The 61,968-nt window shown below is 39.6% G+C and overlaps 1 protein-coding gene, 1 long non-coding RNA gene and 1 other non-coding gene across 3 annotated transcripts; 1 reads left to right on the top strand and 2 right to left on the bottom strand.

The window, feature by feature from the left end:
- Positions 1-4,899: 4,899 nt before the first annotated feature.
- Positions 4,900-5,006, bottom strand: LOC122454112. Its single transcript, XR_006273322.1, has one exon. It is a non-coding gene; the product is annotated as a U6 spliceosomal RNA (small nuclear RNA).
- Positions 5,007-5,096: 90 nt separating this feature from the next.
- Positions 5,097-5,548, bottom strand: LOC122453780 (cytochrome c oxidase subunit 7A2, mitochondrial-like). The gene has a single exon (XM_043487946.1). The coding sequence runs from the start codon at positions 5,496-5,498 to the stop codon at positions 5,247-5,249; it is 252 nt and encodes an 83-aa protein (XP_043343881.1). The 5' UTR covers positions 5,499-5,548; the 3' UTR covers positions 5,097-5,246.
- Positions 5,549-7,364: 1,816 nt separating this feature from the next.
- LOC122453939 lies at positions 7,365-28,858 on the top strand. The gene is made up of 3 exons (XR_006273234.1): positions 7,365-7,579; positions 27,064-27,069; positions 28,848-28,858. It is a non-coding gene; the product is annotated as an uncharacterized LOC122453939 (long non-coding RNA).
- Positions 28,859-61,968: the final 33,110 nt, after the last annotated feature.

Here is a 61,968-nt window from a genome sequence, read left to right as displayed (position 1 = left end):
TCCTCCATGAATACCACACAGTTGTACTCATCTCACATACTACTAAAGTAATGCTTAAAATTCTCCAAGGCAGGCTTCAGCAATACATGAACCATGAACTTCCAGATGTTCAAGCTGCTTTTAGAAAAGGCAGACGAACCAGAGATCAAATTTCCAACATCCGCTGGATCATCGAAAAAGCAAGAAAATTCCAGAAAAACATCTATTTCTGCTTTATTGACTATGCCAAAGCCTTTGACTGTGTGGATCACAACAAACTGTGGAAAATTCTGAAAGAGATGGAAATACCACACCACCTGACCTGCCTCTTGAGAAACCTGTAGGCAGGTCAGCAAGCAACAGTTAGAACTGGACATGGAACAACAGACTGGTTCCCAAAAGGAAGAGGAGTACATCAAGGCTGTATATTGTCACCCTGCTTATTTAACTTATATGCAGAGTACATCATGAGAAATGCTGGGCTGGAGGAAGCACAAGCTGGAATCAAGATTGCCAGGAGAAATATCAATAACCTCAGATATGCAGATGACACCACCCTTATGGCAGAAAGTGAAGAGGAACTAAAAAGCCTTTGATGGAAGTGAAAGAGGAGAGTGAAAGAGTTGGCCTAAAGCTCAACATTCAGAAAACTAAGATCATGGCATCTGGTCCCATCATTTCATGGGAAATAGATGGGGAAACAGTGGAAACAGCGTCAGACTTTATTTTTCTGGGCTCCAAAATCACTGCAGATGGTGATTACAGCCATGAAATTAAAAGACGCTTACTCCGTGGAAGGAAAGTTATGACCAACCTAGACAGCATATTAAAAAGCAGAGACATCACTTTGCCAACAAAGGTTATCTAGTCAAAGCAATGTTTTTTTCAGTGGTCATGTATGGATGTGAGAGTTGGGCTATAAAGAAAGCTGAGTGCAGAAGAATTGATGCTTTTGAACTGTGGTGTTGAAGACTCTTGAGAGTCCCTTGGACTGCAAGGAGATCCAACCTGTCCATCCTAAAGGAGATCAGTCCTGGGTGTTCATTGGAAGGACTGATGTTGAAGCTGAAACTCCAATATTTTGGCCACCTGATGCTCAGAGTTGACTCATTGGAAAAGACCTTGATGCTGGGAGGGATTTGGGGCAGGAGGAGAAGGGGACAACAGAGGATGAGACGGTTGAATGGCATCACTGACTCAATGGACATGGGTTTGGGTGAACTCCAAGAGTTGGTGATGGACAGGGAGGCCTGGCGTGCTGCAGTTCATGGGGTCACAAAGAGTCCAACACGACTAAGCGACTGAACTGAACTGAACTGATGAATACCAAGCTAGATAAAGTCCAATAAAATCACATCTAAGCACCTGTTAGTAAAACTGCTGAAAAACAAACAGAAGATCTCAGAACAGCAGAGGAAGAGAGATATTATAAATCATCCTCAAAAGATCAATAGTATTTACAACTGCCTTTGAATAGAATTGATGAAAGCTAAAAGACAATAGAAATGACATCAAAGTATTTAATAAAACCTGCCAATATTCCTATTTTTTTCATAACCCTACATAGGCAAATATTTTTTAAACAGAACACAAAGAGGATATCCATAAATAAAACTAAGTAATAATATTAAATGAAAAGAAAGACCTTCTTTTCATGAAATGATACTAAGAATGAATATGTGAAACATATCATAGGAAAAGATAATTGCAATAAAGATATCTTAAACAAGACTCACATATAAAATAAAAGTAACTTCTGCAAGAAAAAGATAACCCAATTTTTAAAATGCTAAAAATTTTAATGGGCAATTTACAAAAGAGGATATCTAAGTGGGCATTTTACAAAAGAGGATTAATAAATATATGCAAATATGCTCATCATTACTAGTCACTATGAAATGCAAATTAAGATCAAAATAAGATACCACTAGACACCCATCAGACTTGGGAGAACACCAAATGTTGGTTAGGATAATGTACAACTGGAACTCTCATATGCTACAAATGGGAAGAAAATTGGGACAATCATTTTGAAAGATGTTTGGTGCTATTACCTAGAGCTAAATATTTTCCTATCATAAGATATGAAAATCACATTCATAATAAAAATTTATGTGCATGTGCACCAAGAGACAAGGATATTTAGAGCATCATTATTTATGATAGCTCCAAAATTAGAAATGCTCATCACTATTAGAACCACATCTGGTAATTAGTGTGCACTCAATGAATATAAGTTTTATTATCTTTTTAGCCTATGAAAATCTTTCCATTCTATTGTACATTATAAAAAATCCACCTAGCTGAGAACCAAAAACATCTGCTCAGAAATATCTAATTAAATATAGTAATTGGAAGTACTTAAATAAAATAATTACTACTTCAAGAATTGTTAAAATTTATAATAAATTTAATCCTTGAGTTCTTTTCTTTCAAGTACCAGAATTCCAACATTAGGCATAAATTAGATTCAATTTTATTTTTAAGAAGCATGCTCTTATGATTCCGGAACAAAGATTCGTCTCCCTGTTGAAATTCAGAACTAAGTTTTTAAAGTAAATATCTTGCAAAGAGAAAAAAAAAATTGTTACTTCACTATAAATCATCAGTTAACACCTTGGCTACTAACTGTGGCCAAGTGAATCAGATAACCTCAGGGTTTTTATGCAGGAAAAAATAACCTGAAGTTATCAGGTTCACTAAAACTATTACCAGTCTCCTTCAGTAGTTGTGAGCCCAACTGAATGGTTCCTCCATAGATATTAGTCTTGTTTTTTCAAGATCTCTCATGCTACCTTTTCTAAATGATGGCTGAAAAAGATTTACAAGATGTAATCCTAATCCTAAGAATCATTGGTTTAAAAAATATATACACACACATACTGGAACTTGGTATAATATGATTTGTTAAAATTCCTATATATTCTTTCTGAAAATGGGAAACCAAGGATCCACAGTCAGTGGCCAAGGAACTAGTCATAATCTACATGACTGATTTAGGAGCACTTTTCCCTATCCTCCCATTACATTTTATATATGTGCCCCTAATAAGATATACTTAGTTGTAATGAACGGTTTGCATTTATGTATTCTCACTCAAATGAGAGAAATAATGATTTAGTTAGCAAGTGTGAGATGGACATGTACACACTGCTGTATATAAAAGAGATAACCAACAAGGACGTGCTGTATAGCACAGGTAACGCTGCTCAATATAAAAACCTAATTGGGAAAATAATTTGAAAAATAGAAACATTTATATGTATAACTGACTAAATTTGCTGTACATCTGAAATTAACACCATCTTGTTAATTTACTGTACTCCAATAGAAAAGTTAAAAAAAAAAAGAAGATGTCTTTTCATTAGCATGCCCAATTCCTAGCTGAGTACCTAGTACCTAATGGGAACTTAAGATGTGTCAAATAGAGGAAAACCAAAGGAAGTTATAAATACACTAGAGAAAACTGTGAATTCCAAGTCAAGATCTCAGATTTGTAAATCACAGGGCAAGACAAAACTTTGTAGAACTTGATATCCCCTGGGTGACCTAACAGAAACCAAATCCTAAAGTCAAAAAACACAGCAGTTGGATGATGTCTCTCTCAACATGATACAGTAACCTGTTTCAACATTGGGACAGTCTTGCTCACATTTATTGTAATGCACTCTTCTGCTTACCTTCTAATGGTATTTGCTTGTATAAGAACTTTTATTCATTTATTTCTAGTGAAATAAAAAAAATTTACTCTCAAATATCTAGATAAATAAGTAACTACTTAAAATGATAAATCTATCATCAGTGTATTCCAGATAAGAAATTTTCATTAAAATGTTTCCTGAGAAATTGCTCCCATGTGCCCAACATCTTAAGCAAGAAAAATCCATAGGCTTCCTCAGATATGTCTATCAGAGTTTAAGTTTGGATTGTGTTTATTACCAATAAACCTTAAACAAGACTCTTAAATAATTATTTCCCTGGTATTTTGTTAAGTGAGCATGGGGACATGATCATTCCAATTTTACTGATGGAGGAATCAAAAGGCATAAAGCCCTCCTGCCTTACCTCTGCAGTCCTAAATGGGAGACAGATTACTGTCCAACATGTTTCTCTCAGGTGTTGCCTCTGTGGCTCTATTAGCAATTCTATTTTCTTTTCCAAGACTTCTTTATGATTCATAAAGTTTAAATTATAATTGTCTCTACTGTATATATTCCACATTTATGGCTTCTTTTCCTTCAAAAGACTTTCACTCCATTTTTTCCCAACTACTTCATTGACTTGAGTGGTCGAGAAGAATATTCTGCTTAAACAGAAAGCTATCTATGGGACCAACATTAGTTCAGTTCAGTCGCTCAGTCGTGTCTGACTCTTTGCAACCCCATGGACTGCAGCATGCTAGGCCTCCCTGTCCATCGCCAACTCCCAGAGTTTACTCAAACTCGTGTCCGTTGAGTTGGTGATGCCATCCAACCATCTCATCCTCTGTCATCCCTACTTCTCCCGCCTTCAATCTTTCCCAGCATCAGGGTCTTTTCAAAGGAGTCAGTTCTTTGCAGCAGGTGGTCAAAGTACTGGAGTTTCAGCTTCAGCATCAGTCCTTCCAATGAATATTCAGAACTGATTTCCTTTAGGATGGACTGGTTGGATCTCCTTGCAGTCCAAGGGACTCTCAAGAGTTTTCTCCAACACCACAGTTCAAAAGCATCAATTCTTTGGTGCTCAGCTTTCTTTATAGTCCAACTCTCACATCCATACATGACCACTGGAAAAATCATAGCTTTGACTAGACGGACCTTTGTTGGTAAAGTAATGTCTCTGCTTTTTATTTATTTATTTATTTATTTTGTTTTACTTATAACTTTATAAACTATGAAAAATTTAAAATACACTAAAGTCTGGACTGAATCAAGTGTACTTAAAAATATGGAATGCTTCATGAATTTGCGTGTCATCCTTGCGCAGGGGCCATGCTAATCTTCTCTGTATCGTTCCAATTTTAGTATATGTGCTGCCAAAGCGAGCACAGTAATGTCTCTGCTTTTTAATATGCTGTCTAGGTTGGTCAAAGCTTTCCTTCCAAGGAGTAAGCATCTTTTATTTTTTTTATTTTTTTATTTTTTCATGGTAAAGACTGCTTTATTGGTGGCAGCTAGTACAAGTCAATAAATATTGATCCCCAAAGAACTCAGTTATCTATCAGATTACTGGTCCACAGAGAGATGAATGGAATTGAACCAACTGATGGCTGGGAGGATAAACTGAAGTCAATCCTGCTTCTTGGGAAATGAAGCCACAGCCAGTTCATACATGGCATATTCTGTCCCACCAACTGTGAGAATCATGGTGGCTCTGTACAGGAGGGCATCAGCTACGCCACCCTTTAGATGCACTGGCATTCCATTATCCTCCTGAAACAGCTTTTGTTTCTCTGGAACCTTATTTTCAAACTGCCTGAGTGAAGCAGTACTTATGGTCCTCTTAGCAATCTGACGGAGAGCCAGAAGATTCTGCAGCATCTTGGCTCGGTTACTGCCCACCAACCGCGGCAACTGACCACCAGCAACGACGCGTCTTTTAATTTCATGGCTGCAGTCACCATCTGCAGCGATTTTGGAGCCCAGAAAAATAAAGTCAGCCACTGTTTACACTGTTTCCCTATCTATTTGCCATGAAGTGATGGGACCAGATGCCATGACCTTAGTTTTCTGAATGTTGAGCTTTATGCCAACTTTTTCCATCTCTTCTTTCACTTTCATCAAGAGGCGGTTTAATTCTTCTTCACTTTCTGCAATAAGGGTGGTGTCATCTGCATATCTGAGGTTATTGATATTTCTCCTGGCAATCTTGATTCCAGCTTGTGCTTCCTCCAGCCCAGCATTTCTCATGGTGTACTCAGCATATAAGTTAAATAAGCAGGGTGATAATATACAGCCTTGACGTACTCCTTTTCCTGTTGGGAACCAGTCTGTTGTTCCATGTCCAGTTCTAACTGTTGCTTGCTGACCTGCATACAGGTTTCTCAAGAGGTAGGTCAGGTGATCCCATCTCTTTCAGAATTTTCCACAGTTGATTGAGATACACACAGTCAAAGGCTTTGGCATAGTCAATAAAGCAGAAATAGATGTTTTTCTGGAATTCTCTTGCTTTTTTGATGATCCAGCGGATATTGGCAATTTGATCTCTGGTTCCTCTGCCTTTTCTAAAAGCAGCTTGAACATCTGGAAGTTCACGGTTCATGTATTGCTGAAGCCTGATTTGGAGAATTTAGAGCATTACTTTACTAGTGTGTGAGATGAGTGCATTGTGCCGTAGTTTGAGCATTCTTTGGAATTGCCTTTCTTTGGAACTGGAATGAAAACTCACCCTTTCCATTCCTGTGGCCACTGGTGAGTTTTCCAAATTTGCTGACATATTGAGTGCAGCACTTTCACAGCATCATCTTTCAGGATTTGAAATAACTCAACTGGAGTTCCATAACTTCCACTAGCTTTGTTCATAGTGGCTTCTTAAGGCCACTTGACTTCACATTCCAGGATGTCTGGCTCTAGGTGAGTGATCACACCATCATGATTATCTGGGTCATAAAGATCTTTTTTGTACAGTTCTTCTGTGTATCCTTTCCACCTCTTCTTAATATCTTCTGCTTCTGTTAGGTCCCACCATTTCTGTCCTCTGTTGAGCCCATTTTTGCATGAAATGTTCCCTTGGTATCTCTAATTTTCTTGAGGAGATCTCTAGTCTTTCCCATTCTGTTGTTTTCCTCTATTTCTTTGCATTGATCACTGAGGAAGGCTTTCTTATCTCTCCTTGCTATTCTGTGGAACTCTGCATTCAAATGGGAATATCTTTCCTCTTCTCCTTTGCTTTTTGCTTCCCTTCTTTTCACAGCTATTTGTAAGGCCTCCTCAGACAGCCATTTTGCTTTTTTGCATTTCTTATTCTTAGGGATGGTCTTGATTCCTGTCTCCTGTACAGTGTCATGAACCTCCGTCCATAGTTCATCAGGCTCTCTGTCTATCAGATCTAGTCCCTTAAATCTATTTCTCACTTCCACTGTATAGTCATAAGGGATTTGATTTAGGTCATACCTGAATGGTCTAGTGGTTTTCTCCATTTTCTTCAATTTCAGTCTTAATCTGGCAAAAAGGAGTTCGTGATCTGAGCCACAGTCAGCTCCTGGTCTTGTTTTTGCTGGCTGTATAGAGTGTCTCCATCTTTGGCTGCAAAGAATATAATCAATCTGATTTCGGTGTTGACCATCTGGTGATGTCCATGTGTAGAGTCTTCTCTTATGTTGTTGGAAGAGGGTGTTTGCTATGACCAGTGCGTTCTCTTGGCAGAACTCTGTTAGCCTTTGCCCTGCTTCATTCCGTACTCCAAGACCAAATCTTCTTGTTACTCCAGGTGTTCCTTGACTTCCTGCTTTTGCATTCCAGTCCCCTATAATGAAAAGTACATCTTTTTTGGGTGTTAGTTCTAGACGGTCTTGTAAGCCTTCATAGAACTGTACAGCTTCTTCAGCATTACTGGTCGGGGCATAGACTTGAATTACCGTGATATTGAATGGTTTGCCTTGGAAACGAATAGAGATCATTCTGTCATTTTTGAGATTGCATCCAAGTACTGCATTTTGGACTTTTGTTGACTATGATGGCTCCTCCATTTCTTCTAAGGGATTCCTGCCCATAGTAGTAGATATAATGGTCATCTGAGTTAAATTCACCCATTCTCGTCCATGTTAGTTTGCTCATTCCTAGAAGGTCAATGTTCACTCTTGTCATCTCCTGTTTGACCACTTCCAATTTGCCTTGATTCATGGACCTAACATTCCAGGTTCCTATGCAGTATTGCTCTTTACAGCATCGGACCTTGCTTCTATCACCAGTCCCATCCACAACTGGGCGGATGCAATTCAGTAAAGAGAAGAATAAAAGGATGAAGAAATACTAACAAGAAGAAAGCATGGCAGTGATTTTGGTATCAGTGAATGCAGAACTGAAATCAAAAAGCAATTTTAAAAGACTTTTTTTTAATGCTAAGGGTAAGAATTCAAAAGGAATATAAGAAATGAATATCTAGGTACCAAATAAGTGACTTAGCAATAACTAACTTTCATGAAGTAAAAACCCATAGACTATACACGGAGAAACAGAAATACACTACAAACAGGATACTTTAATTTACCTACCAATCCAAAAATATCAGTCAAAAAATAAGACACAAAAAATGGAAATAATCACAAAAACAAAAGGGATTATAGAACTATTTTGTACAACTGTATGAAAAATAAATAAAGAAATAGATAAATTCCCAGGAAAAAGTATTCAACCAAAACTTACCCCAGCAGGTTTAGGAATTGTACTGAACTTGATTTCTATTGGAACTTACAAATTAGGCTGTAGTAGCTAAAGTACAGTTAAGAGTATCACGGTAAAACACTGTTGGATACTAAAGTTGTGTATTGGAATGGAGGGAAATCTGAAAGAAGTGGTTGCAAACTAGCTTAATTGCTGGTTATATGTATTGCATATATCTACTCCACCCCTCCAAAAGTACTATTTCCTAGTTTCACAGAGAAATCTTTAGAGAATAGGTAAGTCTAACATTATTTAAACTGTCTCAGATCTCAGAAAAATGTCTCAGTTGTCAGAATAATGAAAACTTCAAAATTATCTCATAAATCATTGATACTAAAACTGATAGAATGCAAAAAGATGAATTATATTTATGAATATCACTTCAAAAAGACAGTAAAATATTAATAAATAGCACAGAAAGAGAACTATCTGTCATAATCAACTCAGGTTCCTCCCCCCCTCCTGTACAAGAACGTCTGAATTGTTCAATAGTACAACATTTAGTCCTGTATTTTAGCATATTAATAAATCCATGGAAAATTACATTTATATATAATCATAGGAGGGAAGATCCCCTGGAGGAGAGCATGGCAACCCACTCCAGTATTCTTGCCTGGAGAATTCCATGGACAGAGGAGCCTTGCAGGCACCAGTCCATGGGTTGGCAAAGACTCGGACATGACTGAAGCGACTTAGCGTGCATGCACATAGGCACAGAAAATAAATTTGCTAAAAATAAATCTACCCTTGATTTCCAAAAAAAGCACTCAGAATAAGAGTTGATGAAAACCTCACTTATATGATTGGACATATTTTATCTCAGCCCTAAGGCAAATGTATTTCCTAATGGAGAAAGGCCAAAGATATTTCTCCTAAAGTCAGAAACTAGACAAACTCATTATCAAACTATCAAACTTCTACAACAATCACTACTACTTCACACTGTCTAATTAATTGCCTAATACCTCCAAAACCATAGGAAGTTAAAGGTACAGAAATTGGAAAAAAATTAAATTATCTCCATTTTGCAGATGGTATGATCATACACCTGAAAAAGTCCAAGAGACAGCAAATGAAACTGACAACTAGAGAGAAATCAAAGTAGTCTGATATAAAATAATTATTATACAGAAATTAATCTATTAAAATAACAATGACAGAAATAATGTAAATAGACTCCCTTTCAATAACAACAAAAGATGAAATATTCAGGTCTTAAGAAATACCCAGAACCCAGAGGAGAATCTTTCTAATACAAAGGATATGAAACTTAACTTGGGAGGATGTGGAGGAAAAAAGAACCCTTGTGCATTGTTGGTGTGAATGTAAACTGGTGCAGCTGCTATGGAAAACAGTATGGAGGTTCATAAAAAACTTAAAAATAGACCTACCATATGGTTCAGTGATTCCACTCCTAGGCCTATACCTGGAGAAAACCATAATTTGAAAAGAGGCATAAACCCCACAGTTCCTTGCAGCACTATTTACAATAGCCAAGACATGAAAACAATCTAAATGTTCAATGACAGAAGAATGGATAAGAAGATGTGGTACACATACACAATGGAATATTACTCAGCCATAAAAAAGAATGAAATAATGCATTTGAAGCAACATGGATGGACCTAGAGATTATAATACTAAGTGAAATATGTCAGAGAGAAAGGCAAATATCATATGATATGATATCACTTATTTGTGGATGCTAAAAAATGATACAAATGAACTTATTTACAAAACAGAAACAGACTCACAGATCTTAGAAAAAAATTTATAGGTATCAAAGGGGAAAGGTGGGGTGGGGCAGGATAAATTAGGAGATTGGGATTAGCATGTACAAACTATTGTATATTAAATAATCTACAAGGACCTACTGGATAGCACAGAGAACTCTATTCAATATTCTGTAACAACCTAAATGGTAAAAATATCTGAAAAAGAATAGAAAGAATAGATACATGAATATGTATAATGGAATCGCTTTGCTGAACACCTGAAACGCAACACTGTAAATCAACTATCCTCCAACATAAAAATAAACATAAAAATAAAACTTAAAACTAGAACCACCATAGGATCTAGCAATTCCACCTCTGGGTATTTTTTGAAGGAAACAAAAACATTAACTTGAAAAGATATGCTCATGTTTACTGCAGCATTATTCACAAGAGCCAAGATATGGAAGCAATTGAAATGTCTACTACTGATGGATGAATGGACAAGACAGATGTTGAGTAAATATTTATGATAATTTAGCCATAAAAAGAAGGAAATCCTGTCTTTTGGACCTTGAGAGTGCTATATTGAGTGAAATAATGAGAGAAAGACTAAATAAAACAATGAGAGAAAGACAAATATTGTATGATCTTACTTATATGTTCAGGGAGGCCTGGCGTGCTGCAATTCATGGGGTCGCAAAGAGTCAGACACGACTGAGCGACTGAACTGACTGACTGACTGACTTATATGTCCAGTTCAGTTTTTTTTGCTTAACTTATGTGGAACCCAAACACCAAAGCAATTAACATAACCAAGCTGGTACAAACGATTATCAAGGCTTGGCTATTTTGAGTATGTTGGCTATCTCCTACATGGTATAATGTTGATTGTTCTCAATTAATGTCTCAATTTGATCGCTATCAACTTCAATTGGTCTACCTGACTGTGGAGCATCATCCAGTGAAAACCTTCCAGCATGAAACTTCACAAACCACTTTTCACACGTTTGGTCACTCAGAGAACCTTCTCCATACATTGCAAAAATCTTTTTTTTGTGTTTTATTTGTGTTTCTACCTTTCTTGAAATAACAAAGCATAATATGCTAAAAATTTTGCTTTTCTTCCATTTTCAATAATAAAACATCTACAAAAAATTTGCCAATTTTTAAAAAAATGCATGCCAATATGACAGCTGTCATAACACAATCTAAAAAAATGTTTTGAATGAAGTTGAAGACTAAGTGCTACTAAAGCCATCTTATGGGAAAATCCTGAACCAACTTTTTGGCCAAGCAACTATATCAAATTATTATGTTGTACACCTGAAACTATTAACTAAATTTTATTTGTCAATTATATTGCAGTGAAAACAATTTAACTCAGATTAATGTAAAGATGTATTGTGTTCTTTAGTGGGAAGACAATATCATAAAGCAATGTGTGATATTTTTAAATTATCAAAGAACAAACAGTAAAAATATGGATTATTCTCTGGAACTAGATAAACCAATTTTAAAGTGCCCAGGAAAAAATAAGTGATCAAAGAAGAATAACCTGGAAAATTCTGCAGTGTAAAATTGCTATAATGCATCAATCATTAAATTATAGGATTGGCTCATGAAAAGACAGACTAATCAAACAGGATAGAAAGTCCAGAGAGAGACTTGAATACCTATGGGAATTTAGTGTACAATGAACACTGCACATCAAATCAAACAGTAAAGATAGACTTTTTAATGAATAGTCTTGGGAAAACTGGGTAGCAAGTTGGAAAAAATAAGGCAGATTCCATACTGATGCTATGTATCAAGTTAAACAAATAGATCAAAGATTTAAATGTAAGAAAATGAAATTTAGAAGTACTAGAAAGCAGCAAAGGTGGTTCTTATTATAACCTTGGGAAAGTATTTTATCGTAACTATTTAACTGTGACTCAAATTTTGGAAAGGCTAACAGGAGTAAATACAAATGAAACCAGCACTTCTGCATGTCAGAAACATGTCATTAGCAGAGTTAAAACAAACATAACAAAATAGGCAAGATATCTCCAACTCATAGCACAGACCAAACGCTTACGTTCTCAACATACATGAAAACCTTTTAGGAATAGAGAAGAAAAAGACTAACTTTATAGAAAAGCAACCAAAAGATATGAATGGACAAGTCACAGAAAAAAACCAATAGCATAGCCACTAAATCAATAGCTATAAAATGGTGCTAACTTCACTAGTAAAAATGCAAATTAATACTACTCTGAGATATAACTGCTTAACCATGAGACTGGCAAAATCCTAAAATGTTATAACATGCTGTTGGAGAGAAGGCTATGGAGAAATGGACACTTTCAAACATTGTTGGTAGGTGCAGAAAATGAAATAACCATTAGGAAAGAATTTCTGGAATTATCAACCAAAATCTCAGATGCATTTACTCTTGATGTAACTGTCTAAATTTTAAGAATCTCATGCATATGTGTAGGAGATTTATTTTGCTGCTGCGTGTGTTCTGTCATGTCTGACTCTCTGCAACCCCATGGACTATTGCTTGCCAGGCTCCTCTGTTCACAGGATTCTCCAGGGAAGGATACTGAAGTGGGTAGCCATTTCCTTCTCTAGGGCATCTTCCCAACCTAGGTATCAAACCCACATCCCCTGAGTCTCCAGCATTGGCAGGCAGATTCTTTACCGCTGTACCACCTGGGAAGCTTGTGTGTGTGTGTGTATATGTGTGTACATCACATAGGAAGACACAGATATTGTGTGTAACGTGCATACACATACAAATATATACACATGAGTGCCTAACTATATATCTGTGCTAATTTGAAATGACAGTTTGAAATGATGGTTTATTTTTTGCAGAATTGTTTGTAAAAGCAAAAGACTAGAATGCAGCATTCAGCAGTATGGATTTATATCCAGCAGTATTTATATACTTGAATAAATCATGGTATATAAAAAATTCTGCATCCACAAGAACGACTAAGGAATATCTGTATCAACTACTGACTTGGAAATATCTCTAGGATAAATTTTCATGTTAAAAAAAGCCAAGAATAAAAGTGTGTATATATTTTAGGCTATGTAGTGCATGAAATACAGGAGAGGCAGGTTCAATCCCTGGGTCAGGAAGATCCCCTGGAGGAGGAAATGGCAACTCACTCTAAGATTCTTGCCTGGAAAATTCCATGGACAGAGAAGCCTGGTGGGCTACAGTCCATGGGGGTCACAAAGAATCAGACACAAATGAGTGAAAGAGCACAAGACTATCTTTTATATAAAAATACATTCATATTCACTTGTTTTTGCATAAAGAAATACTGAAAGGACAACAAATAAACTAATAAAAAAGGTAATCTAGTGTAGCTAGAGAAAAACATGAGATGGCCCAGGTAGGAATGAGACTTCAATAAACTGGTATTTTAAATTTAGACTTAGACTGGAGAAAGTAGGGAAAAACCACTAGACCATTCAGGTATGATCTAAATCAAATCCCTTTTGATTATACAGTGGAAGTGACAAATAAATTCAAGGGATTAGATCTGATAGACACACTGCCTGAAGAACTATGGACAGAGGTTTGTAACATTGTACAGTGATCAAAATCATCCCCAAGAAGAAGAAACGCAAAAAGGCAAAATGGTTGTCTGAGGAGGCCTTACAAGTAGCTGAGAAAATAAGAGAAGCAAACGGCAAAGGAGGAAAGGAAAGATATATCCATCTGAATGCAGAGTTCCAAAGAATAGCAAGGAGAGATAAGAAAGCCTTCCTCAGTGATCAATAAAAAGAAATATAGGAAAATAATAGAATGGGAAAGACTAGAGATGTCTTTGAGAAAATTAGAGATAGCAAGGGAATTTTTCATGCAACGAGGGGCACAATAAAAGACAGAAATGGTAGGGACCTAACAGAAGCAGAAGACATTAAGAAGAGGTGGCAAGAATACACAAGAGAACTATACAAAAAGGATCTTAATGACCCAGATAACCACAGTGGTGTGATCACTCACCTAGAGCCAGACATTCTGGAGTCCAAAGTCAAGTAGGCCTTAGGAAGCATCACTACGAACAAAGCTAGTAGAGGTGATGGAATTCCAGCTGAGCTACTTCAAATCCTAAAAGATGATGCTGTGAAAGTTCTGCACTCAACACGCCAATAAATTTGGAAAACTCAGCAGTGGCCACAGGACTGGAAAAGGTCGGTTTTCATTCCAGTCCCAAAGAAGGGTAATGCCAAAGAATGTTCAAACACATGATTGTACTCATCTCACACACTAGCAAAGTAATGCTCAAGATTCTCCAAGCTAGGCTTCAATAGTACATGAACTGAGAACTTCCAGACGTTCAAGCTGGATTTAGAAAAGTCAGAGGAACCAGAGATCAAGTTGTCATCTATTGGATCATCAAAAAAGCAAGAGAATTCCAGAAAAACCTCTACTTCTGCTTCACTGACTACACTAAAGCCTTTGACTGTGTGGGTCACAACAAACTGTGGAAAATTCTTAAAGAGATGGGAATACCAGACCACCTTACCTGCCTCCTGAGAAATCTGTATGGAGGTCAAGAAGCAACAGCTAGAACCGGACATGGGACAACGGACTGGTTCCAAATTGGGAAAGGAGTATGTTAAGGCTGTATACTGACACCCTGCTTATTTAACTTATATGCAGAGTACATCATATGAAATGCCAGGATGGATGAAGGACAAGGTGGAATCAAGATTGCCAGGAGAAATATCAATAACCTCAGATATGCAGATGACACCACCATATGGCAGAAAGCAAAGAGGAACTAAAGAGCCTCTTGATGAAGATGAAAGAGGAGAGTGAAAAAGCTGGCTTAAAGCTCAACATTCAAAAAACTAAGATCATGGTATCTTGTCCCATCACTTCATGGCAAATAGATAGGGAAATAGTGGAAACAGTGACCGACTTTATTTTCTGGGGCTCAAAAATTGCTGCAGATGGTGACTACAGCCATGAAATTAAAAGACACTTGCTCCTTAGAAGAAAAGCTATGACAGATCTAGAAAGCATATTAAAAAGCAGAGATATTACTTTGCTGACAAAGTTCCATCTAGTTAAAGCTATGGTTTTTCCTGTAGTCATGTATGGATGTGAAAGGTGAGAAAACTTTCACATAAAGAAAACTGAGCACTGAAGAACTGATGCTTTTGAACTGTGGTGTTGAAAAAGACTCTTGAGAGTCTCTTGGACAGCAAGGAGATCCAACCAGTCCATCCTCAAGGAAATCAGTCCTGAATATCCACTGAAAGACTGATGCTGAAGCTGAAGCTCCAATTCCTTGGCCATCCGATGTAAAGAGTTGACTCATTGGAAAAGACCCTCATGCTGGGAAAGATTGAGGGCAGCAGGAGAAGAGGGAGACAGTATGAGATGGTTGCACGGTATCATCAACTCAAAGGACATGAATCTGAGCAGATTCTGGGAGAGAGTGATGAAGGATAGAAGGCTGGTGTGCTGCAGTCCATTGGGCAGCAGGGAGTCGGACATGACTGAGAGACTGAACAACAACAAATTAAATAAATTGTAAATAAAATTGACTGCATTTACATAACTTCTTTTCAATAGAAAAGTGATATCTTCTGGAGAAGGAAATGGCAACCCCCTCCAGTGTTCTTGCCTGGGAAATCCCGTGGACAGAGAAGCCTGGTGTGCTGCAGTCCATGGGGTTGCAAAGAGTTGGATATGACTGAGCAACTGAACTGACTGAATCAAATTAAAATACATAAAAATATAAAGTTTTCTTAAAACCTCATGCCAATTTTTAGAGCCAAGATATCTGGATAAACTTTAGCAAAGTAACGCAGTTTTAGAGAATTATATGAGGAAATTACCAATGTTTACTTTCAATGTGCCAATCTTTTATTAGGGTATTTTCCTTTTTAGTGGAAGCTGAAAACTCAAAAAACTTGACAAAATCAAATTTTAATGAAATCATTTATGTCAGGTACTGAGGATGCAATAAGAATACAAGTTCTTGCTCTCAAGGAGTTCAGGCTTATAGGGAAGACCACAAAAAAAGCATTGATTATGCAGTGGAAGAGCACCAAGAACTATATGCAGTCTGTAACATGATTAACTACCTTCTTTTTCAAGGCAGTCTTCCTAGAAGAGACAAAAGCCAAAAGTGAAATGAAAGTGTTAGTAGCTCAATCATGTTCCGACTCTGCGGGCTACAGCCCACACCAGGCTCCTCTGTCCTGGTATTTCCCAGGCAAGAATACCGGGCTGGGGAGCCATTCCCTTCTCCAGAGGATCTGCCCACCCCAGGAATCGAGTCTGGTTCTCCTCCTTTGCAGGCAGACTCTTTACCATCTGAGCCACAAGCCAGACTCTAAAGCATGACTAGGAGCTGGAAGAAGACCCTGGAAGAGGGGCGTTGCACGCACAGGCAGCAAGTGCCAGCATCAGTGCTGCCTTATTATGCTTGGAGGATGAATCTCAAGTTCCTTAGCCTCAAGGCAACCCTTCACAAGCTGGCTCCGGCCTATCTTTCTTTCCTTATCTCCTACCATCCTGGAGGCCTGGACATGGGTGAGTGTGGCAGGAATTAGAAAGTCAGAAATTGTGGTCAGGAGTTTACTGGCATATAAGACGTCTCCTGGAGGGCGGCCCCTGGAATTGAGGATGTCAGGAGCTCTGAAATAGGAGAAGAAGCTGAGCTTATCAATAGAAGGCAGCAGGAGTCTGGGTTAGAGAGAAAAACTGTGACCCAGGGAGGCCACACTCAAAAAAACATTACAGAGCAAAGCCCACGTGAATGTAACTGCAATTACTGAAGAAGTACTGTTCTAAATGCTGCTCTCAGAGACGTTTTTTACCTGCATAAGTCGTGTTACACCCTTATGTAAAACCATTGCTTCTCATTACATTTAAAATGAAATTAAAACTCCTTCATCTGGCCCACACTCTGCGTGCCCTGCTCCATCTCTAGCCTTGCTCTGTGACACACACCTCCTCTCACAGAGCCTGTAAGGTCCCCTCTGTCTACGAAACTCTCTCTTTCCTGTGACCCACTGCCTATATCCTATCTGTCTTGCTCCCCTCACTTTAAATACACCTCCTCAGGCCTGGCCTCCTGGCCACCTCTCCATCACCTAAGTTACATCTCCAAATAAACCTTTGTTACCACACCCTGTATTTTCTCCCATATTAGGTTTTGTAATTATCTGTGTATATTCAACCTTCTTGCCTCATGAAACTACAAGCTTCATGAGGGAAGGATTTGTTTTGTTGAGTACTTAGAAGAAAATGCCCAGCACATGGTAAGTAGCAAAGATTTATGAAAAGGATGAATACATTTAATCTCCGTAGCCTTACAAAAACAACTCCCGTTTCTCAGATGTGGAAATCGAGACTCAGAAATGTAGTGTGACCTATTCAACATCTCAAAATATGGGTTCAAATCCAAATCCCATGATCCTAAATGCTATATGCATTGTCTCCCAAATGAAGAAGGGCTTCTCATTAAAGTAAGAGAAGCCTGGAAGTGGCCTAGGTGGCTGAAGTGCATGACAACCTGCCCCTGGGCTCTGGTTTATGAGGTTAAGGTTATGCACAAAGAGCAGGCTCTGTTTGAGGGGGCTGAAACATGAATAAGGTCTGAGATAAAGATGCAATGGAATACACTCTGAACAGGTTGAGCGAAGTGCATTTGCAAAGGAATAGGGCTTTCAGAGGACCCCGTGGAACTGGGAATTTAGAGACTGGACAGCAGTAAGAAAATGGACAAGGAAAGAGGGTGAGGCTTCCAAGCATCCACAGGGATCAAAGAACAGATGGATGTTTGACTGAGTGCCGTGAATACTTAGGGAAGCACGTGGGGACTCTGGGAATAAGCAGCGTGGACGTGGTTAGAGGGGCTCAACGACCAGGAGTATCAGGAAGAATCCAGCCACTGTGAGGCTACAGCATTCACTACCATCCTTCTCCCTGGACAGACTTCTCCACAAGATGGCCTGTCTGTCCCTCATCAAGTTCTGGCATAACCCTTGGTTCCTCTGAAAATGCCTGCTTCACTCTATTAGCTGAGCTGTATCCTGCTGCAAAGGCCAGAAGCAAGAAAATAAATCCCAGTCAGTAGCAGGAGTAGAAATGTAGAAATACAATGTGGACATAAAAGGTGGCCAGGGATGGATTTTTCAGGAGCAGTTGAAAGTTCCTGGGGTATGTTTAACACCATATCTTATGCTCTTGGAAACCTGGGTTATCATCTTAGACCACTCAAGAATGTGTCAAGCCTAAAAGGAACAGATAGGAACATTTTTAAAAAATCACTAAAGCTCCTGACTTCAGACATAGTATAGTGTAGTTTAGAAGATTTATATATTTACATTATATTCAGATATGGATTAAAAGTAATAATTGTACATTTATTGTATCAGTCACTAAAAAGCAAAATATTTAATATTAAGAGTGGCTAAGAAAAATTCTACCTTATAACTGGAATTCAAATCATCCAAAACAGATATCCCAGGAGGTGTGTAGAAACAGGCAGATGGCTCCTGAAAGGCGGCGGCAGCACCCGACTCCCAGCCACCTTTTGCCTAGAGACAGTTGCTAGGCAGTATTAGATTTGCTCATAAATGCACTTTTTACCCAAGGATCAGTATTATGATAACACACATACCCCCTCCCAATCAATTTCTCTGCTCCTGTTTCATTAAAGGCAAGAGACTGATAAACATTATTGGTGATGGTTAATAGTCTCAGGGATACTGAATTGTGCTGGGCTGTTTCCTGGACAAAAACATTATTTTTGCCTCCTAGGAGGATGTAGAAAAGCCTGAAAGCTACCTGCTTCATTTATTTTTAAATTTCTTTGAGTCTGAGTACAAATGCTGTCCAGGGAGCAGAATGATGGAATAATGGATCTGAGACTCATTTTTCTTTCAAGTTCTTTTGTTGATTCATAAACAAACTAATAATTAATTAATTATTAATACAAATTAATAATTAATCTAAATGCAGCTCATTTAGATTAGTGGGAAAGACAGACAAGAATTTGAAATACGTAAAGAAAACAAAGATGCTATCATTCTAGAATTTTAAGGTTTTATCTTTGTATTGATGCTATGAAGTGCTCAGTAATACAATAAAAGGAGAAAGCATTATTGGCTTTGTTTCTGTCATGTTGATTTATGCCTCTTTATCAGTTCTTGTCTCACTGCAACAATAATTTGGAGTGACAGACTAAAACGTGCAGACCAACAGACAAGTTAAAGCTCAGTTCAGCTCAAGCAGACAAATCTTTTATTAATCACACACTCCCAAAGGAGTCTTCCTATCAATCATCCTTCGATAGGTCATCCTTCCTATCGATCCCTCTTGGCTTCCCCCTTTTATACTTCCAGTCTCCTCCTTTTGGTTCTGCTTGGTGCAAAGTAGGGCTTGTATGCACAATCAGTCAGTGAAAGGGAGTGGAAATGGGCATATGCTTAAGGCCGATTGACAACTGTAAGTTATATAACAGCGGGCTATGTTGTTTGTCTTCCCATAATTCAGTCTGTTATAATTCCTGCCTGCCAATGCAGGAGATATAAGACACACTGGTTTGATCCCTGGGTCTGAAAGACTCCCTGGAGGAAGGAACTGCAATCGACTGTGGTAGTCTTGCCTGGAGAATCCCATGGACAGAGGAGCCTAGAGGGCTCTGGTTCATAGGGTTGCACAGAGTTGGACACGACTGATCCCCTAAAGGAAGGGAAGATAACCTGGAAGAAGGGAATGGCTACCCACTCCAGTATTCTTGCCTGGAAATCATCTATTTAAAACCATAAAGTAAAAATAAAGGAGCATGCCAATTCTTTTCATGTCATTTGTGTATGTCTATTATTTTAATAAAAACTACTCACTCCACCCCCTTTTTCTTACCACTTTTACTCTCCCCAAATCTATGATTCTGTGGATCAAAATTTGTTTATTTTGTCTTTCTCTACCTAAAGTCCTAATTCTGTAACTTATTTGAATATGCATGTAAACAATTTCACATCCAGGAGCTTTTCCTATGGATCTAAAGTAACATTAACCATCAAGTGAAGATTTTTGTTGTTGTTATGGAAGGAAATAAAATAGAACAATAATCCTTATATTTATTTTAGATATATTTAGAATGCAACATAAAATAACTCCTTGTAGATTTCTCTTATATGTGAACTAGGGCACTATTCATAGATAAGCATTTTTTTAAAGGATACTATTAAAGTGCTTTCAGATCACTGTAGTTTATACATATTTAACACTGTGTTTTTTTGTTAGTAAAAATTTATATAATTCTACTTACCAGTATATAATGTATCTTCATTTTAAATACATTACATCTGGAATAATTAATAAACCTCAATAATTAAAGACATTGTTTTCAAAACAGTTTTGAGGGTAAAAATATCTCATGTCATGTATTTTATATAGCTTTATATAAGTAAGAAAGCCTTCCTCAGTGATCAGTGCAAAAATTGAGGACAACAATAGAATGGGAAAGACTGGAGATCTCTTCAAGAAGATCAGAGATGCCAAGGGAACATTTCATGCAAAGATGGGCTCAATAAAGGACAGAAATGGTATGGACCTAACAGAAGCAGAAGATATTAGGAAGAGGTGGCATGAATACACAAAAGAACTGTACAAAAAGATTTTCACGACCCAGATAATCATGATGGTGTGATCACTCACCTAGAGCCAGACATCCTGGAATGTGAAGTCAAGTGGCCTTAAGAAGCATCACTATGAACAAAGCTAGTGGAGGTGATGGAATTCCAGTTGAACTATTTCAAATCCTAAAAGATGATGCTGTGAAAGTGCTGCACTCAATATGCCAGCAAATTTGGAAAACTCACCAGTGGCCACAGGACTGGAAAAGATCAGTTTTCATTCCAATCCCAAAGCAAGGCAATGTCAAACTACAGCACAATTGCACTCGTCTCACATACTAGTAAAGTAATGCTCTAAATTCTCCAAGCCAGGCTTCAGCAATACGTGAACCATGAACTTCCAGATGTTCAAGCTGGATTTAGAAAAGGCAGAGGAACCAGAGATCAAATCGCCAACATTTGCTGAATCATTAAAAAAGAAAGAGAGTTCTAGAAAAGCATGTATCTGCTTTATTGACTATGCCAAAGCCTTTGACTGTGTGGATCACTATAAACAGTGGAAAATTCTGAAAGAGATGGGCATACCAGACCACCTGACCTGCCGCTTGAGAAACCTGTATGCAGGTCAGGAAGCAACAGTTAGAACTAGACATGGAACAACAGACTGGTTCCAAATAGGAAAAGGAGTACATCAAGGCTGTATATTGTCACTCTGCTTATTTAACTTATATGCAGAGTACTTCATGAGAAACACTGGGCTGGATGAAGCACAAGCTGGAATCAAGATTTCTGGGGAAAATATCAATAACCTCAGATATGCAGATGACACCACCCTTATGGCAAAAAGTGAAGAAGAACTAAAGAGCCTCTTGAAGAAAGTGAAAGAGGAGAGTGAAAAAGTTGGCTTAAAGCTCAACATTCAGAAAACTAAGGTCATGGCATCCGATCCCATCACTTCATGGCAATAGATGGGGAAACAGTGGCTGATTTTATTTTCTTGAGCTCCAAAATCACTGTGGATGGCAATTGCAGCCATGAAATTAAAAGACGCTTACTCCTTGGAAGGAAAGTTTTGACCAACCTAGGCAGCATATTAAAAAGCAGAGACATTACTTGCCAACAAAGGTCCATCTCGTCAAGGCTATGGTTTTTCCAGTAGTCGTGCATGGATGTGAGAGTTGGACTATAAAGAAAGCTGAATGCCAAAGAATTGATGTTTTTGAACTATGGTGTTGGAGAAGACTCTTGAGAGTCCCTTGGACAGCAAGGAGATCCAACCAGTGCATCCTAAAGGAGATCAGTCCTGGGTGTTCATTGGAAGGACTGCTGTTGAAGCTGAAACTCCAATACTTTGGCCTCCTGATGCGAAGAACTGACTCATTTGAAAAGACCCTGACGCTGGGGAAGATTGAAGGTGGGAGGAGAAGGGGATGACAGAGGATGAGATGGTTGGATGGCATCACCGATCAATGGACATGAGTTTGGGTAAACTCCGGGAGTTGGTGATGGACAGGGAGGCCTGGTGTGCTGTGATTCATGGGGTCACAAAGAGTTGGACATGACTGAGCGACTGAACTGAACTGAACTGATAAAAGTAATCACTGAAAATCGGTAGCTTTGAGACCTTTCATGTGGTTTTATTAATTTGTCCAACCATCTAGGCTCTCTGTCCATGGGATTCTCCATACAAGGATACTGGAGTGGGTTGTCATGTCCTCCTCTGTCACCTTCTTCTCCTTCTGTCTGCCTTCAATCTTTCCCAGAATTAGGGTCTTTTCCAATGAGTCAGCTCTTCACATCAAGGGTCCAAAGCATTGGAGCTTTAGCTTCAGCATCAGTCCTTCCAATGAGTATTCAGAATTGATGTCCTTTCAGATTGATTTGATCTCCTTGCTGTCCAAGGGATTCTCAAGAGCCTTCTCCAGCACCACAGTTTGAAAGCATCAATTCTTAAGTGTTCTGCCTTCTTTATGGTCCAGCTCTCACAACCGTACATGATTACTGGAAAGATCATAGCCTTGATTACACAGACTTTTGTCAGCAAAATGATGTCTTTGCTTTTTAACACACATTCCCATCACCTGCACACAACACTTTCAAAGCAAACATCTTCTCCTGAAAGCGGTTATGCTTCCAACATTCTCATTTTTGCCCAAAGTACCGTCACTTTACTGGTCCTTCAGACTTCAAGTCTTGGAGCCATAATTGCCTCCTCCCCTACATATTCTTTGTGTCTAATGATCAAATCTAGCTTCTTATTCCTTTTGTTCTCTTCTACCGAGCCATCTTATTGATGTTTTCCTATCACTTTATTTACTTTCCAGCACAAATATGTATATATATTCTATTCTTTACAGTTAAAGCTAACATTCTTTTAAGTCTGGAATTAAGGGGATCCAATAGGCTGTATATTGTCACCCTACTTATTTAACTTATATGCAGAATACCTCATGAGAAACGCTGGGCTGGAGGAAGCACAAGGTGGAATCAAGATTGCTGGGGAAAATATCAATAACCTCAGATATGCAGATGGCACCACCCTTATGGCAAAAAGTGAAGAAGGACTAAAGAGCCTCTTGATGAAAGTGAAAGAGGAGATGGAAAAAGTTGGCACAAAGCTCAACATTCAGAAAACTAAGATCATGGCATCCGGTCCCATCACTTCATGGCAAATAGATGGGGAAACAGTGGAAACAGTGGCTGATTTTATTTTTCTAGGCTCCAAAATCACTGCAGATGGTGATTGCAGCCATGAAATTAAAAGATGCTTACTCCTTGGAAGGAAAGTATTGACCAACCTAGACAGTATATTAAAAAGCAGAGACATTACTTGCCAACAAAGGTCCATCTAGTCAAGGCTATGGTTTTTCCAGTGGTCACGTATGGATGTGAGAGTTGGACTATAAAGAAGGCTGAGCGCAGAAGAACTGATACTTTTGAACTGTGGTGTTGGAGAAGACTCTTGAGAGTCCCTTGGACTGCAAGGAGATCCAACCAGTGCATCCTAAAGGAGATCAGTCCTGGGTGTTCATTGGAAGGACAGATGCTGAAGCTGAAACTCCAACACTTTGAACACCTCATGCGAAGAGTTGACTCATTTGAAAAGACCCTGATGCTGGGAAAAATTGGGGGCAGGAGGAGAAGGGGACAACAGAGGATGAGATGATTGGATGGCATCACTGACTCAATGGACATGGGTTTGGGTGAACTCCAGGAGTTGGTGATGGACAGGCAGGCCTGGCGTGCTGTGGTTCATGGGGTCACAAAGAGTTGGACACGACTGAGCCACTGAACTGAACTGAACTGAATCTTAGCCTTTCAACTGTCCAACAAGCCTCTGCTCTAGCCACCCTATGCCCTCCTCAAAGTTCCTGGCACCTAGCAGACATGATCCCTGATTTTCTCTGTCCCTCTCCAAGCCTTCATTACTGCCTCTTAGTCTGTTTTACCTGGCAAACACTTAAGGTTTTTGTCTCTAATCATTTCCTAATTTAGTTATCCCATAAAACTGTTCTGAATTCCCATTCCTCCATAAAGCTTCCTCAATTCTTCACACTCACACCAACAGAACACCCTCAATTAGTAACTTGTTTTTTTTTTATTGACGTATAATTGATTTACAATGTTGTGTTAATTTCTGCTGTACATGTGATTCAGTTATATTAATACCTGTATGTATCTCCTTCCATTATGGAAGATATAATACATATATGCTCTATATGTATTACTTATATAGGATATTATATACATATAATACATATATCCTCTTCCATTATGGTTTATCACAGATATTAAATATAGCTCACTGTGCTACACAGTAGAATCTTGTTTATCCATGCTATATACACCAGTTTGCATCTGCTAGTCTCAAACTCCCAATCCAACACTCCCTCTTCCCCCTCTCTCTTGGCAACCACATGTCTGTTCTCTATGTCTGTGAATCTGTTTTTTAGGTAAGTTCATTTGTGTCATATTTTAGATTCCACATATACTCACTAGTAACTCTCAAGTCAGTTGGCACCTCCGTATGTTCTAGAATGTTATCAGTCAAGAATCTTAACTCATAATGAGAGCTGATGCTTACATAGTGCTTATTCTATATCAAGCGCCCATCTACTTTTTCTATAATAAACTCAATTATTCACATCAACTTTATGAAGTAGAAAGTATTAAAATTCCTATTTTCAAGTGAGGAAATTGGGGCACAAAGAGGCTGTATAATCTGCCCACTTAGTAAGTGGCAGAATTGGGAATCAAATCCAGACACAATGGTTCCACAGTCCATATGCCCTAAACCACTAACCCTTACTATAGGTTCCCTTCAGTTCAAAAATTCCTATACAACATCTAGATCACCCTCATCATCTGGTCAAAGAGAAACAAAGGAGGAGAGATATTCAGTTACAAAAAGTTACATAAAGCAGTGTTTTTCAAAATTGAATATGCTGTGAATCACCTATGGGTCTTTTAAATTGCAGATTCTAATTTAGTTGATATAAGATGAAGACTGAGATTCTACATTTTTAACAAGTCCCCCCGTGATGCTGACTTCACTGGTCCATGTATTTCACACCAAGTGACAAGAATGAAGAGAAATGTAAGCTGAGACTGGAACTCAGTTTTGACTTATTCCCTTCACTCTTATCCCAAACATTATGCTAATAGTTAAGGAGGAAGAAAAATGTGACTAAGAGAATTTACTGGGAAAAAATTTACTTCATTTTCAATCATCTTCTTGCTGATCATGAAAGGCAAGTACAGTTTATGATGCTTTTTTCCACATACATTTTAATTTTGTAGTAGTATAAAAATACATTTAGGGACTTTGCTTGTGGTCCAGTCGTTAAGAATCCACCTTGCAATGCAAGGGACATGGGTTCAATCCCTGGTCAGGGAACTAAGATCCCACATGCCACGGTGCAACTAAGCCTGTGCACCATAATGAAAGATCATGCCACAGCTAAGACCCAACATAATCAAATAAATAAATAATTGTTTTTACAAAGTACGTTTACACAGTGCAAAGCTTACTGGCTCTCTCAGATCTGCCTGAGCACTGAGCTTGTCCAAGATTTATCATATATAAATTTACTATTCATTTCTCTGTATCCCATTGATTTGTTGCTCTGGGTAATGCCTTGGGGATATGGGATTGAAAGGGGAAAGAGTATGTGGTAGGAAAACAAGCTTTCCAAGATACTAGAAAGCTGGAATCTGGAAACCACTTGTGAATATTTGGGCATTCAGTCTAGTTTTTCCTCTGAATGAATTCATCACTGAGTTAGACTAGAAAACCAGAGTCCCAGATGTCATTTTTTTTTTTTTAAACAATGGGGTATATATTTCCTAAAGAAAAGTGAAAGTTGCTCAGTCATGTCTGACTTTTTGCAACCCCATGGACTATACAGTCCATGGAATTCTCCAAGCCAGAATACTGGAGTGGGTAGCCCTTCCCTTCTCCAGGGGATCTTCCCAACCCACGGATCAAACCCAGGTCTCCTGCATTGTGGGCAGATTCTTTACCAGCTGAGCCACAAGGGAAGCCCAAGAATACTGGAATGGACAGCCTATTCCTTCTCCAATGAATCTTCCTAACCCAGGAATTGAACTGGGGTCTCCTGCATTGCAGGTGAATTCTTTACCAACTGAGCTATCAGGGAAGCCCATATATTTCCTAAGGGCTTCCTAAATAGTGATATATGTCCTTGGTATACAAAGCACAAGACAAAATTATGCTTTCCATATCTGGAAAGACTTGCTTCATGCAGCTAGTGTTAACAGTTGCAAATCCCTCTTTCAGGGGCTCTGGTGGCCGAGGGAAGCTGCACTGAGGTATGCCAGGAAATGTGGCCAGCTGGTTTCCATTAAGTCTGTGTGACCTCAGCCAAATACACAAATATGTCAGAACTTGAGGAGAGTGTGTGTTCTCTTTCTAGCCGTCTGTTACTATTTAGGGGCTTCCCTGGTGGCTCTAATTTATTGAACTAATATGCAGAGCACATTATGAGAAATGCTAGGCTGGATGAGTTACAAGCTGGAACCAAGAGAGGCATCAATAACCTTTGGTATGCGGATGATACCACTCTAATGGCAGAAAGTGAAGAGGAACTAACAAGCCTCTTGATGAGGGTGACAGAGGAGGGTGAAAGAGCCACCTTAAAACTAAATATTAAAAACTAAGATCATGGCATCCAGTCCCATCAATGGTAAATAGAAGGGGAAAAGGTAGAAATAGTGACAGATTTCCTCTTGTTGGAGTCTAAAATCACTGCAGATGGTGATTGCAGCCATGAAATCAGAAGATGATTGCTTCTTGGCAGGAAAGCTATGACAAACCTAGATAGTGTGTTAAAAAGGAAAGACATTATTTTGCAGCAAAAGTCCATATAAGCAAGGTTATGGTCTTTCCAGTAGGCATGTATAGCTGTGAGAGCTGGACAATCAATAAAGAAGGCAGAGCACTGAAAAATGGATGCGTTCGAACTGGTGTTGGAGAAGACCCTTGAGAATCCCCTGGACAGCAAGGAGATCAATTGTGAATACTCACTTGAAGGACTGATGCTGAAGCGATACTTTGGTCACTTGATGTGAACAGCCGACTCATTGGAAAAGATCCTGATGCTGGGCAAGATTGAAGGCAGAAGGAGTGGGTGACAGAGGATGAGATGGCTGGATGGCATCACTGATGTAATGGACATGAACTTGGGCAAACTCAAGGAGATGGCAAAAGGACAGGGAGGCCTGGCATGCTGCAGTCCTTGGGGTCGTGAAGAGTTGGGCATGACTCGGCAACTGAACAACAACTGTTGGCTCAGATGGTAAAGAATCTGCCTGCAATGCAGGTCTGAGCCCTGACTTGGGAAGATCCCCTGGAGGAGGGGAATAGCTACCCACTCCAGGATTCTTGCCTGGAAATCATCTATTTAAACCCATTGAGTAAAAAAGAAAAAAAGGAGCATGCCAATTCTTTTCATGTCATTTATATATGTCTATTCTTTAAATAAAAACTACCAACTCCACCCTTTTTTCTTATCACTTTTACCCTCCCCACATTTATGATTTTGTGGGTCAAAATTTGTTTGCTTTGTCTTTCTTTATCTAAACTCCTAATTCTGTAACTTATTCTAATATGCATGTAAACAATTCCATATCCAGGAGTTTTTCCTATGGATCTAAAGTAACATTAACCATCAAGTGAAGATTTTGTTGTTGTTACAGAAAGAAATGAAATAGTACAATACTCCTCATATTTATTTTAGATATATTTAGAATGCCACATAAAATAGTTCTTTGAGAGCTGAAAAATAAACCCTGTAGATTTCACTTATATATGAGAACTAGGGCATTACTCAAGGATAAGCATTTTTCTTTAAAAAGGATACCATTAAGGTGCTTTCAGATCACTGTAGTTTATATATATTTAACACAACATGATTTTTTGTTAGTAAAAATTTATCTAATGACACTTTCCAGTATACAATGTATCCTCACTTTTAATACATTACTTCTAGAACAATTAATAAACATGAATTATTAAAGACATTGCTTTAAAAAAGATTTTGAGTGTAAAACTATCTCATGTCATACATTTTACATAGCTTTCTGTAAGTATTCATTGAAAATCAATAACTTTGAGACCTGTCGTGCTGTTTTATTAACTTGCCTCCTCCTTCCACAGTATAATTAAGTGTGTTGGGGAGGGGAGACTTATTTTGTTGCCCTCAACCTTTCATTAATTAGTTTACAGAAAAGTGTTTTGCCCATGAACTTTCTAAAATTGAGATATAATTGATCTGTGATACTATATTAGTGTCAAGTGTACAATGTAACAGATTCAAAATTTTTATAGATTATACTCCATTTATAGCTATCATAAAATATTAGCTATATTCTCTGTGCTGTGCAATAATATATCCTTGTATCTTATTTAGTTTGTGTCTCTTAATCTCCTACCCCTGTCTTGCTCTCCTCCCCTACTCTCTCCCCACTGGGAACCACTAGTTTGTCATCCACATCTTTGACCCTGTTTCTTTTTGTTATGTTCTCTAGTCTATTTTTTAGATTCTACATTAAGTGATGGCATAGAGTATTTATCTTTCTCTGACTTATTTCACTAAGCATAACATCCTCCAGTTCCACTCATGTTGTTGCAAGTCCCATGAACTTTCATTAATAGCAGATTGCCTTTAGAGTGCCATGTCAGGCGCTGTGATCTTTGTGTAACAGACTTCTCAACATATGTCCCCAAAAAGGAGTAGAAAAAGAGAAAGCTCTCTCAGATAACTCACTATTCCAGCACTGATTCCTGCATCAAGTACAGAGGCTGATTTCTTGGTTCACCATCCCCCGCCCCCGCTTTAAGTCAAGTCCTTGTCTTTTGTAGACAAAAGCTGTGTTAAAGAGCACACGAGAATCTAACACCATTTCATTAAGGTGGCATTGGAGACCAAAAAAAACCCTTTGAATTATGTAGAGGACATCATTTCACTGACAGATGGGCTTCGTGTACTCAACGTACTTCAGTAAGTTTTGTAATTGTGAGCTCTCTGCTTTTGGCAATGCTACAGAGTCATATATTCCAAACTTAGGAGAATATAAATTTGAAAGAATTAAGGCCTGCTACCCGCCCAGTGTTCAAGTACAACCAGCACCCCGCCACCTGCCTCCTGGGATGGTTCTAGAAAAGCCTCACACCAGGTCTTGCCCATGGCAGGATTAGAGTCTGCGGGACTAAGAGAAGTAGATCCTATTTTTGCCTTCAGAAAAGAAAGCTTATTTGCATATTATAATGAGAAAGACAAGACACATTATACAGTCCTTCAAAATAAAAAAGCTAGTAATGAAAATGTAAAAAAAAAAAGACATTTTCTAAAAATACACTTGAATTAAATGTGGAAGACTTGAGGTGAAGAAAAGTTAAAAGCTAATCATATTCTCTCTTGATAACCTTTACAAAAGCACAAGACTGATTTATCACATGAGGAATAAGCAGACTTCACACCCAAATACCAAGTTTTTCAGAAAAAGATTTTGGAGGAGCAAACAAAGAAAAAAGAATCACAACTACAGTTTTGCAGGTAAAATAAAGCTATATAAAAGGAATGTTAAAGGACTTCCCTGGTGTTCTAGTGATTAAGACTCCAAGCTTCCACTACAGGTGAGCTGGGTTCCATCCCTGGTCAGGGAACTAAGATCCTGAAAGTCACGTGACACAGCCAAAACAACAGCAAAAACCCCACGGCTGCAAAAAGCAGAACATTATAATGAGAATGATATCTAGTATCATGTTACATGAAAAATTTGTTTGGATTACAGAATAGTGTAATCTCTTCAATCACAAAGATAAAAGCAACTAAAAGTCTGCTATAAAGTAGAACTGATTAAACAAGCAAATAAGAGAAATTAGCCCACTGGTCCCGTCAAGATTTTATTGCCTCTTCTTTAAAATTATTTTTTCCAGCTTAAAATTTTTTTTATTTAAACTTTTCTTTAGATTTATTCTTTCTCTCTCTCTCTTTTTTTTTTTTTTACTGGAGTATATTTGATTTACAATGCTGTGTTACAGCATCTTGAAAGAGACAAACTGAGAGATGTAATCAGAAGCTTCAGACCCTATAGAAAATGCTACATCAAGTGAACAGCTTCAGGAATCCAATTAAAGTCATCCTTCCTCCATTTCTAGCCCACTTACAACATAATTTGAAGGTCAGTCTACACAAGAATGGCACCAGGACATTGTCTGTGTGTGATGTTCCCACTCTGAATTCAGAGGCGGCATTCATCAATGGCCCAGCAACTTTTTTCAATAACAAACTCACCACTAGGTTGCAGTCTTAGCTCAACCCCTCCTTTGAGAACAAATTACTATGCATAAAATAAATAAACTACAAGGATATATCATACAACACAGGGAATACAATCAATACTTTATAATAACTAGAAATGGAATACAAGCTTTAAACATTGTGAATCACTATGTTTCACACCTGAAACATATAATGCTGTATGTCAACTATAGCTCAAAAAAAAAAAAAAAAATCCATTCATAAGTAGTTAACCGTTTAGTGGTTTAACACACATTACTTTCCTCTTGTGACAAAAGCTGACACAAGCCACCTTCAGTTTAACAATCAGTTCACTGGCCCATCCAAATGCCGTGCAGACACACCGTTTTTCAAGAGCATCAAAACTCACATATTGCCTGTCAAAATGTTTCCACTCATCAGCAGGCAGCCTCCTTAAGAACTTCCTTCCATTACAAGCACATAATTATGTAGCCACCCATATCATTCCTTGGGTATTTTAAGCCTCTAGTTTCAATGTAGAGCAAATGGTTAAGTAACAAGTACATAATTTTCCTCCTCTTTGTTTCATTGCTTATACGGGGTCCTGAGATCTCCATGTCAGGCCATGGAGGTTGACTCCTTTGAAAAGTCCACCTATCTGTAATTTCTGTCAGCACTTGCACTAGTGGTTTCCCAAAAAAACTTCAGGTAATAGTCATTCTTTAATCCCTAAAGGCATATTATTTATTTATTTATTTATTTATTTTAGTCTTTATTTTTTATTTCTTTTCATTTATTTTTACTAGTTGGAGGCTAATTACTTTACAATATTGTAGTGGTTTTTGCCATACATTGACATGAATCTGCCATGGATTTACATGTGTTCCCCATCCCGATCCCCTCTCCTGCCTCCCTCCCCATCCCATCCCTCTGGGTTTTCCCAGTGCACCAGCCCTGAGCTAAAGGCGTATTTTTAAAGGAACTTGACACTTCTCATTTTAAAAGAGAAAATCCAGAAATAAAACAGGGAAACAAAACAATAATTTCTTATTGGTAATGCATATGAATTCTTTTGAATATTTTCTAATGGAAGTGCCTGTAAATATATCCCACAAATGACTCGGTTCTGTGGGTGTTTTAGGGTGGCGGAGATAGCTATCACAAACTTTTCTGGAGAAGATACTGATAAAAGCCTTTATGTGAACCTGTTTCTGCTTTCCTGACTTTGGCCCGGGAGATGGGAAGAGTGTTCAGTAAGGAAGAAGATACGAAAGGCAGGGCAGGGGGAACTGCTCTTGCCTCCCCCCATTTTCTGGAAGCAAGTTCTCTCTGCACGCCCCCCCTACCCCCCATCCCTGCTCCCGCCCCCGCCAAGCATGGGCAGACAGACAGAAGCTGAGGTTAGCTTGAGGTTAGCTTCCTGGGCTGAGAAACTTATCAGATGGTGGCCATGGGCAGGGACGATGACCATCCTCGGAAGCTGGCTTTCTCAGGCGGGACTAAATAGCAGTCACAAATTTCGGAGGGAAGCTTGCTCACTCAAAGTGTGCCCCCATATTGGGCAGCGTCAGCATCACCACTGGCTTAGAGCTTGTTAGAAATTTAAATTCTTAGGCCCTACCGTGGTTTTGGTGGCTTAGTTGCTAAGTGGTGTCCAACTCTTGTGACCCCATGGATAGGCTTCTCTGTCCATGGGATTCTCCAGGCAAGAATACTGGAGTGGGTTGCCATTCCCTTCTCCAAGGGATCTTCCCAACCCAGAAATCAAACCCGGGTCTCCCGCATTGCAGGCAGATTCTTTACCAACTGAACTACAAGGGAAGCCCTAGGCCCTACCCTAAATCTACTTAATTATAATATCTGGGGTTGAAACTTAAAGCTTACTACGAACGATGTCGGATTCGTGATCTCCAAAGAAAAAGATTTAGCTTCAGGACCAGGGACCAGGCTTGATCACTCAAGAGCTTTTGTGTAGCAGAGTTTTATTAAAGTGAAAAAGTGACTGAGAAAGCTTCTGACACAGACATCAGAAGGGGGATGGAGAGTGCCCCCCTCGCTAGTCTAAGCAAGGGAGTTATATACTTTTAAAATTAGTGATTATAATAAATCAAAAGAATGTCTCAAGGTTGTAAAGATCTTACTAGACCTACTCCCACAATTTACATTTTAAGATAACAGGATTAGCTAGAAGGTTTTCAGGAAGGAGAAACTGTCCTCAAGCAGGACACATTGTTGTTATATAATCCTTAGTACAGTACAGAGTTTAAACTGAGTTGTTTGTTCTGTAATCATCAGTTCCAAGTTTAAAGAAAAAAACTTTTTATGTGACTAAGGCTAAGGAATGCAGAGAAAAAAAAAAAAGATGTTTGTTTTTCACTCCTCCTTGAGAATTCCAGACCCCTATCTCCACTTTGAGAGCCCCAGACCCTTTTCTCCTCCTTGGGGACCCCAGACTTCTTATCAACCTGCCTAGGAATTGATTCTCTCAAAACCAAGGAATTTGCATTTTAATAAGCTCTACAGATGACCGATTCATGTTAAAGCTTGAGAAGCACTGGTCCATAGCCACTGGAAGCCTAAAAGTGAGGCTGAGTCTGTCAGTGAGGTCCACAGGGGGCTTTGCCCAAGTTGAGAAGGATCAGCAGTCTCCTTCAGCCACCAGGCAACGGGGGCCACTACTCCTCATGGAGAGGAGGCAGCCAAGAGAGAGTCCTGGGGTCGCAGGAGCCTGTCTTGCCCCTGTGTCTTAAGATTATGTAAGCCAGGTACCTCTCTCCCCAGGTATCTGGCCTTCCTGGAGGAAGAAAGTAGATAAGAGACTTGGTATCTTATGCCAGAAAACCCAAGCACTACCCAAAAGAATTATTTAAAATATTGGATAGGACTTTTAACTGGATTGGACTTTTTTTTTGTTTTATTGTTTGTTTTTCTAAGCAGAGAATGGTGAGCATGGGAAGAAGACCAGATCAGCTACAAAGTGAAGAAGCTACAAGCTATCTGTACATTTGAATTATATTAACATGCATTGTAAATTTCCAAGAGTGAAAGGCTGTATAGCATTTCCACACTTATGTTTCAACACAGATCCCTATTTTCCCCTCCAAAAATAATAAAAGCTAACCCTGATTGTGCACTTATTATCTGTCAGGGACTGTATTAAGTAAGAACACTTAAATAGAATAGAGAATAGAATAACAGGAAAGTAGATTCCATGTCATTACCATTGTAGCAGTGGATATGCAATGAAGTGAAGACTTAAGACTTGGGGGTCCTCCATGGAAACAACTAAAAATGTCCATCATTCAGCAAAGGAATGACTAAAGAAGATGTGGCACATATATAATTGAATATTACTCAGCCATAAAAAGGAATGAAATTGTGCTGTTTGCAGAGACATGGATGGACTTAGGGACTTTCATACAGAATGAAGTAAGTCAAAAAAACAAATAACGTATATTAACGCATATATGTGGGATCTAGAAAAATGGTACAGGTGAACTCATTTGCAAAGCAGAAAGAGACACATTGTAGAGAACAAACATGAAAATCAAGGGGAGAAAGGGAGGTGGGATGAATTGGGCGATTGGGATTGACATATATATACATATTCTGTGTGTGTGTTTGTCACTCTGTTGTATCCAACTCTGTGATCCCATGGGCTGTAACCCACAGACTACTCTGTCCATAGGCAGAGGCAACAATTCTCAAGGCAACAACACTGGAGTGGGTTGTCCTTCTGTGCGGGGAGCGGCCTGAACCAAAAGGCTGACTCTGGGAGCTGCCTTGATCCTCAAGGGTCTGTTCGCAGACATAGCTCTCTGTCCCGCCACCCCTCTCTGGAATTTATTATCTAAGTTAAATCTTAACAGAACATTAGCAAGCCTTGAATGCACACATGATGCAGATGGATAAGCCTTTCACGACCACCCTTAAGATAAACGGGATGACCTTCTTATCCCTTGACGTTATCAGAGAGTTCTGGTGATTGTTATCTCAAAGTGATGTTTATGGAAAAATATTTTCTCTTCTTGATTCTCTTCTTGGTTTAGTATAAATGTAACCCTGAGAAATAAAGAATCATCGTTGATTGCAGCAATCCTCTCGACCCCATCTGTTCTGTGTCTTTATTTCTTAGCCTAAAGGAACGCGTCGTGTTGCTCGCTGAAATCTTCCAGCTGGCCCGGCACTTCTGTCCTTCAGGGGATCTTCCTGACTCAGGGATCAAACCTGGGTCTCCTCCGTTGCAGACAGATTCTTCACCATCTGAGCCATCGGGGAGCCCATGTATAGACTACTATGCATAAAGTAGATAACCAGTGAGAACCTACTACGTGGCACAGGGAACTCTCCTCAGTGCTCTATGGTGACCTAAATGGGAAGGAAATCTACAAGGAGGGGATATGTGTGCACACATAGTGGATTCACCTTTCTGTACAGCAGAAAATAACACAACATTGTAAAGCTACTGCTGCTGCCGCCAAGTCGCTTCAGTTGTGTCCGACTCTGTGAAACCCCATAGATGGCAGCCCACCAGGCTCCCCCGTCCCTGGGATTCTCCAGGCAAGAACACTGGAGTGGGTTGCCATTTCCTTCTTCAATGCATGAAAGTGAAAAGTGAAAGTGAAGTCTCTCAGTCGTGTCCAACTCTTCACGACCCCATGGACTGCAACCTACCAGGCTCCTCCGTCCATGGGATTTTCCAGGCAAGAGTCTGGAGTGGGGTTGCCATTGCCTTCTCTGATAAAGCTACTATACTCAAATAAAAATTAATTAAAAAAAATTTAGGGGTCCTCACTTGCATAGCCCCTTCCAAGGCCCTGTGTCTAATTTCGTATTGTTTTCTTCAAAAAGGCTGCTGTATTTCAGCTCCACTATCCTTGGCCACCTGGCTGCCACCTACATTAAATGCACGGTCAGTGATAGAGCTTACCTGGTAAAGAAAAATAAAGGGGAAAAAGATGTGCCTTAGCCGGCTATACCTTGCAGATTAGGAAACTGAGATACAGTGGGCTGAAGGAACTTACTCAGTTAAAAAGCATCAGTTTACCTCAAGAGCTGAAGTTTGAGCCTTGGTCACCTGACCCCATGCTCCACCCTCTTAATCACTGTGTTATCCTGCCTCTCTCCAGCTTAAGGTGTTATTCCCATAGTAAACTAGTTTTGGAATTTGTTTATAGTAGACTAGTTCAGGAATTTTGGGGGGAAAAGTTAATCCGCCTACATACACTCATGCAAAGTTAAACAACCACATGAGAGTTGAAGAATAAAGCAACCCCACTCCAGTCCTCTTGCCTGGAAAATCCCATGGACGGAGGAGCCTGGTGGGCTGCAGTCCATGGGGTCATGAAGAGTTGGACACGACTGAGCCACTTCACTTTCACTTTTCACTTTCATGCCTTGGAGAAGGAAATGGCAACCCACTCCAGTGTTCTTGCCTGGAGAATCCCAGGGACGGGGGAGCCTGGTGGGCTGCCATCTATGGGGCTGCACAGAGTTGGACACGACTGAAGTGACTTAGCAGCAGCAGCAGTTCTGCCAGATGGGGGAACTGAGTCCAGGCTGATAGTTTTCACCTTACACTCAACTTTGGGCAGGCCACAAGAGAGAGGAAGAAATTTATGAACCCAGAGTCAGGCTCAGCAATGGAAACAAGCCCTATTAGTGGTCCTTCAGAATCAGAAAGTAGCTGAAGTCACAAAGGAGAGAGCAAATGGTGATGAGGATGGAGGGAAGGGCCATAGGGCTACAACCGGGGTATGCATAGATGTGGAGCGTGCTCATGCTAAATTCTTTTCCCCTCATTCTCCTGTTCAGTTCAGTTCAGTCGCTCAGTCATGTCTAACTCTTTGGGATCCCATAGACTGCAGCACGCCAGGCCTCACTGTCCATCAAAAACTCCCAGAGTTTACTCAAACTCATGTTCATTGACTCAGTGAGGCCATCCAACCATCTCATCTTCTGTCGTCCCCTTCTCTTCCCATCTTCAATATTTCCCAGCATCAGTGTCTTTTCAAATGAGTCAGTTCTTTGCATCAGGTGGCCAAAATATTGGAATTTCAGCCTCAGCATCAGTCCTTCCAATGAATATTCAGGATTGATTTCCTTTAGGATGGACTGGTTGAATTTCCTTGCTGTTCCAGATACTCTCAAGAGTCTTCTCCTGTAAGAACTTAAAACTGGAGTTGCAATCATAGTCAGCTGAACTGGGACCAGAACGAGAATACACATCTTCTGATTAACGTTCCAAGTTTGACCAACATTAAAGGCTTGCAGATTTGTGTAGAATTCTGCAAAACAGGGCACTGGGTGTGCATTCACACACACACACACACACACACACACAGATGCACAAATGTATTGCATGAGCCCAGATTTCCCAGACTCAGAACTGTGATCTATGTTGATCTCACAGAGTTGGAAAACAACAGGATCAACTGGAAGCAGGCATATGGATAAAGGGCAGAGCCTGGGCCTTGCCAAGTGGAAAGCCAGAGGAAGTAGTGCCCACTGGCCTCTGAGTATTTCCCCTGTCTCTCACTCCCTGACCAGGAAAGGAAGCAAAAAACAAAAGCCATTTGCTTTGAGACACAAGCAGTGCTTCTAGTGGAGGGGTTGAGAATACCCCAAGGGAGAAGTGGACTGTTGGAATAGAAAGTAGGAAATAATAGAACTTATTAAGTGAAGTCGCACAGTGGGGTCCAACTGTTTGTGACCCCATGGACTGTAGAACACCAGGCTCCTCCATCCATGGGATTTTCCAGGTAAGATTACAGGAGTGGGTTGCCATTTCCTTCTCCAGGGGATCTTCCTGACCCAGGGATCAAACCTGGGTCTCCCACATTGCAGGCAGACTCTTTACCCTCTGAGCCACAAGGGAAGCTCAGATTAAGGAGCACAAGCATCTCTCCTCTCCTCTCTTCTCCCCACTCTCCTTCCTTTCCCCCATCCCTTTCTCATGCAAAAGTGTGTGCGCACACACACATACACACATTCCCTTTGAGAAACATAAGCCACAGCTTAGGCTTTTGTTCAAAGTAAAAAAAAAAAAAAAAAAAAAAAAAACCAAGGCAATACATTGTGCCAAAAAATAAAGATGAGTTAAAAGAGAAAAATAATTAATTTCTGAGGAACACAAGCATTTTGAAACAAAGATAACAAACCCAGACAAATTACAACAAAATTTAACAATATCAAAGACAGCGAGGGACTTCCCTCATTGTGATCTAGTGCGTAAGACTCCACACTCCCATTGCAGGGGGCTAGGGTTCAATCCCTGGTCAGGGAACTAGATCCCATACGTGGCAACTAAGAGTTTGCATGCTGTTAGGGAAAGCACACTGATTGAAACCGCCCACCCTGGCCAGGTGCCATAGCAACCATTTGCATGAGTTGTTTTACAACAGGAGGTCCTGGTAAGGAACACGGAACTAATAAGCCTCCACCAACCAGAAAAGTTCGGGAAAGGTCAAAAGGAGACACCACATGTCCGACCACCTCCTAGAATCTTCTCTGGCATCCATCTTGGCTGAACAAGGTGTGCACCACCAGGAAGGACTCTGAGTCAGAATGACTGGCTAAGGACAACCTGGAAACTAATCCCATCACCATAAAACCCGAGACTGCAAGCCAGGCGGCAGAGCAGCTCTCCTGGGTTCCCTCACCCTCCTGCTCTCCACCTGGGTGCCCTTCCCAATAAAATCTCTTGCTTTGTCATCACATGTGTCTCCTTGGACAACTCATTTCTGAGTGTTAGACAAGGGCCAAATTTCGGGCCCTGGAAGGGGTCCCCCTTCCTGCAACAAATGGCGACTCTGGTGGGGACTCTTCTTTGTGGAGACTGACAACCTGACCACTCAGGGTACTCAGGGGCCAGCTTGCCTGCCAATGGACCAGACCCAGTGGCCGCAACTGGGACCCTTTTGTCCCTGGTCTCCTCCTGACACAGACAACTGCCCAGAGTGCCCCGACCGGTAAGGAAAAAGAGACTTTATTGACCTCTCTCCCCTTCCCTCTCTCTTTCCTCTCCTTAACCCTTCCTATCCTTCCCCTTTCTTCTAGTCCCCTGGTCCTGGACGCAGAAATCTGGTCAAAGGGCCTCAGCCTGAGCTGAGGATTGGAGGCTGATCACCTCCTCTTGGCAGAGAACTCGAATTCTGGTTCTGTTCTGGTCTGATTTCTGGTAGGGCCGAGTTCCAGTCCTCCCTTCTCTGGAGGCCCAGGGTAAAGTCCCGTAACGCCTGGGTGTCTGCAGGTGGCAGGAGACGTCTGTAAGGCCACCCCTTTTGCCCCCTTTCCCGCCTCCTCCCCCTTCTTCTTTCAATCTGGCTTCCTTTCCTCCCTTTGATATCTTTGCAGACCTGAGACATTTTCCTTTACTCTGTTTATACTTGGGTCTGAAGTTCTCTGTCTCTATAGGAGGTTTTCTGAGAGACTGTATTCTTGTATTTAAGGGAGTTTCTGATAAGGACTGCCAGGTTTATGTGTGTGTTTTAACTCTGTGTTCTGTGTTGTGATTTTTGATGGCCATTTTGCTTTGTCTGGCCACGATTTGGTTTAGACCTGCCTCCATTTTGTTAGAACTTGATTTTCTTTCCCTGTGCCTTGAGACCAGGGCTCTCAGGAACACTTATCTAGACCATCTCTAACTCCTGAGGCTGAGGGAAAAGGGGAAAAGGCCTTTAAAATTTTTATTTATTCCAACTGTTTTTTATAAACTAGTAAATTTTATATTGTAATATCTAACTCATGTCTAACTTAGAAAATGAAGCTAGATCTTGCATTGTGTCTGTCTAAATATGTCTTGGAATGTCTTTGTTTCTGGGTGATATTTTTGAGGTTAATTTGTAAATGAGCTTTATTTAATTGGCTTAATGAAAGCTAAGTGCTTACAAATCAAATAATTCTAAATTAAACAATAAATTCTAGGTTCATGTGAACTGGTAAATATTCAGTATTAACTACCTGATATTAATGTTTGTTTGTTGACCTATCTAATATAGACATGTCTTAGAGTAATTAACATTAAGTAGAATATTTTCGTTGTACCTAGGTTTAATGTAAGTTAAATATTATCATATCTGTTACAAGTTTGTCAACAAGGACATTACCTTGAGTGAAGAAACTTCTTAAAAAATGTAAATGAGATATGAGCTTTTAGATAAGCTCTATCATGAATAATTATGCTTTAGGAATATCTGTCTAAAATAGTCTCTCCAGATTGGGGTAACTTGAATTTCTAAGGGTGTGCTAAACTAAGTGTTGAAAGCCTATTGAATAGTTAGGTCATTTCCAAATAAAATAAGATTTTGAAACATTTACAATTAAATAGTGATTTGCTTTTACAGAAAAACTAAAGAGATTTGGGACTATAAATGAATAGTGCTTGGTGCCATCCTAAAATGTTTTAAGAAAGCAAGGGTTTTAGAAATTATCACTGGTATTTATGCTCACCAATCTATAAAGTACTAATATAAAAGTTAGTTCTTGGTTGCTAAAGGAAAGTAGAAAGTGTGTTTCCAGCAAAAAAAAAAAAAAAGTATGAAAAAATACTAAAAAGTTATACATGATCAAAATTTTTTGAAAATTGGATTACAATTGGTTAGATAAATGGATTTTGTTAGGAATAACACAGCCATAGGAAAACTGGTTAGAGCAAAAACTGGTTAGGTCCAAGATAGCAGAGTTGACTTTCACTAGAACTTAAGACTCAGTATATATGCCCATCGTGACATATCAACAAGCTAAATGATACACCCATCAACATTGACTAAATCTGACCAAATGTTCTAAACCCCTTTAATTGATCTTTTTGACAAAACTTCTTAAATCGAATTCTTTTGAAGTTCCTTTGACCTCTAGCTAAATTTGGGGTGCTTCAGAGGGCCCCTGAAACATCCCAATGAGAGATATTAAACTGTGTTTATATGGTTGGTTAAATTACATGAAAAATATTATTAAATGAGTAATAAATCCTCTCATGTTATAATGTATGGTTCAGTTCAGTCAGTTCAGTCCAGCTCTTTGCGACCCCATGAATCTCAGCACACCAGGCCTCCCTGTCCATTACCAACTCCTGGAGTCTACCCAAACTCATGTCCATCGAGTTGGTGATGCCATCCAGCCATCTAATCCTCTGTCATCCCCTTCTCCTCCTGCCCTCAATCTTTCCCAGCATCAGGGTCTTTTCCAATGAATCAACCCTTTGCATGAGGTGGCCAAGAAGTTGGAGTTTCAGCTTCAGCATCAGTCCTTCTAATGTATGGTAAATATTACTAATATAGATATCCTAGAAATTATATGGAGCTCCTAACATTCTGATATGTCTTGATATTCTAATGAAAAACCTGACAACTTCACAAAAGTTAACAAAGGACTGAATGAACCAGTGAATATGCTTATAACTTTTAGTTTCGATCTGAAAAATTATGGGTTTGAATCTTGTGTTTTCCAGGAGTAGGGAAAACCTTCCTCTCAAACTAATTATGACAATAATTTGGTAAAATTATATGTTATAAACATAACAACTATATTTTCTCTCTATCTGACTCCTCCAGAAATTGGAAACTCTCAGGTTTCCAGTGAGTTTATCAAATGAGTTAGGAAGGTTATCTCACTAGCAGGTATAAAAAGCTCAAGGAATTTTTGAGACCTTAAAAAGGGAAGACTTCACCTAGATTTGTTAAGCTAAATCTGTGATAAGCCTTTGGTGTGAGTTTCCCAGCCTTATTTTATTTTAAAAGTTCAGTCTGAAACTCTATAAACGTTTCAACAAAATAAAAAGTCTATGACCAATTATGGTTATATAAATCATCAGGTCAAAATTAGTGAGAGTAGACCTATTTTGCAAACAAACTAGCCTTAATTTGGTTATATTTGATAAAAATGAGGGTAATTTTAGGGAGAAAAAGATGTTTCAATAAATATTGAATCCCAGTTTTTTAATGGAGGTCTGTATCTAGTAAGACTCATTTCTTGCATAGTTCTATGTTGTTACATGATATTAATGTAAAATTTAATTGAATTCTTAAAGAACACCCTAAGTTTGTTTCTGAAGCTTATCTCAGTAATCTATCTTTGGATGAAGATCAGATGCCTCATGACCTGCAACCAGGACTGGAAAAAAACATAATTTAAGGGATTTTTTAAAATCAGGTACTCTTAACTAGCTCATGCACAATGAAACTGAAGGGAAATTAACTCTTAGATTAATCCCCACTTCCAAAGGCCCCTACACTGGACTGGTCTATAGAGAAGACCAGCTCTACAGAAGATCTCTATAGAGATCTCAGCTGACCTGATCTCACCTTAAAATGATGCTCAAACAGAGGAGAAACTACACTACACCAGGATGAGAAGATGATGACATTGGAGGTAGACAGCTTGCCCAAGATGCTGGACCTGATTCATATGATCATTTATAATGTTTTCTTGACTTCTTAGACCTTTGTATATAAATCAAATGCTTTTCTATCATAGGCCTGATCCTATGCTAGTTTTAGAAATCAATCCAATTGTTGGGTTTGTGGCCAATTACCTGTGTCTAGTTCTGGTTTCCCTTGGTAAATTTCTCTACTGCAAGGTTCTAACTGGTTGGCCTTGGGAAAATTTATTTAAAAATTTAAAGTCATATTCAGGTCACTATTGATATTACTAAATGGGATCCCCTCACTGGGCCAATTAATAATGCCTCCTCTGACTCTGGCCATAAAATTGAGCTTTCTTCTATTACTCAAGCTCAATCAGAGCAACAAGCAAAGTTTCAGCCAAGGAGGAAAAACCTCCCACAATTATGGGATGGATTTATATAGATAACACCAGGCTATGGTAATTTAGGTTTAAAGTCTCTTCTATGTTGGAAACAATTTAAATCATACTAAGAATAATCAGTCTAGTAACACTAGAAACTGGGCTATGTGCCTTATAGACAGCGCCAATATATAATTTCCCTGGAAGATAAAGATTCGTACAGAGTAGACTAAGTCAGATGACCTAGGATATACTGGGCTATATCTAGTGGAAGCTCTTAACTTAAGTCTTACTTGTCACTGTACTAATACTGGTAGCTGAGGCGCGGTCCTAAGATGGTGGAGGAATAGGATGGGGAGACCACTTTCTCCCCCACAAATTCATCTAAAGAACATTTGAACACTGAGGAAATTCCACAGAACAACTTCTGAACGCTGGCAGAGGACATCAGGCACCCAGAAAGGCAGCCCATTGTCTTCAAAAGAAGGTAGAAAAAAAATATAAAAGATAAAAAGAGAGACAAAAGAGTTAGGGATGGAGACCCGTCCTGGGAGGGGAGTCTTAAAAGAGGAGAAGTTTCCAATACCAGGAAACCCTCTCACCAGCGGGTCTGTGGGGGGTTTTGGAATCTCAGAGGGAGATTCTGGGATTCGTAACTGGGAGGAAAAACAAATAAAAAAATAAATAAATCCCACAGATTACGAGCCTAATGGCAACTCCCAGCAGAGAAGTAGCCCAGACGCTTGCATCTGCCACCAGCAAGAGGGGGCTGAACAGGGAGGCGCAGGCTGCATTGCATGGGGTAAGAACTGAGCCTGAATGCCCTGAGGGAGCTAACGTGAGATAGCAACCCAAACTGTAGGATAGCCAGAGAGAGAGAGGAAAAAGAGAGAGAGAGAGAGAACTACTCCGCAAGAGGCCCTAACCTAAGGCACTGCCGGGCCGCTCACGGAACAGAACAAACGACTGAGGGAATACCAGAGGAGAGCTAGCTGGCTGCGGACTGGCCCATCCCCCGCCGGAGGCAGGGAGGCAGGCGGGGTCAGCCAGAGCTAGAAAGGGGCAATCTCGGCCCCAGAGAGGGCATCCCCTACCAAACTGCGAGCAGGCGCCCAGTTGCTAACCAAGATTTCTTGGGATTCTGGGCGGTTGACATCAGCTGGGAGGGTCACAGCCAGAGATCAGCTCCCCAGAAGAGACACACGGCACACCTGAGATGGTGCACCTGTGCCCGCTGCGTACCCAGGAAACCGAGTGGCTGGGACCGGGGAGATGATAAGATGCACCCCCTACCTGGGGAGACTGTGCTCACCAAGCACCTGATCGCCTGAGCTGCTCGGACCTGGGAAGGGCACAAAACGCAGGCCCAACCGAGTCTGCGCCTTTGTGGAGTACCCAAGAACCTGAACCTGAGCGGCTTAGACCTGGGAAGTGCATGCAACCCAGGGCCCGCTTTAGACAGTTCCCCTGCAGAGCAATCTGGAGCCTGAGCAGTGTAGACGGGGAAAGTGCATGCACCATGAGCGGGGACAAACCCAGTGTGGCCCAGACACTGCGAGCACTCCCCACACACACCAGTGATATTTGCTTGCAGTGTCCCTCCCTCCCCACAGCACAACTGAACAAGTGAGCCTAAATAAGTGACCACCTTCGCCCCCTTGTGTCAGGGCAGAAATTAGACACTGAAGAGACTTGCAAGCAGAGGAAGCCAAAATAAACAGAGGGAACCGCTTTGGAAGTGACAGGTGCAACAGATTAAAACCTGTAGTTAGCACCAACTACATTGGAAGGGGCCTATAGGCCTTGAGAAGTATAAGCTGGAACAAGGAACTATCTGAACCTGAACTGACCCCACACTGCCCACAACAGCTCCAGAGAAATTCCTAGATATATTTTTACTATTATCATTTTTTAAATTAAAAAAAATTTTTAATTTTAAGTCCTCTATTACTCCTTTAATTTTCATTTTTATAACCTACCTTGCAAAAAAAAAAGACCCTATATTTAAAGAAAACTTCATATATATACTTTTTATAATTTTTGTGATTTTGTTTTGTTTTTTTAATATTGTATTTTTGAGAGTCTAACCTCTACTCTAGATTTTTAATCTTTGCTTTTTGGTATTCCTTATCAATTTTGTACCTTTAAGAATCCAATCTTCAGTACCCATTTTTACTTAGGAGTATGACTATTGGCTTGATTACTCTCTCCCCCTTTTGACTCTCCTTTTTCTCCCCCAGGTCACTTCTATCTTCTCCCTCCCACTTCTCTTCTCTATCCAACTCTATGAATCTCTTTGGGTGTTCCAGACTGTGGAGAGCACATAGGGAAGTGATTACTGGCTAGCTTGCTCTCTCCCTTTTTGATTCCCCCTCTTCTCCTCCTGGTCACCTCTATCTCCCTCCTCCCTCTTCTCTTCTCCATGTAACTCTGTGAACGTCTCTGGGTGTCCCTCACTGTGGAGAATCTTTTCACCATTAACCCAGATGTTTTATCATCAGTGCTGTATGGATGGAGAAGTCTTGAGGCTACTGTAAGAATAAGACTGAAAACCAGAGGCAGGAGGGTTAAGCCCAAAACCTGAGAACACCAGAGAACTCCTGACTCCAGGGAACATTAATCGATAAGAGCTCATCCAAAAGCCTCCATACCTACACTGAAACCAAGCAACCCCCCCTCCCCCCAAGAGCCAACAAGTTCCAGAGCAAGACATACCATGCAAAAATTCTCCAGCAACTCAGGATCATAGCCCTGAGCTTCAATGTACAGGCTGCCCAAAGTCACACCACACCCATAGACATTTCAAAACTCACTACTGGACACTTCATTGCACTCCAGAGAGAAGAAATTCAGCTCCACCCACCAGAACACCGACACAAGCTTCCCTGTGTATATTGTGTACATACACACAATGGAATATTACTCAGCCATTAAAAAGAATATATTTGAATCAGTTCTAATGAGGTGGATGAAACTGGAGCCTGTTATACAGAGTGAAGTAAGTCAGAAAGAAAAACACCAATACAGTATGCTAATGCATATATATGGAATTTAGAAAGGTGGTAATGATAACCCTATATGCAAGACAGCAGAAGAGACACAGATGTATAGAACATTCTTTTGGACTCTGTGGGAGAAGGCGAAGGTGGGATGATCTGAGAGAATATTATTGAAACATGTATATTATCATATGTGAAACAGATTGCCAGTCCAGGTTTGATGCATGAGACAGGGTGCTCAGGGCTGGTGCATTGGGATGACCCTGAGGGATGGGAGGTGGGAGGGAGGGTCAGAATGGGGAACACATGTACACCCATGGCTGATTCATGTCAATGTATGGCAAAGCCACTACAATATTGTAAAGTAATTAGCCTCCAACTAAAATAAATAAATTAAGAAAAAATACTGCTATCTATGTTTTTTGTATTTCACCTGTTTTACAAAATTGCTCTTTCTTACACTGCCAAATATGTGACTGAGGCCTCTGATAAAATAATATATAGTTCCATGTGAGATCAGTGATGGTAACAGTGTAACTAGATATGGGAAGAAGCAACAAGAGGGAATGTTTTCCTGGACCAAGAGCTAGTAAGACAGGTGGTCCAGAGAATTTTGGATACTGTTTTATGGCCTAGTTCAGTAACAGCACATTGAGTGACCTGTCAACAAAATCTTTGCCAAACCTGAGAATGGACATTCTCAGCACCATGGGATAAAATGGTCATGAAATGCTCCCCTCAAAATCACAGTCAAGTTTATGAACAAAAAGGGGCTCTGCCAACTGAAAACTGACACTTGCCATCTATATCTACAGAGATTAAATCATGGCCTGTGCAACTGCTGACCTTCAACTCCCCTGAAAGGAATTCAGGGTGAAAATCAGGAATGAGGCATTCTGTGCTCTGAGAACAGGTCTTCAGATAATTAGATCTTTTCAGGAGAAGATTTAATGAGTCCCAATTCTTGCATCTTCTCATACCTAGAGAAACACTGACATCATTAATGGTGACATCTGTTTTGACTATTAAGGAAAATTTTACATTAAAAGTCAAAATAGAGTAGCTATGGTTCAGACACCCTGGGAAATAACCAGGTGTCACTATGGGTGTAATTTCAGATTAGATGTTGTATTACTAAACACTTGAGTTTTCTGAGTCGTGTCAGGCTTAGATGCCACCATTCTCAAAACAATGTCTGCTGGAAGCTAGTAACTGCAACCTTACCTTTTATAAAACTAGGCAACTGGCTACCTGGCTACAAGTCTCCCTGAAGTGACAGGTCCAGACTGGGTCTCAGGCCTATTCTTCTAAAAAGAAATGAAATTTATTTTGCCTATTAAAATTCCAGTTATCCCTCCTCCAGTTACTTCTAATTGGGTCTGTTACAACAAAATGGCAGACCAAGGGACTGAGATTTTAATCATACAAGGCTCAGATCTAGGACTTGGAACTCAGGAATACTTCCAATCCAGTGTCTATTCTCCAAGCTGAGGCAGTTCTATGCCCCATTTTGACAGGAAGTTATCACAGTCATAGTTGCCCTGTTCCCGAAATTAAAACTGAGCAGGACTCTGTGGGGCTCTGGAGTACAGATCTGCTGTGTGTTCTCCATTTCTTATCTGTAGGATATAGGCTTCATTCAGCCTCCTTGACCTTCCCTGAGTTCCAAAGGGTGGATTCAAACAACTGGGAATCAGGGAAGGGAGGGGATACATAAACAGGAGAAACAATCAGATGGTGGCACAGCCTCCTGACAGGGGCCTGGTTCCTACTCAGAGAAACATGCATAGCAATGTCTGTGAGTTCTTCTACGGAACCGGAGCCCCCACCCAGGTGGAGGATGGTAACTTCAGACTAAACACAAGATTCCTGGAGCACAGCTCTGTTGCTTCACCACCAACCAATCAAAAAAAAAAAAAAAAGAAAAAGTCACAAACCCTGCAGCCCTCACCCCAAATACTGCCTCCTCTTTTTGGGGACCAGTGATGAACATCCTGTTAGGTCTCCTGTTTGGCTGCTTTCTATTTCATCTCTGAGAGGAGCCAACAGTTTCAAACTCAAGTTCTGTTATTACAAGGGTGAAAGCTGGTTTCAGATGTGGAACAGTCCAACTTAGATCAGGTAGAGAGAGACTTCTGCTCTGCTAGGCAGGTCTATGCCCAGGCACAGCAGGAAGAAGTTACAGAAGAGACCTCTGCCCCAATTCCCAAGAAGTATCTTGAGTATGAAGTCTCTCAGGGGGGATTTGTTAGAGGAAGCTGATTGAAACCTCCCACCCTGGCCAGGCACTAAAGCAACCATTTGCATGAGTTGTTTTACAACAGGGGGTCCTGGTAAGACACACGGAACTAATAAGCCTCCACCAACCAGAAGAGTTTGGGAAAGGTCAAAAGGAGACACCACGTGTCCGACCACCTCCCAGGATCCTTCTCTCTGGCATCCATCTTGGCTGAACAAGGCCTGCACCACCAGGAAGGACTCTGATTCAGAATGATTGGCTAAGGACAACCCGGAAACTAATCCCATCACCATAAAACCCAAGACTGCAAGCCACTGTGGCAGAGCAGTTCTCCTGGGTTCCCTCACCCTCCTGCTCTCCACCTGGGAGCCCTTCCCAATAAAATCTCTTGCTTTGTCAGCACATGTGTCTCCTTGGACAACTCATTTCTGAGTGTTAGACCCCAGTTTCGGGCCCTGGAAGGGGTCCCCCTTCCTGCAACAATGCCACAATTGAAAAAAAGATCCTGCAGGCTGCAGTGAAGATTGAAAATCCCACAACTAAGACCACAACTTGGACCACATGCCACAACTAAGACAAATAAATAACTGCAGCCAAATAAATAAAATATTAAAAAAAAATTCTAAAGCCAGAGAAAATTCTAAAGGCTTCAAGAAGCAAAAAGAAAAACAATAATAAAAAAGGAAATTTAAAAAGACATTGTGAAAACAAGAATCGTGCATTAAACTTTTCAACAGTAATATTGGTTAGAAGATAACACTGGAGTTATACTTTCAAAATTTGGAAGAAGGAAAAAACATTTAAACCTAGAATCTTATCCAGCTAAACTGTAAATGCAAGGACAAAATAAATATTACAGAAAGTTTACCACATATCCTCTTTGAAATAACTATCATAGGCCTTACTCCAGGTGAAAGATCTAAGAGCCCAGGAGCAGGCAGTGAGAAATGTGTGAAAGACTAAAGCACTGAGTACTTTATTATTGTTTAAATCAGCAATTAACACAAACAAACCCATTTGATCAGTATGAATCTGGAATTTAAACACTAAATGATACAAATAGGAGTTTGTGGTTGCATAGGTCAAAGTGTGTTAAGAACCAATTAACAGGACTTCCCTGGTGGTCCAGTGGAATCTGCCTGCCAGTCCCTGGTCTGGGAAGATTCCACATGCCTCGAGGCAAGTGAGCCCATGCATTACAACTACTGAGCCCTTGAGCTCTGGAGTCCCTGAACCACAACTACTGAAGCCCACACACCTAGAGCCCGTGCTCCACAACAAGAGAAGCCAAGAAATGAAAAGCCCATGCACCACAGTGAGACAGTAGCCTCCACTTGCCCCAACTAGACAAAGTCTGCGCATAGCAATGAAGACCCAGTGCAGCCAAAAATAGATAAATCAATAAAAATTAGTTTTTAAAAAAGAACAAGTTAAGATTACTGGTTTGCTTGTGGTAAAGACTGAGATATTGATAAACTTTAGGTAAATGCCCTTGATTCAGTATCTTTGGGGTAATTACCAGAAAAATACAGGGAGGGAACACAGCCCCACCCATCAAGAGAAAATGGGATTAAAGATTTACTGAGCATGGCCTTGCCCACCAGAGCAAGACTCAGTCTTCCCCACAGCCAGTCCCTCCCATTAGGGAGTTTCCAAGAGCCTCTTATCCTCATCCATCAGAGGGGAGAAAGAATGAAAACCACAATCACAGAAAACTAACAAAACTGATCACCTGGATCACAGCCTTTTCTACTTCAATGAAACAATGAGTCATGTCGTGTAGGGCCACCCAAGACAAGACAGGTCATGGTAGAGAGTTCTGACAAAACGTGGCCCACTGGAGAAGGGAATGACAAACCACTTCCATATTCTTGCCTTGAGATCACCATGAACAGTATGAAAAGGCAAAAAGATATGACACTGAAAGATGAACTTCCCAGGTCAGTAGGTGCCCAATACACTACTGGAGAAGAGCTGAGAAAAAGCTTCAGAAGGAATGAAGAGGCTGAGCCAAAGCGGAAACAATGCCTAGCTGTGAATGTGTCTAGTGGTGAAAGTAAAGTCTGATGATGTAAAGAACAATATTGCATAGCAACCTGGAATGTCAGGTCCATGAATCAGGGTAAATTGGAAGTGGTCAAACAGGAGATGGCAAGAGTGAACATTGACATTTTAGGAATCAGTGAACTAAAATGGACAGAATGGGTGAATTTAATTCAGATGATCTTTATATCTACTACAGTGAGCAAGAATCCCTTAGAAGAAATGGAGTAGCCCGCATAGTCAACAAAAAAGTTGGAAATGCAATCTCAAAAATGATAGAATGATCTCTGTTCCAAAGGCAAACCATTCAGTAAAACAGTAATCCAAGTCTATGCTTACAGTACTAATGCCAAAGAAGCTGAGTTGAACAGTTCTATGAAGACCTACAAGACCTTCTAGAACTAACACCAAAATAAGATGTTTTTTTCACCATAAGGGACTGGAACGTAAAAGTAGGAAGTTGAAAGATACCAGGAGTAACAGGCAAGTTTGGCCTTGGAGTACACAATGAAGCAGAGCATAGGCTACCAGAGTTTTGCACTGGTCATAGCAAACACCCTCTTCCAACAACACAAGAGAAGACTCCACACATGGACATCTCCAGATGATCAATACTGAAATCAGACCAATTAAATTCTTTGCAGCCAAAGATGGAGAAGCTCTATACAGTCAGCAAAAACAAGACCGGGAGCTGACTGTGGCTCAGATCATGAACTCCTTATTGCCAAACTCAGACTTAAATGGAAGAAAGTAGGGAATACCACTAGACCATTCAGGTATGACCTAAATCAAATCCCTTACGATTATACAGTGGGAGTGAGAAATAGATTCAAGGGATTAGATCTGGTAGACACAGTGCCTCAAGAACTATGGATGGAGGTTTGTAACAGTGTACAGGAGACAGTGATCAAAACTATCCCAGAAAATGCAAAAAGGCAAAATGATTGTCTGAGGAGGCCTTACAAATAGCTAAGAAAAGAAGTGAAAGGCAAAGGAGAAAAGGAAAGATATATCCATCTGAATGCAGAGTTCCAAACAATAACAAGGAGAGAAAAGAAAGCCTTCCTCAATGGTCAATGCAAAGAAATAGAAGAAAAAAATAGAATGGGAAAGACTAGAGATCTCTTCAAGAGAATTAGAGATACCAAGGAAACATCTCACACAAAGATGGGCACAAAAAAGGACAAAAACACTATGGACCTAACAGAAGCAGAAGACATTAAGAAGAGGTGGCAAGAATACACAGAAGAACTATACAAAAAAGATCTTAATGACCCAGACAACCACGATGGTGTGTCACCTAGTGCCAGATATCATGGAGTGCGAAGTCAAATGGGCCTTAGGAAGCGTCTCTATGAACAAAGCTAGTGGAGGTGATGGAATTCCAGCTGAGCTCTTTCAAATCATAAAAGATGATCCTGTGAAAGTGCTGCACTCAATATGTCAGCAAATTTGGAAAACTCAGTAGAGGCCACAGGACTGGAAAAGGTCAGTTTTCATTCCAATCCCAAAGGAGGGCAATGCCAAAGAACATTGACACTATCGCACAGTTGCACTCATTTCACATGCTAGTAAAGTAATGCTGGAAATTCTTCAAGCTAGGCTTCAATAGTACAGGAACTGAGAACTTCCTAATGTTCACGCTGGATTTAGAAAAGGCAGAGAAACCAGAGATCAAATTGCCAACATCTGTTTGATCATGGAAAAAGAAAGAGAACTCCAGAAAAAACATCTGCTTCTGCTTCATTGACTATGTTAAAGCCTTTGACAGTGGGGATCACCACAAACTGTGGAAAATTCTTAAAGAAATGGGAATACCAGACCACCTGACTTGCCTCCTGAGAAGCCTGTATGCAGGTCAAGAAGCAACAGTTAGAACTGTACATGGAACAACAGACTGGTTCCAAACTGGGAAAGGAGTACATCAAGGCTGTATATTGTCACCTTGTTTATTTAACTTATATTCAGAGTACATCACTGAAAATGCTGGGCTGGTTGAAGCACAAGCTGGAATCAAGATTGCCAGGAGAAATATCAATAACCTCAGAAATGAAAATGACACCACCCTTATTCCAAAAAACAAAAAGGAACTAAAGAGAGTCTCGATGAAGGTGAAAGTGGAGATTGAAAAACCAGGCTTAAAATTTAATATTCAAAAAATGAACATCATGGCATTTGGCCCCATCACGTCATGGCAAATAGATGGGGAAACAATGGAAACAGACTTTATTTTCTTTGGTTCCAAAATCACTCCAGATGGTGACTTCAGCCATGAAGTTAAAAGACACTTGCTCCTTGGAAGAAAAGCTATGACCAACCTAGACAGTACATTAAAAAGCAGAGACATCACTTTGCCGACAAAGGCCTGTCTACTCAAAGCTATGGTTTTTCCAGTAGTCATGTATGAATGTGAGGTTGGACTATAAAGAAAGCTGAGCACCAAAGAATTGATGCTTTTGAACTGTGGAGTTGGAGAAGACTCTTGAGAGTCTGTTGGACTTCAAGAAGATCCAACCTGTGCATCCTAAAGGAGATCAGCCTTGGGTGTTCACTGGAAGGACTGATGCTGAAGCTGAAGCTCCAGTACTTTTGGCCACCTGATGGGAAGAACTGACTCATTGGAAAGACCCCAATACTGGGAAAGATTAAAGACAGGAAGAGAAAGGGACGACAGGCACAAGATGGTTGGATGGCATCACCGACTCAATGGATATGACTTTGAGCAAGCCGGGGGATGCTGAAGGACAGGGAAGCCTGGTGTGCTGCAGTCCTATGGGGTCACAGGGAGTCAGACAGGACTGGCGACTTGACACAATGTATATTCTGACTCTAATGCAGTGAAATTAGAAGGGAAAATCATTCACAATATTCACAAGGTTGTCCTCCTTCTCTGTTTTTGGTTATAGCAAACTATATTACTGGATGAATCCTTCTGTTGAAAAAATCTAAATATACTGAATATACGGTTTTTAAAGATTTCTTTAAATTAATGAAGAGTTGACAAGGTTGTAAGAAATTACTAGGCAAAGCCTGAAGGGCACAAAGGAAGGTAAAGAGGCAAGCTTACACAGGGTCCTCTTTTGACCTGAAGGCCAGTCGCAGTAAATTTGAACTTTCATTTTGATAACTTCATTTGAATGAGAAGATCAGAAAAAAAGCTCAGTGTCAGACAAGGTGAAGAATCTAATGTTAGACTTCTCTCGATAAGCTGGGATCTCAAAGACTCTGAGACTGGGGTTAACAGGAAACAAATCGGCACATATACATATAATAGTGTACATTTCCATAATTGCAACAGACCGAGGGACCTTAAGTCTTGAACTTGCCTCAGGGTGGCACCTTACAGTGATACAATTAATGTTCCTAGGTATCCGTTAGAAGCCAATTTAAATTTTCTCTGAAAAAAAGTAACTTTATTCTAGATCTCAGAATTTTCTGTAATATTTTTTAAGTACAATGGCTACAAGGCAGACAAGAATAACCAATAAATAGAACACAACAAACAAGAACTGGAAAAAACAGCAGACAAAAGAAACAGATCTATAAACCTTCAGATACCAGAATTGTCAGTCATAGACTATAAAACAACTATGTTTAAATAAATAAGACAAATCTGGAGGGAAAAGTTTGCAAGAAAGAAGAACCTAAAAACTGATAGATTATATCCAAAAGAAACCAAAGCCTCTAGCACTCAAAACTACAATGAACCAAATTAAGAACTCAGTGGATAGGTAAAAGAGCAGATTACAAACAGCTGAAGAGAGAATTGGTATAAGGAAGAAAATATACAAAATGCAGCCCTGGGAGATAAAAAGATAGAATATATAAAAGAGAGGGTAATATAGTTAATGGACAGAATAGAAGGTCTAACAATCAACTGGAGTCTCAGATGAAAGCAGAGATTGATCAATATTTTCAAAGATAGCAACCAAGCCATGTATAGAATTTATGAAAGACACCTTTTTATATATTCAAGAAATCCAAACAACCAACAGGAAAACTTACAGCTGATTTTTACAGCAACAATGGAAGCTAAAAGGAAGTAGAGTGGCATCTCTGTTATGCTGAAAAATAATAGTCAAACTAGATTTGGCAACAATATTTTTTAAGAATAAAGGCAAAATAGTCATTTTGTGACAACAATGAAAGCATTTATCAAAATACACTCACAGTAAAGAAAATTCAAAGCATCTATAGATGAATAAAATGATGAATATGTAGGTAAACCTATATAAACAATGAATGATATAAAACAGCAGTATTAATGTCTTGCAAGGTTTAAAAATTATGTATTTTTCCTGTAATGGTGAACCTGGTGATTGCAATCAACGCACTTTCTGAGAACAACTAGAAAAACTGGCATCAGAGAGCCTGGGAAGAATCGTAGCGCCAAGACCCAGGAGAAGAAATACAGATAGGAAGCCTGCTATTAGGAACATCTATTAATTACTGAAGAATCAGCTAATTAGGCCAAAAGCTGAAATGAGCTTTTCATAGACTCATAAGCTTAGTAGCATAAAGACTGAAGTTCAAGACTAACTGAGTGGTAAATGGGGCTAGTAACACCCCCAGCTTCAGGTGGCATCCCCAAATGCTACACTTGAGGAATAAGTGAACTAAAATACAAAAGCCAGCTTCAAATCACCAAACAACTAGACTGAGTTAAAATAATCTGAGATCACTTGTACCTCTGGACACTTGCCTGCAAGGGTAAATCTTTGGAAGAAAAACAGCAACAGTCTGGCCTCAAAATTTTCTACAATTTTTCAGAGTCAATGCAAGCACTCAATCTAAAAAACTAGGCATACTAGAAAACATGCTGAAATAACAGACAATAGAAAAAGATGCACAAAGATACAGATACTATCAGATACGGTACTGTTTTTAAAATAACACAACATTTTCAAGGAACTACAAACAAGATTTAGAATTTTGACAGAGAACAAAAAACTATACAAAATAGCTGAATAGAAATTCTAGAACTGAGAAGTACAATGGTAAAGCAATGGATTGCTTTCAAGGCAAATTATAGACAGCTTAAGAAAAGATTGATGAATATGATGAATAGATATATACCACAAGGAAATGTCCAAACTGAAGGACAGAGAGAAGAATGGTAAGTAGAGAAAACAATGTAAAAGACAGAACTTGCAGTGGGACAGTCTGATATCCATGTAATTGGTATTCCAAAAAAGGAGAAAGAAAATGGGACAGAAATGTTTGAAGAGATGATGACTGATAATTTTTCAAAAACAGTAACAAGCTACAGGTTCAAAAGAATGATAAGCAAAGAAGAATAAACATAGAGGAAAAATACTAAGGAATATAACTGTAAAACTGCTAAAACAAGTAGAAAGAGGAAAAAAAAATCTTAAAAACAGATTACCTGCCCCACCTACTGTCACACACAGGGGGTTCCCTTGTGGCTCAGAAGGTGAAAGAGACCATCTGAAATGCAGGCAACCCAGGTTCAATCTCTGGGTCGGGAAGATCCCCTAGAGAAAGGAATTGCAACCAACTACATTCTTACCTGGAGAATCCCATGGAGAGAGGAGCCTGGTGGGCTACAGTCCATGGGGTCGCAAAGAGTCGGACATGACTGAGTGGTTAACCCTTTCACTTTCACTGCCATACACACAGAGAAAACAATATAATTCATAGCTGAATTTTTAAAAATTTTAATAATTTTAAAATTTAATAATTTAAAATTTTAATTAAAAAATGCCAGAAGACAATGAAATGATAGCTTTGAAGGGCTGGAAAAAAATTCCATAACCAACTAAAAATAAATATTAAACAAGGACATTTTCAGATAAAGCTGAGAGAACCAGTCACCAAAAGACCCATTCGAAATGTGGAAGAAAAATGATGCCATATGGAGGCTTGGGGATGTAGGAGAAAATGGGAAGAACAAAGACTGAAGATCATGGCATCCAGTCCCATCACTTCATGGCAAATAGATTGGAAAAAGCGGAAACAGTGACAGACTTTATTTCCTTGGGCTTCAAAATCACTGTGGACAGTGACCACAGCCATGAAACTAAAAGATGCTTGCTCCTTTAAAGAAAAGCTATGACAAGCCTAGACAGCATATTAGAAAGCAGAGACATCACTTTGGTGGAAAAGATCCATATAGTCAAGGTTAAAGTTTTTCCAGTAGTCAAGTACAGATGTGATAGTTGGACCATAAAGAAGGCTGAGCACAAAAGAAATGATGCTTTCAAACTGTGGTGTTGGAGAAGACTCTTGAGAGTCCCTTTGACAGCAAGGAGATCAAACCAGTCAGTCCTAAAGGAAATCAACCCTGAATACACATTGGAAGGACGGATGCTGAAGCTGAAGCTCTGATACTTTGGCCACCCTATCCAAAGAACTGACTCATTGGAAAAGATCCTGATGCTGGGAAAGATTGAGGGCAGGAGGAGAAGAGGGAGACAGAGGATGAGATGGTTGCACGGTATCATCAACTCAATGGACGTGAGTCTGAGCAAAGTCTGGGAGAGAGTAATGAAGGATAGCAGGCTGTGTGCTGCAGTCCATTGGGCAGCAGGGAGTCGGACATGACTGAGAGACTGAACAACAACAAACTAAATAAATTATAAATAAAATTGACTGCATTTACATAACTTCTTTTCAATAGAAAAGTGATATCTTCTGGAGAAAGAAATGGCAACCCACTCCAGTGTTCTTGCCTGGGAAATCCCATGGACAGAGAAGCCTGGTGTGCTGCAGTCCATGGGGTTGCAAAAGAGTCAGACAGGACTTAGTGATTAAGCAACAACAAATTCATCACAGCACTATTCACAACAACCAAGACACGGTACAATCTAAATGGACATTGACAGATGAATGGATTAAAAATGTGGTATATATATACAGTGGAATACTATTTATCTTTATAAAGAAGGAAATTCTGCAATATATAACAACATGGATGAAGCACCATGTAAAGTGAAATAAGCCAGTCACAGAAAGACAAATACAGCATGATTCCACTTATAGGAGATACCTAAAATAGTCAAATTCATAGAATTAAAGAGTGGGACACTGGTTGCCAGGGGTTGGGGGAGGGGGAAATGAGTTACTAATCAACAGGCGTAAAGTTTCAGCTGAGCAAGATGAATAAGCTCTAGAGATCTGCTAAACACTACCTACAGACAACAATAATATATTATGCACTTAAAATTTTTTGGGGGGTGTGTAGATCTTGTTAGGTGTTTTTACCATAATAAAAGAAATAAAAAAAAAACTGGTGGTAAAAAAGGTCACCTAGCCTAAGTAAAATATTTTTAATGGATCACATCTTAATTATGTAAATAGACACTAATGTTGATTAAAAATCTATTCTGTTATTAAACATTTTCAACTAACTTCCATAAAAAAGTGCTGTCTTCCTGTATTATATTCACACATCTATGTATATACATATACATACATGCTTATCTATATATGCATATACATGCATATGTATACACACATATATGCATGTAACTATGTTGAGTGTCTTTTAGTGAAACTCTTGCTCACTCTATTGAGTTGTCCTTCTCTCAGTAATGGAAATAATTAAAAGAAACATCAGGAGGAAGATCTCAAAATATTTAGAAATGAATGAAGGCTTATTAAGAGAAAAGGGGAGGAAGATGTAAATAATAATATATGGGACAAAAAAGTTAAAATAGTCAAAAGGATAGCAGATTTTTTTAATTATGAAAGAATACCATAAATGAACTAATGAACTTGAAAAATTAATGAAATAAAAATATTGAAGATAAAATTTTAAAATTGGCCAAGTGAAAGAAAACTTGAATAGATCAATAAGTACTAAGAAAATTTAATCAATTATTTTTTAAAAAACTTGAAAAACTGGCTAAAGCCCATAATTTCCAATTACTGGGAAAGCTATTCAATTAATTTTATAACACTAGTATTCTCTTCATACAAAATATAATAAGGATGGGAGAAGCAAAGGAAATTATGGGCAATTATATATATAACATTGATGCAAAAATACTAAACAAGGTATCAAACCCAGTGTGCTATAAATAATAATAACAAGGACAAGAAGAGCAACAAAACATCTTGATCAAGTAGAGTTCATGCCAGGAAGGTAAAGTCTAAGGAGGGAAGGCATATGACCAACTCAGTCAGTCCAGTTGCTCAGTCATGTCTAACTCTTTGTGACCCCATGGACTGCAGCACGCCAGGCTTCCCTGTCCATCACCAGCTCCTGGAGCCTGCTCAAACTCATGTCCATTGAATTGGTGATGCCATCCAACCATCTCATCCTCTGGCATCTCAATGAGTCCAGTTGCTCAGTCGTGTCTGATGCTTTGTGACCCCATGGACTGCAGCACGCCAGGCTTCCCTGTCCATCACCAACTCCCAGAGCCTGCTCAAACTCATGTCCATTGAATTGGTGATGTCATCCAACCATCTCATCTTCTGTCATCTCCTTTTCCTCCTGTCTTCAATCTTGCCCAGCATTAGGGTCTTTTCCAATGAGTCAGTTTTTCACATCAGGTGGCCAAGTTACTGGGGTTTCAACTTCAGCATCAGTGCTTCCAATGAACATTCAGGACTCATTTCCTTTAGGATGGACTGGTTGGATCTCCTTGCAGTCCAAGGGAGTCTCAAAAGTCTTCTCCAACACCACAGTTCAAAAGCATCAATTCTTTAGTGCTCAGCTTTCTTTATGGTCCAATCTTGCATCCAAAATAACTACTGGAAAAACCATAGATTTTACTAGATGGACCTTTGTCAGCAAAGTAATGTCTTTGTTTTTTAATATGCTGTCCAAGTTGGTCATAGCTTTTCTCTCAAGGAATAGATGCAGAAAAATAACCTCATTACATTCAAAATCTATATATGTTAAAAAGCTCTTAACAAAACTAGAAATGGGAAGGAAGACCCTTACTTTGATAAAATTATCAAAAAACCTTTAGCAAGAATCACATTAATGGAAAAACTTAAAAAGCGTTCCCTTTACATTCAGAAACAAGATGAAGATTCTCCTTATCACTGGAACAGAACACTGCAGATCCTGGCCAATAAAAGTTCAAAAGTACATAACTAAAAAGAAATAAGAAATAGGGTAGAAAATGAGCATATAAAAATTTGTGGCATTCCACTTTCCAACAAGTAGAAGGTAAGATATCACAGTAGTAACAAAAAACCCCAAAAACTTAGAAGACTACATAAATCAACAATGAATAAAGAAAGTCTAGAAAATTCTCTAAAAGTTAAACATAAGACTACAAAATTTTATTAAATTTACAAGATCTGAATAATTGGAGATATATATTAATACTACATTTATTACTGGAATCATGACTCAGGCAGAAGTGAGAAGGAAAAAATGTTATTCTAAACTGAAAACATAATGTTGAGTGAAAAAATAAATGAATTTGTACAATTTATGTAAAATTTATAAACCAAAGACTAAACTATGTATTTTTAAGGATATGTACTGCTCATTTCCACATACATACACAAGAACATATGTACATTCCTGGTATGAACTCTATTTCTTGATCATGATGTGTTTTTACATACATCCATATATTCTACTTGAAGGATGAACATTAAAGACCCACAGAGGCTTATTTCTCCCTGCACAAGTGCCTTCAGGGGTGACCTAGTCTGGGCCTGAAAAACTTAATCTCTCTAAATACCTAGCTTAGTTTACCTCGAGTTGAAAGAGATGTTGTTGGCACACTCACAAAGTTAGAATGATAGTAAAAATCCTCCCAATGCATTTTCAGTGTAATATCATACCTCTACTTGGGTTTATTAATGCACTCCACGTGATGGCTAATGGATACTGGGCACGCTGGGGCTCAGTCTCCTATTTGAGATGATGTCCCACTCAGTAATTCGATGACCAGAAATAGGACTCAGCCATGAGAAGGAATCTGATTTCGTTTCTGGGATGGAAAGAAGCAAAGTAACAGAAACATTCCAACTCAGGTTGTGTTTTGTTTTCAAAGTGGGCATTTTGACAAGGTATCTGGGTCACCTGGCAACTCTGAGGCTTGGCTCAATTTGCAATCTCCCTGCCCTGTCCACACACAGAACAGACCTTTCCTGCACTCTGAGGGGTTCTGTCCTCTCCTGGAGGCCTAAATCATCTGCTCTTCCCACAGAATTAGAATCACTGCTTTCCAGTTCTTGACCACTTGTCTTTGGAAAGATTCAGTTCAGTTCAGTTCAGTTGCTCAGTCGTGTCTGACTCTTTGCGACCCCATGAATCGCTAGGAGTCATGAAGACATGGTTGCGATCTTGCAGCCTGTCTTTGAGCTTTTAAATGCTCTGAGCGTTAGATCCTGGGACACCGCAGAAGCCCCTTGCCTTGATGGGTGTGCTCCACGTTCTTAATCTCTTCAGGCAGGCTGATGTGTGTGACAGAGGGTAAGACTGGTTCTCAGCAACGGTAAACATAGCCACACCAAGGGCCAGCATCCATCAACAGCTGTAAGACATGGCCAGAAGCATTTCCTTCCCCAGTTTACCTTCCTGAATATCACAGATCACAACTTCTAGATCATTTTTAAGAGCAGGTGAATCTATGGTAATAAATAGTGATGCTATTTACATTACAGAGTCATCCTATACAAGAGAAGGAAATAATCTGCTTTTCTGCTGATTCTACTATATTTGTCTACCTTATGATGTCAACTTTCTTTATTGTCCTTTTGCATTCAGCTTACCTCTAAGCAGAGCCTGGCCTAAATTCAGGATTTAAAAGAAGTAAAGGACCTCTAAAGAAAAAAATACTCAATTCATTCCTTGATATCAAAGGGAAAATAGTGGACAGCAGGATTCGAGGACCACTGTTTTGTTTGAGTCTGGAAAACAATGCACTTTGTTCTCTGTGAGGATTTGAATATAATGGTGCCATGGTGATGCTTGGCAGCTTTCTTAGTGAATTTTTTGTCTTACAGTGTGGTATTCTGTCTGAATGTTGTCAGTTTAAAATATTTTTATCTTACTGAAAAATAGCTTAACATTTTTTTTTTTGCCAAATATACCCTCATTATGTGATATTTATGGGAGCAGCAGGATGAGTGACAGCTCCAGGCATTCTGATGTTGGGCCACTGTATTTTGTTGTGATTTTGTCTAGATCTCACCACACACCAGGCCAGTGGTTTTCAAAATGTGATTCCTGGGCCAACAGCATCAGGATCACATGAGAACCTGTGAAAATTCAAATTATCAGGTGCTACACCAGACCAACTGAATTGGAAACTCTGGAGTTTGTGTCCAGTAATCTCTTTAAAGAGAAACTTCAGGTAATCCTGATGCTTGCTTCAGTCTGAAAGCCATCACCAAAGGTCAATTATACCCGCAATATGCAGCATGCATGGTAGCACCAGGGAGGGCTAAAGGAATCAAATTTTCTTAAGCCAGGCAATTGCATTTTTTTTTTTTTTTTAATCAAATGTCCTGGGGCTTAGAGGGCAGGTTCACAGCTTGAGGTTACAGTTTCTTTAGAAGAAAATGAACAGTCCTACTTTGAGAACTCTAGAAAAGAAGCAAATCCTGGGATAGGTAATAGGCATTTAGGAGCATACCCTAGTTCGCAGGTTTGTGGGATTATTCCCCCCTCTCTAGCCTGGTGGTTACGTGGGCCTTGGGAAGAGGGGGGTCTGTTCCTCCTAGGACAGAGTGGCCAAGCAGAGACGAGTGCCTCCCCAGCAGATGGGATCTTGTGGGCTCACGTCCAGCAGAAGATTGACTGGAGTCCTGGAAAAGGCATTGTCCACGTAGCAGCGGGATCTTGGGGCCACTGTCAGATAAAACCCGAGAAAATAGTGTAGAGGCTAAACGGCAGGATGGATGCTGCAGGCAACATCATGTTGGTAAAACAAATGAAGGTTACCCGACTGGCTGAAGATACCTGGACATGCATTCATCCCTGGACACACATTCACACCTGCTGCATGGCCTCGATACCACAAACTCCTTCACTTCTTATCTGCTGACCTCTGATTCTAACACTGCCTGCCTGCTTTTCTTACACCTCACAATATGCATAGCTTTTTCCCTTAGCCCTGGCTATAAATCAATGAGATTTGAAAGGCAGGAAATATAATTTCTCAGTTAATTCAAAGGTGTTGTAAAAACATGTCTTTAATACAGATTATTCCTCTATATTTCCTACAATATTATATACCAGCACCTGAGAAGTAATCAGAAAGTAAAGAAAACAGAAACCCCAGATAGGCATGTTGAGAGAGCTAGCTATCCTTGGCCTTTTGCCAGTAAGAATTTGAGTAAGTGAGGCAAATTTTGGTTAGAGTCCAGTCAATCTCTTAGGCCTCTGACTTTTGCTTGAGAGTCTGAAATTTATGTTTAAAAATTGTTAGAAGGAAATATTTTCTCCTCTATCTTGAAATGAGGCCTTTGTGAAATTTTATTGAGAATCCTAAGGAGTCAAGAAAAACAAACATGGATGGGAACATAGCATTTATTACTTGCTCATCACAT

This window comes from Cervus canadensis, chromosome 15, assembly GCF_019320065.1.
Source record: "Cervus canadensis isolate Bull #8, Minnesota chromosome 15, ASM1932006v1, whole genome shotgun sequence".
Lineage (NCBI taxonomy): Eukaryota > Metazoa > Chordata > Mammalia > Artiodactyla > Cervidae > Cervus > Cervus canadensis.
The sequence above is the reverse complement of the archived record's forward strand: the minus strand, read 5'-3'. Positions and strand labels throughout refer to the sequence as shown.

Excerpts from the sequence above, each read along its gene's own strand:
- LOC122453780 (XM_043487946.1), bottom strand. The coding sequence starts at position 5,498 with ATGCTGCAGAATCTTCTGGCTCTCCGTCAGATTGCTAAGAGGACCATA.